Source organism: Talpa occidentalis, unplaced genomic scaffold, assembly GCF_014898055.3.
Source record: "Talpa occidentalis isolate TD23 unplaced genomic scaffold, MPIMG_talOcc4v2.1 talOcc4.10, whole genome shotgun sequence".
NCBI lineage: Eukaryota > Metazoa > Chordata > Mammalia > Eulipotyphla > Talpidae > Talpa > Talpa occidentalis.
Window position 1 is genome coordinate 89504809 of NW_023600993.1, and position 69540 is coordinate 89574348.

A 69540-nucleotide genomic window follows, 5' to 3' on the forward strand; every position below is an offset into this window, starting at 1 on the left:
GAAAACATACCAATAGTACTACTCAGTATGTTGTGTGCTCTTGGTGAGCATAAGATCGATGCTCTGAACACAATCCCATACCATAGTCAAGAGTCATTGAAAACAGTGATAATACACTTTTATATCCACAGATTGGGAATTGTTAAAGAAAGCTCTAACTAGGGACTCATAAAATCATCATGGGAAAACTCTAAAATTATGAATTGAAAGTCATTAAACAAAACTAAAATAGATGTATGTCATGAATGGGAAAAGTCAATACATGGAAGATTTCAGTCGACGAAAATAATATGTAAATTCAATGCGATCAAATAATAATTCTAAATGAGCTTCCATGAAACTTGAGAATGATTCTAAGATCACTTGGACCCGAAGAATCATGACAATTTTAGACAAGAAAAGTGGGAAACTTGGCTAAAGTGGTCTCAAAATTTTTTACAAGGCCATTCTCCTTGTCCACGTAGCTTTGACTATTAGATAATTAGCTCAATGACACAAAGTCCTCATAAAAAGAACCACAGGTGTCTACAGAAACTTGATGTAAAGTGAAGGGGCAGTGAAGATCAGTGAGTGCTGGGTAACTTAACCTTGTGGGAGAAAATTATAACACGACTACCCCTTACACACACACACACACACAGCAGATCAGTGTAGCTAGATCAAAAGCATGAATCAAAGAAGCAACATTTGATCAGAAAGTGAAAACTCTTCTGCACAACAAGGCCCCCAATTGAAACAACATGCAGCTCTGCAGGCCACGCTAGGAGGGTGAGGGGTGCTGTCCCGGATGGAGGGAGGACACCAATATAAGAGTCTTATTGGGAAGTTTTGCTTCAAAGCACCAGGTAAAGCTTCAATATCCAGTATGAGAAGAAATATAAATTGTGGCATAGTCTTCAATAGGAGACTACAGAGCAGTGTAAAAAGCAGTCATATAATATCCTTCAAGGGCTACGCGGGATGAGATGAAGGCATGCTTGTTGTAGAGTCAAAGCGGGTTTTAATGTGGTTTTCTCATTAGAGCAAGTTGCACGACCTGCCCTAGTTTCCGTTTTCTTCCCTGGCTTGTAGCCGACGATGGTGGAACCAGCTCTGATGCAGTGACTGGCGTCGTGCCTCTCTGGGTCTCACTCCCAGCAGCCCCTTGTGCCCATCCGACTGCACTTTGGCCATGTGATGAGAACTGAAAGCTGCTGACTGGGAATTCTGCGGGTGTGCATTCCTGAGAGGCCCCTGGATGGAGCCAGCTCTGGGGTCAGCCTGTGAGAAGGGACAGAGGGGTGGGGGCAGAAGGTCTCTGGGGGAGGAGCCTGGGGAGCAGAGTCTGTGGTTGCTCTTGTCCCTCCTCCACTAGGCCAGTCCTTCAGGAGGGAGGAGGCTACAGAGCTGGAGGTGCAGGCAGCAGGGAGGAGGGAAGAAGCTGCAGGAGACATGTCACATTTAATGACCTGCCTGTGCTCAGGACGCACTCCCTGTGTGTCTCTCATGGCTCTGGTGCTGCTCTCTTGGGCAGTCTCCTAGACAGGCCTCTGCACCTCAGCCTTTGCTCTCGCCCTTGTGCTGACGCCTCTGACCCTTCCGCTCCAGAGCCCCAGAAGCACCTCAGAGCAGCAAACCTGGGACTGCTCAACACTCCCCTCATTGTGGATTCCTTTTCACCCACAGAGTCCCCATGTTCAAAATATCTAGACATGGTCTCCAAGGGAGCCCCTCACTGAAGCCCTCTATTTAGGACCCTGCCTGTTTCTTCCACAACACACCAAGGCTCCCCAGTCACTCTGGAACACCCTCTGCAGTTCCCCAAACACTTTCTGGATGCTGGGATGTTTAGAGGGACCTAAGCCTCCTGAGGGTGTTGAGGGAGGTGTGTCAGCTTCTCTTATTTCCTGGGGGCCCTGACCACGTGTGACCGGGGGGCTGCCCTCCACCTGACCTTGCCCTCCCAGGACAGACCTTGGCCTGCCCTCCCTCCCCAGGACTTACAGTCAGGGCCTCTGCTTCCTGTGCATGTAGGAGGCAGAGACACCCACCAGCACCAGCACCTTAGAGCCCAGGAGGAGAGCGATGAGGAGTGGCATGGACTGCTCTTTGCCTGGAAGACAAGGGACAGGAGGCGCTATTAGGGGCCACACTGGAGCCCTTCCCTGGGCCTCCACTACCCGCTGGGCTCCCTTTGTCCGTCAACCCTCTAAAGCTTGAACCTGCGTCCTTCTCTAGATTAAGGCAGAAATCAGGGTAAAGAGCTTCCCGAGGTGATGGAGGGTGAGGACTGTGCTCTACTGATTATGAATGTGAGGTTCAGGGAGTTGAGGGGGCCCTGCAAGAGCAGTGTGACCAAAATAAGGAAAATCCACCACTGTCTGGTAGGATGATGCCAGATTTGCTCTTTGCACAAGAAGACTCAAACCTCAGGGTCTCGTGAGTGACCTACCACATGTGCAAGGAGAGTGTGGGAGGCTCTTGGGGGAGGGAGTCCAGGCCGCCCGCTCCCCAGGAATGGTCTCCATGGTTGGGGGGCCCTGCAGTGTCTGACCTGTGAGAACAGATGGCTGGGAGCACCTGGTGAGTGAGGAAAGGGGCTGATGTGTGGGCAGGGCTACAATTGGGCCCTGGTGGGACCTGAGATGTGGGGTGTGCCCCTTGGGCCAAATCACTGGGGGCCCTTCTGTCCACTGGGGCGGCCAAGGACAGTGCAGAGAGCAGCTGCTTCTCTCCAGAAATGGTCTCTGCAGCCAACAGCTACTCAAAGGGGGAAAATTAATCCCCACCGGCCACCTTGTTGCTCCTTGACTCCTTTCTCTATAACCTAAAACCGCAGGGTATTGACATGGACATGAAGTCACAGGGGACTGAATCTTGCAGGTTGTATATTCTAGTGAGTCCTTGTGATTTGCTGGCCCATGTCAGCTCCAGACTTACACCCCACGCCCAGGGAGACCAGCAACTACTTCACAGACAGAGGACCAGCATCAGCCGGTGACGCTGATCATAGGAGTGTAGAGACCAGCACAGACTAGAGATTCAGTAGATTGTGGGGAACCAGGAGGGGTGGCTGACCTGGCTGTTGCAGCCACTATGGGGGGCAGATGGTAAGAGCAGGACTGAGAGTGGGAGCTTCACCTCCAACCCCCACTTTCTCTTTCATGCTTATGTCCATGACCTGCAATGCTTGGTTCTGAACACTTGACCTGTGGGCACTCAGGGTGTGAAAATTGGGATGAGGCGGCTCCTTTATATTCTGCTCATAGCTGTACATTCTAGATTATCAATAACACATGAATTGTTACTAGTGGCACTAAAAAAATAAGATAAAATATAAAAGGTTGGGTCAGTTGGAGCTGAGGCCTGACCTGAAGTTACATCTGTGTCCTGCTTGTCCTTGTGAGCTGAGGCCACCAGGGTGAGGGCTTTGGAGACCGCCGGCTGCCTGTCATGCTCCACCTGGCAGGTGAGCACCACATTCCCCCTGTTGGCAGAAGCGTTCACCAGGAGCCAGCTCGTGCAGGTGAAGGTCCCATCCTTGTTCTCCAGGAGAGTCAAGGGCTTTTCTGTTCGGGACACGTTTCCGTTCTCCAACCAGGTCAGCTGTAGGTTCCGGGGGTAGAACTCCTTCACCTGGCAGGTGACAATCACCTGGTTCCCTGCCGCGGGATACTGGGAAACCTCCAAGGTAGGCGGGACTGTAACAGCACAGGGGAGAAGCTCTGACCTTATGGCACAGATCCCAGGGGAGGGGCCCCATTGCTTGCCCCCCACCACAGCAGGTGGGTCACCCGGGACATGCTGGGAAGGCAGCCGGCCTCCAACACTGAGGTTCTCTCTGCATGTGTGTGCGACCACTAAGCAGAGTGCCCAGCCCATAGTAGATGCTCAAGGACTGGAGTGTAATAGGAGGGAAATCAACAGGCCCCGCCACTGCAGGCAACGGTGGGATCACAATCACTGTGGCAAATAAATGCCATCCCCAAGCACCTTGGGCAGGGCTATAGAGGGTGCCCAGTGATTTGGTGGCTATGGGTTAAGTTCAGGAAGCTGCCCACTCACTGCCGGGCACGTGGGAGGTGCTGCCCTGGCAGCTGCCGGGGAGACAGGGGGAGTGACCCGCACATATAGGGCTAGTGATGGCCAAGGATGGTGGGACTGGACTCTGGGACATCACCGCCTGGAGCGAGTGGGGAGGAGCAGGCTGTGTCTCAGGCAGGGTTGGGCTGGGGGGTTCACACCTCGGATGGTCTCAGACAAGTTGGCTGTCCCACGAAGACCGCCGCCCTGCAGGGTGACGTGGGACACTTCGCAGATGACCTGGGAGCGGACGTCCCCCGACGCCAGTGGCACCGTGGCTGTGCTGGAGACGTTGTAGGAAACGGCCAATCCTGGGGGGTCCACGTTGGGCCGGGGGGCTGGCAGCTCATTCCCATTTTTGAACCACTTCAGGCTGATGTCTCTGGGGGAGAAGCCGTGGGACTGGCACGTGAAGGTCACCATCTGCCCAGGGGTGGCCCTCTCTGTGGGCCCCGATACCACAGGGCGAGAGGGTTTGGCTACGGAGGAACATTTGTAACAATAAGCGTGACTGACTCCCCAAGGATAAGTGGGTGACACTGTTTATAACTTCACCTGATGATTAAATGAGAGTGTCATCACCCTCATTTAGGGACACCCAGGTTCCCATAGGTGAACCAGGACCAGGGAATGTTGACAGGGTTGCAGGCCTGGGTTCAGAGTCCCCCTCTCTAGCTCTGGGGGATTTCCCATCAGTCTGGGCTCAGGAACAACATGACCTTGGTCTCTATAGCTGTTCCTGACCTGCCAGCCTGGGAGCATTTCCAAGGTCAGAGAAGCAACACAGGAGGACGCAGCAGGGCAGGGGACCTGTGGAGGCTGGAACCAGGCTGCCAGTCTAGGAGAGGGGGCCGGGCACCTCCCTCACGCATCTGTGAAACTGGACGCATGCTCTTGCTCCTGGGATGCATGAGGGAAGCAGGCCGCGGAGACAAGTTTCATCAGATAAACGCAGATCAGTGATGAGCCCAGGCCTGGTCTCCCATCTCTCCCCGTGGGCGGGGAGGGATTTAATTCAAACTTTTCATTCTTTAAACAATTTCCGAGTAGGTCTCATCTCTGCCCAGCTCTGATTAAAAGGGAGGGTACAGATGATGGTGAATAGGGGTTCTCCTTGGCCTCAGGGTCAGGTTTGGCTGGAAAGAAGGATCCCTGAGCCTGAGGAAGCCAAGGCAGGCGTCTCTCAGTGTCATTAAATAAGAGACAGACACAGGCCTGGAAAGTGTCAGAAGTGACTCTCTCATCCTGGGGAGGGGCAGAGCCCAGGGGACCGCAGGCAGCACCGGCATGTGAGTGACCACTTTGGTCTCTGTTCTGCATCCTTGAGCCTCCATGTGTGTTTCTGTGCAAAGTGATCAAAGCCCCACCGGGCAGAGGAGTGAGGATGTGTCCACTCAGGCAGGTTCACAGCAGGTGCTGACATCCAGCTCCTGTGGCTGCTGTCCAGTCCTGGTCACCACCCACCTGACACTGTCTGGGGTGGGGGGAAGCGTGTAGGGGACACACCCAGGAATGTAGCAAGTCCTCAGCTGCTGTGAAGAACCCCATTGAGGAAAGCAGCAGACACCACTGATGGTGGTTCTCTGTCTCGTGTTACAGGCCCGCTAGGAAGCCATTTGGGGGAACGACACCAACACATAAATGAGATCCGAGGTGTTTTCATGAAGTTTTTTCTTTATGAAAAGCTGCGGCACTTTGAAAGGAAGGAGAACAGACTTTCTCAGAGACATCTTGAGGTTCAGGCAGAAGCCTGTGAGGATCTCAGCCCCTATTCGCAGCCGCCTCAGCTCCCATTTAAATATTTAGAGGTGGGAGTTTTTCCCAGCAATGAAGCTGGGTCCTAAACTGGGTGTCTCATGTCTTCCTGAGGCCCAGAGGGTGGGAATACAACCCCAGTGAGGTGAGCTCTGTGGGGCGACCAGGGCCTCCATGAGCCCATGCTGTTCAGAAGCAGCACACCCCAAAACGTTGCTCACATGGACAGAGGAGCACAAGGAAACACTTTTGTTAGGGGAAAAAAAATGCAACTTTTCTTCAGACACCTGAACTGTGCAGCTAGGTAATCTGGGGTTCCAGACCACATTCCCATTTCCCAGCCACATGACCTTGAACAACAGGCATGACTTGTGCAGCCTCGACTTCTGCGGTCTGTAGAAGGGGTGAATCAAGCCATGTAGACCAGCACCCACATCCACGCCTGACTCTTAGCTGTTGCTCACAGAAAGGAGGGCGTGACAGTGACCTGCTGCCACACGCGGGCCCCACGGTACTCACCACTCACGGTGATCTGCGTGCCTGGTCCCGACTTCAGTTCTGTGTCAGGGCTCCCTCTCTGGAACTTCACACAATAGTAGGCCCCAGTGTCTGCTGGGGTGATGTTACTGATGCGGATGGAAAAGTCCTTGTTGTCTCTGATTGTGGCATCTGAGACACTGGTTACTCGGGGGAAGGGGCCTTCTCCTCCTCTGAAACTGTAGACTAACTGTTGGTCTGGACTCGACCCCCTGAACCACTTAATATACCCCACAGGGAGCAGGGAGGTCAGGGAGCAGCGCAGAGTGGCCGTCTCTCCGGCTGCCACCGACACGGACTTGTCAGGCTGGATCACCTGCAGCTCCTCCTGGCTGGCCGCTCCTGCAGGGAAGCACAGTGGTTACTCGTTTATCCTGCGTGACCCTGCGGGCTTTCTCAGAGTTATCACCAGAACCTGCTGACAAGTGCTCACCTCGGGGGTTCCTGGTCTCAGCACATTGGGGTGTCAACACATGGAACCCCCACAACGAACCTGTAATGTGAGGCTGTTCCTAATGAGGACACTGAGGCACAGGGAGGGTGAGGTGGATGGATTAGAGCCTGAGCCATCTCTGGAAGGGTCATGCTACACCAAATACTGGCTGGACACTTTGTGGTCTCAGGAGATGTTGCATTTCAGTCCTTTACATTCATGGACACTAGAGTCTTGAGACCATTGGTTGGTGGCGGAAGTGATGGGTGTGTTTGTAGGATGGATTGAACAGCAAGAACCTCTGTGTGTCCAGCAACCTCTTCCATAGATCATGTGCTCATGACAGGAGTGTTTCCAGGGTGCGTGCATGAGCATGAGGTGTTGAGCTCCCTAAAAACAGTGAACGAGATATTTAATAAAAGGAAACATGGTCTCAAGTATCGGCTTTTTTCCAATTTCATGATCATGGTATATTTGTGTCTATTACCACTATAAATGTTTTTGTAAGAGTCAATGGATTATTGGGCCTCCCAGTGGCGCAGCGGTTGAGCGCTGGGTTGCGAAGCTGCCTGTGGCCTCTGAAGCACCGGTTCCATCCAAGGCTGCTCCCCTGCCACCGGAGGAGGGTCCCACATGGCACACAGACCTCTCTTGCCGCCCGCTGCTCCCCTCAGCAGTGTGCTTCGGTCCTTCTGCCTGCTCTGCTCCCCGCTCTGGCTCTGGTGAATTCTCTCACCCTCCCGCGCTTCTGACTGTACCCAGTGCATGTATAAACAAACAAACAAACAAATAAATAAATAAATAAATAACATGCCTCTATAAAAAAAAAGAGTCAATGGATTAAAATAATGAATTTCCATTAACAGATGAAGGTATAAACAGAATGTGCCATAAATAATGGAATATTACTCAGCCCTAAAGAGGGAATGAGATCATTTATGTCCTTTTACATAGATAAAAGTTGACAACATTTTCCTAAATAAAATGAACCAGAAAAAAAGGATTGATATACAGTTCTAATTACATGAAGTAGTTAGAATTAGCAAATTCATAGAGACAAGTAATAGCATAAGGGTAACCTTGGGCTGCTGGGGAAGATTAATAGGGAATTTATTGTTAGTGGGTACAGAGACTTCTCCCAGGATATTGAAAAGATTCTGACATGCATCCTGGTGACAGTTTGAAATAATGTGAACGTACTTGATGCCGCTGAATTACATCCTAAAAAAGGTTCAATGGTGAGTTTTATGTGATGTGTGTTTTGCCACAATGTAAAATATGTGGTCAGGCACGGTGACTACCCTGATTCATGCCTTTGAGCTGGGCTAAGTGGTTCAAGGCTGGGGGACTTGAGAACCCTGCTCTAGAAGGTGGAGATGGAACCAGTGGGCCAGACAGCAAGGAGGGAGCGACCTCAGCCTATGTATGAAAAGAACTGTCGGGGTGCCCGTGTTGGGACCCTGGGTCATGAGCTTAAGAGACAGGAATGGCCCGTGGTCATATACCTGCAGGTGCAGGGCTTTGCTGTTCACTTTCATTGCAGCTGCACTACCTGGTTTCTGGAGACACCAGAGAAATGCCAGAACATTCCTTCTTGTTCAAAGTGTCCTAAAACAGGCATGGGTTCAGGTGGCAGGGCTATAAATCAGAGGAGCAGATTGTTGGAGGACTCAAACAAATCCTCTGACTTTTTTTATTTCTTAGGACACAATTTGCGGTTCACCTTGGCAGAGTGTGAGCTGGGAAGACCCACCCACCTCCCACCCTTTGTCACAAACATGCCCTAAGGAGGCACAGCCTGTAGAGGGCGGGGCCTTTGGTGTGTCTCGATCACAGAGGGGGTGGTTAATTTCAAGGAGGATTTTGGGTTGTGGGGTAGACAATAATGGCAAGAAATATGACTCTGGAGGGAGAAATGGATGAGGGAAAGAAGGTCAGACAGTCAGCGGTAGCCACGTCATGGGGAAGTGTCATCCATGTCTCTGTGGCTCCCGCGTTTACATCTCTGCCAGACCTTCTCCCTGAAAGCCGGACTTGTACGGCCAAAGCCCCCTGGACATGGTGCTTGGATGGAAAAGCACAGCTCACAGTGGACAGGTCTCTCTATATCTCCAGAGGCCCCTTATTCTTCCAGAGGCTCAGACCCAAATATTTGCCTCTTTCTCTCCCATCCAAATCCTGCAGGTCAGAGAATCTGTTGCTGCTTCATCACATGTCTGAGGTCTGACCTCGCCCGTCTCTACAGCAGCCGTCCTCGTGCACAGTGTTCCTTGTTTCTCCAAGGAATCTCCTCTTATATGTTTTTTCTACTTGCCTCTCTGTCCAAGTGCTAGCATGATTAAGGCTAATGTCAGATCATCACGTCTCTCTCTGACTTTGCAGTGGCACCACTCACGGGAGCCCACGTCCTTGAACAGAACAGAAAAGCCTCCACGCAGGGCCTCTGCCCATGCTGCTCCCTGTCAGGAGGGCTCTAACCTAGAATCTACCTATCTCATCCCACATTTCCTTTTAACCTTTGCTCAAGTTTCTCTCTCAGAGATGCCACCCACACTGTCCTTTAAAAAAATCCATCCTGCTCCAGATACTGGCAGTTCTCCTACCTGGGATACTTTCATTCTTTGCCCTTCACACGGGTCAGACCTTAACACACCGTGTCTTGGACTTACCTAGCGTGTCTATTGTCTGCTGTCATTTCTCCCACTGAGACATAACCCCAAGAGGGCAGCGACCTTGTCTCTTTCCTTTAGCAACTCACCACTCCTGCCTGTAACAGCGCCTGACACAGAGGAGACTTTTGCACCTCCCGGAGACCCCAGTGTCTATTTTGAGCGGAAATCCCGAGAGTTTCCCCTGGAGATGACTTGGTCTAATATGCAAACAGCTTCCAGGAAGAGGAAGAACCCAGAGAAGAAAGTCACAAACCCTCTTTCCCTCACTCTCCCTTCCCCCACCCGCAAACAGAAGCTGCAGAAAGCTCCTGGGGAGGAGACGGGTCACACAGAACCGAGAAGGGTGGTGGTTAACCCGGGAACTCTAGTCAGACCGTGTGAGTTCAGATCGCAGCTCTACCAGTGAGGGTGAGTGACCTTGAACCTCTCTGTGCTTCCATTATTCCACCTGTAAGGAGGGGGATAAGTTAGCTCCCTCAGAGATAATGGTCACAGGAGATGACACCTCCAGGCTTTTCCCGCGTGTCTGGTACACGGTGAGGGTTCAAGAAATTGAAATGATTTTACTCATCAGATTTCCTGAGGCTGAGAGGCTTCTGGGGACATAGATGGCAGAGATAGGAGTGCAGCTAGAATCACACACGGGGATCATTGCTCTGTATCCTTCAGGAACCTGCACCTCCCCCTTCTTGTCTCCTCAGCCCATCCAGCCTGGAGGAGGCCTCCAAGGAGGAATGCACAGAATTCCACTCCCAGATTTCCTGAGGCCTGAACGGACGCTGGATGACAGCGCATGGGGAGAGGTGCAAACCCAGATGTGGGCGCAAGGACAGATGGAGACGGTCTAGGTGAGGCTCTGTGTTTCCATCCCCTTCTTTCCTCCTCACCTCCTTGTAGCACGAGAGCAGGACTCCAAGAAAATCATGCACACACTTTACTCTCTTACCAAGGGAGAAGAATTTTTTGTCTAATACTTTCGAGAAGGACAAGGGGAATTTTGGAGAAGTAGAAGGGGAAGGAAGAGAGGAGAGAGACTCTGAGAACTAAACTTTTGTCAATGTGCACTTCATGCAGACTGAGAAATGATTGGAGAGAACAATGATAAAAAACCTTTTCAAAAATCCCACAAGTGTGTGTGTCTGCACACTTCTCTCACCTGTACATACATGCACATATACCACACATGCATTTGCCAATACATGTGAAGTGCTGTCCTGGCTTGCCAGTATACAAGGAGTATGTTTGGAGGATTGTGTATGTTAAATGCTCATTAAAAATATTGGTACATAGTAACACATCATTAACAAAAGTTTGGGAGCACACACAGCAGAATTTCAACCCTGTCCTACCTCCCCTCCTGTTTCTGTGTTCTAGATGTCTGTCCTATCTCTATTCTGCTAGTTCCTCCATATGTCTAACTTTTCTGCAAGAGCCTCCACTGAGTAGCCAACAGCATAACTTGGTAAAAAGAATGAATCCTGGATTTCTTGGCCCCTGACATGAATTCTGGTTTCTCCACAGACTTGGGTAGATGGAATTGGGCAAATTATGCTCTCTGCCTCGGTTTCCCCTTCTGCAAAGCAGGGACAATAATCATTGTTATAAACAGTTATGTTGTGAGGATCAACCAAGTTAACACACTCGTCAAACCATCATCTGTTTTGATGTCCCTGATAACAGTTGCAGGTGACAGAGCTACAGAAAAGTTGCTCTGACCCCCTGTTCCGTGCTCTCAAATAATGTGGAGTTCTTGACTCTCTGTGGTAGCCCGGGGGATAGCAGCAGGGGTGCATATCCTTGTTTACCTGAATGCCCTACAACTCCTTGGCTAAAGAGACATCCAGGGCAGGGAGGGGGGATCTTCCCAAGGCCATGCTCACCTGTGAGTCCCAGCAGTAAAGCCAGCAGCAGACAAGGAGACTGGTGGGTCCAGGAGGCAGGGGCAGGCATCCTGGAACTGGAGGAGCCTGCTCTATCCAGGTGTGTGCTGGGAGCCCAGATTCTGCTCTGTGGAGAGGAGGCCCTTGTGTGATAAAAGAGGAAGCTCATACCAGTGGTGAAATGACGAGGTGTTGACACACTTCCACTGTGAAGCTAGGATGGAGGGATGCTTAAGATCAGGAGCTTCTCATATGTTTTCAGAGACTTGTGCAGCCTCGTAGAAATAGTGCTTATTCCGTTGGGGTGGCCTGAGCTCTCTCCACTTGCTTGCTACTCCCTCTTAGAGTCACAGGATTCTCCATTCAGTAGCCCCAGGAAAAGAGAATCCCATAGGGATACAAAATGTGTCTCACAGGCCCATTCCCAAGGCACTAGGGTGACTGGCTGGTGGCCATTCTTGCCCCTCCACCAAAGTAACAGTCCAAGCACAGCCCAAGAGACTGCTGAGGATTACTATGGTGAGAACTAGGAAAGGTGTTTAAGAAGACATTGCCTGCAGTGGTCTGTAACTGAGCATCAGAACACGAGATGTCATCACTACAGGTGACCAGCACGAGCTGTCCTGGGAGATACTGGACTGGCCAAGGCAGACCAGCTTAAGTACATGAGTTTCAAGAGCTTATGTCTCACTGAAGCTTAGGTGAGGATTTCCTTGCAGGAGTAGAATTACCCTTCAGTCTCTTTGTTACTCGGCCAGGAGTGGGGACCCCAGAGCCCCCAATCCTGCCTGCTCCAAATAGGATCTGCCACCCGCCATAGCAACACAAAACATGTAAGACTTTAATGGGAAGGAACTTTAATGCAATTAGTAAACTATACAGGAAATGCAAAGAATATAGTTTCTAAATCAAGCACCCAAAATTACTCATCCCCTCATGGGTAAAAGTCCACCCAAATGGGATTGGCCCAAAAACGCCCAAAAGCCTGCCACAAGTCCAAAGCACCTTCTAGTGGGGACCCACAGTAAAGGATCAGAAACAACCAGACAAGCCTGGGAGGAAAAGAGCAAAATCAACACCAGTATAAAATTTGCCATTGTTATCCTCCCTGGGTCTCTCCCCCACATCTATTTCAACCAACCCTTGATGTTGGTAAAAATTGATTTTTGATCATTAGGTTAATGTTACAAAGTTACCCCCAAAGAAAACATACTAACAGTACTAGCAGGTGTCCTGTGCTATTGCTGAATATAAGATCGATGCTCTGAACACAAATAAAATCCTATACCATAGTCAAGAGTCATTGTAAACAGTAATAATACTTTTCTTGTCCACAGACTGGAAATTGTTAAAGACAGCTCTAACTAGAGACTCATCAAACCATTATGAAAAAACTCTAAAATTATGACTAGAAAGTCATAAAAGCAAAACTAAAACAGATGCATACCATGAATGGGAAAATAGAACACATGATTCTAAGATCACTTGGACCTAAACAGTCATGACGTTTTATCTATCTATCTATCTATCTATCTATCTATCTATCTATCTATCTATCTATCTATCTATCTATCTATCTATCTATACAAGCACTGGGTACAGTCAGAAGCTCGGGAGGGCAAGAGAATTCACCAGAGCCAGAGCGAGGAGCAGAACAGGCAGAATGATGAAGTAAATTGGTGAGGGGAGCAGCAGGTGTGGCAGGAGAGGTCTGCGTGCCAGCGCTCAACCGCTGCACCACCAGGGAGGCTCCATAATGTATAAATAAGAAAAAGTGGGAAACTTTGCTCAAAATGGTGTCAAAACTTATTACATAGACTTATTCTTGTCCATGTAGCTTTGACTAAGAGATGAGAAGCTCAATGGAAAAAGATCTCATAAAAAGAACCACACAAGTATATGGAAACTTGATATAAAGTGAAGAGGGCTGTGAAGTTCAGTGAGTGCTTTGTAATAAATTATAACATGACTATTACTTATACATACACATGCACACAGCAGATCAGTGTAGCTATCAAAAGCATGAATTAAAACAGCAACCTTTGATCACAAAGTGAAAACTCTTCTGCACAACAAGGCCCCCAAATGACACAACATGCAGCTCTGCAGGCCACACTAGAGGGGCGAGGGGTGCTGTCCCGCATGGGGAGAGGTCACCAAGATAAGAGTCTTAGTGGGAAGTTGTACTTCAAAGCACCAGGTAAAGTTTCAATATCCAGAATGAGAAGAATTAATAAAGCGTGGCATAGTCTTCTATTGAAGACTACAGAATAGTGGAAAAATCAATCACTGGAGCTACATGGATCAAGTTGAATAAATCCCACAAGCTGTGTTAAGCAATAAACTATAGGAGAACGTCCCGAGTGCTGTAAACTGGATAATTGCATTTATAAAACATTTAGAATATGCAAAGTAATATTAAATATTGCTTAAGTATGTGTATCTATGTTATAAAAGCACAGTCATATCTGAGGATACGAAACACCAAATTCAGGGTAGTGTTTCTTCAAAGGATCAAAAGAACACAATATTGGGAAGACTGGTTCATGGCACAAGGGGTTAAGCACAGCACTATGAAGAAATCCGCAGCCTCTGCAGCACAAGTTCGATCCCCAGCAGGCCAGGAAGCAGCCCACATGGTGCAGCAGACCTCTCCTGCCTCACTTACTGCCCCTTCAGCAGTGTGTTTCAGCCTGTTCTGTTCCCCATTCTGTCTCCGGTGGATCCTCTCAACCTCCTGGCATCTCTGGCCTGTACCCAGCTCTTGTATGCATAAATCAATACATCTTAAAAAAAAAAAAGAACATGATATTAGTATTTTGCAAAGATAGACCAGAAACTCCATGAATAATTATAGAGAAATCCTTACATGTTTCAGAATAGAATAATGTGTATTCAACCTGTGATCTCAGTACATATCTATGAAAACTTCTTGAGAGTTCAGTGAAGATAGGCTGTGTGCTTGCAGGAATATATCTCTTTCATCTTGGTTGTCCAATCTGTGTTATGTGAAGCTGGTATGTGTAGGCACAGTCTCCATGTGCCTCTGTGTTTCTGTGGTTCCTGTTGTAATTTCTCCTCTTCCATTTATATTGTAATTACTTGAGTCCTTCTCCTATTTCTTGTTGAGTCTAGTTAAAGGTTTTCATTAATTATTATTTTTATCTTTTAAAGAACAGACTTGTCACAGATTTTGAAAATGTCTCTAGAATCCCCATTTCAGTATTTCTGCTTGATGCCTGTCAGCCCCTCCCTCTGCTAGCGTGGGGCTCACTTCGTGTGAGAGTCCGCTGTCGTGTGAGTGAGGATGTTACATGGAGTCTTTCTTTTCTCTGAATGTTCACCTTTATCCAGATGGCTTCTTTTTACGAATGCATTGGATGCGTCCTCAGTCACGGGTGGATCAGCCACACAGAGGGCCCCTGTTGAACCTGCTCCTAGTTGAAATGTCACTTCAGGAATTCTCAACTTACTTAAATTATCACACCTCAGTTATATAATGTCCTTAAAGGGCTACATGGGATGAGATAAAGACATGCTTGCTATTGAGTCAAAGCCAATTGTACCGTGGTTTTCTCATCAGAGCAAATTGTACCACCTGCCCTAGTTTCCGTTTTCTTCCCTGGCTTGTGGCAGATGATAGTGGAACCAGCTCTGATGCAGTGACTAGCATAGTCCCTTTCTGGGTCTCACTCCCAGCAGCCCCTTGTTCCCATCCGACTGCATTTTGGTCATGTGATGAGAACCGAAGCTGCTGACTGGGAATTCTGCGGGTGTGCTTTCCTGAGAGGCCCCTGGATGAAGCCAGCTCTGGGGTCAGCCTGTGAGAAGAAACAGTGGGGGTGGGGGCAGCAGGTCTCTGGGGGAGAGGCCTGGGGAGCAGATTCTGTGGAGGCTCTTGTTCCTCCTCCTCTAGGGGGGTCCTTCAGGAAGGGAGGAGGCTGCAGAGCTGGAGGTGCAGGCAGCAGGGAGGAGGGAAGAAGCTGAGGGAGACATGTCCACATTTAATGATCTGCCCGTGCTCAGGACGCACTCCCTGTGTGTATCTTATGGCTCTGATGCTTCTCTCTTGGGCAGTCCCCGAGATAGGCCTCTGTACCTCAGCCTTCGCTATGGCTGACACCTCAGCCCTTCTGTGCCTCACACAGAGCCTCAGAAACACCTCAGAGCAGCAAACCTGGGACTCCTCAAGACTCCTTTCACTGTGGATTCCTTTCCACCCATGGAGTCCCCATGTTCAAATGATCTAGAGATGGTCTCCAAGGGAGCCCCAACTCAGGCCCTCCATTCAGGCCCTTGCCTGATTCTTCCACACCACCCAGGCCTCCCCAGTCACTCTTGAACACTCTTTGCAGTTCCCCAAACACTTTCTGGATGCTGGGAATGTTTAGAGCAACCTAAGCCTTCTGAGGGTGTTGAGGGAGGTGTGTCAGCTTCTCTTATTTTCCGGGGGCCCTGACCACATGTGACCTGCTGAACTAGCCCCTCCCAGGACAGAACTTGACCTGGCCTCTCTGCCCAGTACTTACAGTTAGGCCTCTGCTTCCTGTGCATGTAGGAGGCAGAGACACCCACCAGTAGCAACACCTTGGAGCCCAGGAGGAGAGTGATGAGGAGAGGCATCCACTGCTCTTTGCCTGGAAGTCAAGGGATAGGATGCGCCATTAGGGGCCACACTGGAATCCTTCCCTGGGCCTCCACTACCCACTGGGCTTCCCTGGTCCATCAAGCATCTGAAGCTTTAAGCCTGCATCCTTCCTGGGATTAAGGCAGATGGTAAGAGCAGGACCAGAATGGGAGCATCAACTCCCACCCCAACTTTCTTTCTTTAATGCTTATGTCCATGACCTGCAATGCTTCATTCTAAACACTTGACCTCTGGACACTCAGGGTGAGGAAATGTGATGAGGCAGCTCCTTTAAATTCTGTCCATAGCTATACATTCTAGATTATCAATAAAACATGAATTGTTACCTGCAACATTAAAAAAATAAGATAAAATATAAAAGGTTGGGTCATTGGAGCTGAGGCCTTACCTGAAGATACCTCTGTGTCCTGCTTGTCCTGGTGAGCAGAGGCTGCCAGGGTGTGGGGTTTGGAGACCGCGGGCTGCCCGTCATGTTCCACCTGGCAGGTGAGCACTACATTCCCCCTGTGGGCAGAAGCGTTCACCAGGAGCCAACTCCTGTAGGTGAAGGTCCCATCCTTGTTCTCCAGGAGAGTCGAGGGCTTTTCTGTTCGGGATTTGTTTCCGTTCTCCAACCAGGTCAGCTGTAGGTTCCGGGGGTAGAACTCCTTCACCTGGCAGGTGACAATCACCTGGTTCCCTGCCGCGGGATGCTGGGAAACCTCCAAGGTGGGCGGAACTGTAACAGCACAGGGCAGAAGCTCTGACCTTATGGCACAGATCCCAGGGGAGGGCCCCTTCACTTGCCCCCACCTTAGCAGGGGCGACACCCAGGACATGCTGGGCAGGCAGCCGGCCTCCAACACTGAGGTTCTCTCTGCATGTGTGTATGATCACTAAGCACAGTGCCAGCACACAGTAGGTGCTCAAGGACTGGAGGGCAATAGGAGGGAAATCAACAGCCTCCCCCCTCCACTTGCAGGCAGCAGTGGGGTCACAAACACTGTGGCAAATCAATACCAACCCCAAACACCTCAGGCAGGGCTATAGGGGGCGCCCGGTGTTGGGGTGGCTGTGGGTAAAGTTTGGGAAACTGCCTCCTCACTGCGGGGCATGTGGGAGGTGCTGCCCTAGCAGTTGAAGAGACTGGGGGAGTGACCCACACACGCAGGGCTGGTGATGGCCAAGGACAGTGGAACTGGATGCAGTACAACTGGGCCTGGAGCGAGTGGGTTGGAGCAGGCTGAGTATCGGGCAGGGCTGGGCTGGGGGGTTCACACCTCGGATGGTCTCAGACAAGTTGGCTGTCCCGCGAAGACGGCCGCCCTGCAGGGTGACGTGGGACACCTGGCAGATGACCTGGGAGGGGACGTCCCCTGGCGCCAGCTGTAACTTGGCTGTGCTGGAGACGTTGTAGGAACCGGCCTCTCCTGGGGGGTCCACGTTGGGCCGGGAGGCTGGCAGCTCTTTCCTATTTTTGAACCACTTCAGGCTGATGTCTCTGGGGGAGAAGCCATGGGACTGGCAGGTGAAGGTCACCATCTGCCCAGGGGTGGCCCTCTCTGTGGGTCCCGATACCACAGGGCGAGAAGGTTTGGCTGCGAAGGAGCATTTGTAACAATAAGCGTGACTGTGACTCCCACCAAGGATAAGCGGGTGACACTGTTTATAACTTCACCTGATTATTGTTTCGTCTCTAGTAGTGCTGGGGTGTCATCACCCTCATTTAGGGACACTCAGGCTCCCAGAGGTGAACCAGGATCGGGGCAGGGTGACAGGGTTGCAGGCCGGGTTCAGAGTTCCCCTTCTTTCTCTCCAGGGGATTTCCAGAGTCTGGGCTCAGGAACAACATGACCTCAGTGTCTATTGCTGTTCCGGGCCCGTCACCCCGGAAGCCCTTCCAAGGTCAGAGAAGCTTCACAGAAGGAATGCAGGACATGGGGGCACCATGGAGGCTGGCACCTACCTGCCAGCCCTGGAGAGGGTCCAGGCACCTCCCTTCCTCATCTGTGAAATGGGGGGCAGGCTCTCTCTCTGGGGTGCATGAGGAAAGCAGGCCGCTGAGGCAAGTTTCAGAAGATAAACTCGGATAAGTATTAAGCACTAGTCTGGTCTCCCAGCTCTCCCCATGGGTGGGGGGATTTACTCCAAACTTTCCATTCTTTAAACCATTTCTCCAGTAGGTCTCATCTGTGCCCAGCTCTGATTTTGAAGGGAGGGGTCAGAGGGCTGTGAATTGAGGTTCTCCTTCTACTCGGGGTCAGTTTTGGGTTGGAAACAAGGATCATGAGCCTGAGGGAGCCAAGGTGGGCGTCTCTCCATGGTCAGGGCTAGAAAGAGGCAGAAGCGCCTCCCTCATACTGGGGAGGTGCAGAGCCCAAGTCTCCCCACCCAGGACGGACCTCATGAGTGACCCCTTGTGTCTCTGTTCTGCATCCTTGAGCCTCCGTGTGTGTTTCTGTGCAAAGTGGTCAAAGCCCCACTGGGCAGAGAAGTGAGGATGTGCCCAGCATGGGCAGGTTCACAGCAGGTGCTGACAACCAGCTCCTGTGGCTGCTGTCCCAGTCCTGGTCACCACCCATCTTGGGGTGGGGGGGTAGCAGCAGGGCAAACACCCAGGAAAGTGGCAAGTCCTGCCGCTGCTCTGAAGACCTGATTAAGAAAAGCAACAGAGGGCCTCCCCGGTGGCGCAGCGGTTGGGCGCTGGGTTGCGAAGCTGCCCGCAGCCTCTGCAGCACCGGTTCGAACCCCGGCTGCTCCCCGGCCACCGGAGGAGGGTCCCACATGGCGCGCAGACCTCTCCTGCCGCCCGCTGCTCCCCTCAGCAGTGTCCTTCGGTCCTTCTGCCTGCTCTGCTCCCCGCTCTGGCTCTGGTGAATCCTCTCACCCTCCCGCGCTTCTGACTGTACCCAGTGCTTGTATAAATAAATAAATAAATCTTTAAAAAAAAAAAAAGAAAAAAAAAAAAAAAAGAAAAGCAACAGAAATGCCTGCTGGTGATTCTCTGCTTCTTCTTGTCACAGGCCCGCTAGAGAGCTGTTTGGGGGAATGACACCAACACACAAATGAGATCCAAGGTATTGTCATGAAGATTTCTCTTTCCGGAAAGCTGCAGCACTTTAAAAGGAAGGACAGATTTTCTTAGGGATAACTTTGGGGTCAGAGAGCAGGGATCTGGGGATGCCAGCCCCTATTGGCAGCCAACTCAGCTCCAGTTTAAATGCCATTCAGAAACAGCACACCCCGGAAAGTTTTTCACATGGATACTGCAGCCCAGGAGATACTTGAAAGGGGGGGAAAATGCAAATTTCTTCATTCACCTGACAGTGGAACCAGAAAGTCAGGTTCCAGACCTCACCCCATTTCTGAGCCATGTGACCTTGAGCCTCAACTTTCCTGGTCTGTAGAAGGGGGTGAATCAAGCCATGTAGATCAGCACCCACATCCACACCTGACTCTTAGCTGTTGCTCACAGAAAGGAGGGCGTGACAGTGACCTGCTGCCACACGCGGGCCCCACGGTACTCACCACTCACGGTGACCTGCGTGCCTGGTCCCGACTTCAGTTCTGTGTCAGGGCTCCCTCTCTGGAACTTCACACAGTAGTAGGCCCCAGTGTCTGCTGTGGTCATGCTACTGATGCGGATGGAAAAGTCCTTGTTGTCTCTGATTGTGGCATCTGAGACAATGATTACTCGGGGGAAGGGGCCTTCGTCTTTTGCTCCTTTGAAACTATACACTAACTGCCGGCCTGGACCCGACCCCCTGAACCACTTAACATGCCCCACAGGGAGCAGGGAGGTCAGGGAGCAGCGCAGAGTGGCCGTCTCTCCGGCTGCCACCGACACGGACTTGTCAGGCTGGATCACCTGCAGCTCCTCCTCGCCGGCTGCTCCTGCTGGAAAGCAAAGCAGTTCCTTGTTCATCCTGCGTGACTCTGAAGGCTTTCTCAGCACTATTACAAGGACCCGCTGACAGTGCTCACCTCAGGGGCCCCCTGTGTTCAGCACGTGGTGGTATCATCACCTGGAACCCCCACAATGAGTCTGTAATGTGAGGCTGTTCCAAATGAAGTGGCAGATTTAGTGCCTGAGGCCTCTCTGGAAGGGTCATGATTCACCAAACACTTGCTGGACACTTTGTGGTGTCAGGACATATTGCATTTTCAGTTCTTTAACGTGATGGACCAGGCGAGTCTTGAGACCATTGGTTTGTGAGTGGCAGTGATGGGTGTGTTGGGAGGATGTCCTTGAACGGCAAGAAATTCTGTGCGTGAAGCAACCTCTTCCCGAGATCACATGCTCATGGAAGGGGCTGTTCCCTGGCCTGGGTGCTTGAATGACCAGGAGGTACTGAGCTCCCTACACACAATGAACGAGGTATTTAAAAAGAAGGAAAACATAGTCTTAAGCCTGGAATTTTTTTTTCCAATGCCATGATCATGTGTATTAGTGTCTATTACTTCTATCATTTTTCCCCAAAACTCAATGGCTTAAAATAATGAATTTCCATTAAGAGATGAGGCATAAACAGAGTAATGTCCTTTTATATAGATAAACCTTGACAATATTTTGCTAAAAAAAATAAGTCAGGAAGAAAAAGACTGATATATATTTCTAATTATAGGAAAGTTAGAATAGGTGATTTCGTACAGAGAAGTAGTAGGATGGAGGCTATCTGGGGTTCTGGGATAGAATGATAGGTAATTTATTGTTGGATGTGTACAGTTTTCTCCTAGGATGTTGAAAAGATTGTGAACTGCATTTTGTTAACAGATTCAAAAATTGTGAATGTACTTGATGCTGCTGAATTATAAATTAAAAAGTGGTTCAATGGTATGTTTTATGTGTGTTTTGCCACAATAAAAACTATGTGGTCAAGCAAAATGACTACCCTGATTCATGCCTTTGAGCTGGGCTAAGTGGCTCAAGGCTGGGGACTTGAGAACCCTGTTCTAGAAGGTGGAGATGGAACAAGCAGGCAAGACAGCAAGGAGGGAGCCAACTTCAGGCTGTGTTTGAAAAGAACCCTTGGGAGGGGGGTGTTCATGTGGTGACCCTGGGTCGTGAGCTGCAGGGACAGGAATGGCCCGTTGTCATCGACCTGCAGGTGCAGGACTTTGCAGTTCACTTCACTGCAGCTGCACTGGCCAGTTTCTGGAGACACCAGAGACATGAGAGAAGATTCCTTTGTGTTGAAACTGTCCTAAAACAGGCCTGGGCTCAAGTGACAGGGCCAGGACTATAAATCTGAGGAGCAGATTGTTCTTGGACTCATACAATCCTCTGACTTTTTTTTATTTAAGTGAAAATTTCAGTTCGCTTTTGCAGAGTGTGAGCTGGGAAGGCCCACCCACCTTGTACCCTTTGTCACAAACATGCCACCTAAGGAGGGACATACTCTTGGGGGGGGTCCTTTGGTGTGTCTGGAAAATGGAGGGGGAGGTTAATTTTAAGGAGGATTTTGGGGCTGTGGGGTAGACAAAAATGAGAAGTAATAGGAATGAATCTGGAGGGAAAAATGGAGAAATAGAAGTGGAGGAAAAGAAGGTCAGACAGTAGCCGGAGCCACAGGCGGGGAAATGTCATTAGAGTCTCTGTGGCTCCTGTGTTTACATCTCTGCCCACACCTTTCCCCTGAAATTGGACTTGTATGGCCAAAGCCCCTTGGACATGATGCTTGGATGGAAAAGCACAGCTCACAGTTGACAGGTCTCTCTATGTCTCCTGAGGCCCCTTATTCTTCCAGAGGCTCAGGTCCACACCTTTGGCTCTTTCTCTCCCATGCAAAGGCTGCGGGTCAGAGAATCTGTTGCTGCTTCATCATGTGTCTAAGGTCTGACCTCGCCCATCTCTACAGCAGCTGTCCTTGTGCACTGGTGTTCCTCGTTTCTCCATGAAATGACCCCTTAAATGTTCTAGTTGCTTCTCTGTCCAAGTGCTAGCATGATTAAAGTAATGTCAGATCATCACTTCTTTCTTTGTCTTTGCAGTGGCACCACTCACGGGAGCCCACGTCCTTGAACAGAACAGAAAAGTCTCCTCGCAGGGCCTCTGCCCGTGCTGCTCCCTGTCAGGAAGGCAATTCCCCCCAAACTCCACCGGCTCATCCCACAGCTCCTTTTAACCTTTGCTCAAGTTTCTCTCTCAGAGATGCCCACCCACACTGCCTTGTTTAAAATATAGCCTGCTGCAGGTATTTGCAGTTCTCTTATCTAGGAATACTTTCATTTGTTGCCCATAACCCTGATCCTCCCCTAATACACTGTATTTTGTACTTATTTAGTGTGTCTATTGTCTGCTGTCATTTCTCCCACTGAGACATAACTCCAAGAGGGCAACTACTTTGTCTCTTCAGCAACACTCCTCTCATTCTTGTAACAGCTTCTGACACATAGTAGGTGTTCAATAAATGGTTGATCATGTGACTGTCCAGTGCTACACCTTCCTGAGACCCGAGGTCTATTTTGAGCAGTAATACCCAGAGTTTCCCATGGAGATATTTGGCCAAAGATAAAAACAAATTCCAGGAAGAGGAAGAACCCAGGAGAGAAAGTCACAAACCCTCTTTCCCTCACTCTCCCTTCCCCTTCCCGTGCACAGAAGCTGCAGAAAGCTCCTGAGGTCGAGATGCGTCACCCGCATCCAAGAAGGGTGGTGGTTAACCCAGCAACTCTACAGTCAGACTGTGTGAGTTCTGATCGCAGCTCTACCAGTTAGGGTGAGTGACCTTGAACCTCTCTGTGCTTCTGTTATTCCACCTGTAAGGAGGGGGATAAGTTAGCCCCTCAGAGATAATGGTCACAGGAGATGACACCTCCAGGCCTTTCCCACTGTGTCTGGTACATGGTGAGGGTCAAGAAATTGAAATGATTTTACTCATCGGATTTCCTGAGGCTGAGAGGCTTCTGGGGACATAGATGACAGAGATAGGAGTGCAGCTAGAATCACACACGGGGATCATTGCTCTGTATCCTTCAGGAACCTGCACCTCCCCCTTCTTGTCTCCTCAGCCCATCCAGCCTGGAGGAGGCCTCCAAGGAGGAACGCACAGAATTCCACTCCCAGATTTCCTGAGGCCTGAACGGACGCTGGATGACAGCGCATGGGGAGAGGTGCAAACCCAGATGTGGGCGCAAGGACAGATGGAGACGGTCTAGGTGAGGCTCTGTGTTTCCATCCCCTTCTTTCCTCCTCACCCCCTTGCAGCACGAGGGCAGGACTCCAAGAAAATCATGCACACACTTTACTCTCTTACCAAGGGAGAAGAATTTTTTGTCCAATAGTTTAAGAAAGGGAAGGGGAAATTTTAGAGAAGTAGAACAGGAAGGAAGAGAGTGGAGAGACTCTGAAAACTAAACATTCGTCAATGTGCACTTCATGCACTGTGAATTGATTGGAGAGAACATGGAAGAAACCTTTTCAAAATTCCACTAGTGTGGGTGTCTGCACACTTCTCACACCTGTACATACATGCACATCCACCACAATATGCATTTGCAAAAACATGTGAAGTGCTGTCCTGGCTTGCTAGTATACAAGGAGTATGTTTTGAGGATTGTGTATGTTAAATGCTCATTAAAAATATTGGTACATGGGCCTCCCTTAGTGGCGCAGGCTGTTGAGTGCCGCGCTGTGAAGCTGTCCGCAGCCTCTGCAGTGCCGGTACGTTCCCGGCCAGCTGGCGAGGGTCCCACATGGTGTGGCAGACCTCTCCTGTCTTCCCGCTGCTCCCCTCAGCAGTGTATTTCATCATTCTGCCTGCTCTGCTCCCCGCTCTGTCTCTGGTGAATCCTCTCACCCTCCCGTGCCTCTGACCTGTACCCTGGTTCTTGTATAAAATAAATAAATAAATCTTTTTTAAAAAATGATCTAACACATCATTAACAAAAGTTTGGGAGCACACACAGCAGAATTTCAAACATGTCCTACCTCCTGTTTGTCTGTCCTAGGTCTCTGTCCTATCTCTAGCATCTTTTTGTTTCTCCATATGTCTAACTTTTCTCCAAGAGCCTCCACTGAGTAGCCAACAGCATAACGTGGTAGAAAGAATGAATGCTGGAGTTCTTGGCCCTAGGCTTCAATTCTGGCTTCTCCACAGACTTGGGTAGATGGCACTGGGCAAGTTATAGTCTCTGCCTCGGTTTCCCCTTCTGCAAAGCAGGGGCAACAATCGTCATTATAAACAGTCATGTTGTGAAGATCAGCCAAGTTAATTCACTCATCAAACTATCATCTGCTTTGATGTCCCTGATAACAGTTGCAGGTGACAGATTACAGAAAATTTGCTCAGTTCCCTGATTCTGTGCTCTCAAGTAATGTCTAGTCCTTGGCTCTCTGTGGTAGCCCCAGTGGGCTTACATTTGTTTACCTGAATGCCCTACAACTCCTTGGCTAAAGAGGCATCGGGGCAGGGAGAGGGGATCTTCCCATGGCCATGCTTACCTGTGAGTCCCAGCAGTAAAGCCAGCAGCAGACAAGGAGACTGGTGGGTCCAGGAGGCAGGGGCAGGCATCCTGGAACTGGAGGCGCCTGCTCTGTCCGGGTGTGTGCTGGGTGCCCAGACTCTGCTCTGTGGAGAGGAGACCTGCCTGCGATGCAAGAGGAAGCTCACATCAGTGGGGAAATGACGAGGTGTTGACACACTTCCACTGTCATGTTGAGATAAGAGGGCAGTTTCAAGGTCAGGAGTTCCTCATATGTTTTCATAGAAATAGTGCCTCACTGCCGGCCCTGTTCTCTCTCCACTTCCTTGCTACCCCCTCTTGGGGTCACGGTGATTCTCCATTCAGTAGACCTAGGCAAAAAGAATCCCATAGGGGTAAAGGGTGTGTCCCACATGCCCATGTCCAGGCCTCTAGGGTGACTGGCTGGTAGCCAGTCTCTGTCGCCTTCACCAAGAGCTACTCTCAGTCCAAGGGGCCCGCTGAGGACTACAATAGTGAGAAACTAGGAAAGGTGTTTAAGAAGACATTTGCCTGCAGTGGCCTGAAACTGAGCATCCAGAACATGGAGATGTCATCACTACGAGTGACCAGCGCGAGCTCTCCTGGGAGAGACTGGACTGGTCAAGGCTGACCAGCTAAGGTTCATGGGTTCCGAGTGCCTGTGGCTCACTGAAGCTCAGGTGAGGATTTCCTTGCAGTGAGTAGCATTTCCCTTCATCCCTTTGTTACCCAGCAGGGAGAGGGACACCGCAGAGCCTCTAATCCTGCCTACTCTAAATAGGTTCTGCCATCCGCCATATCAACACAAAACATGGAAGACTTTAATGGGAAAGAACTTTAAGACAATTAGTAAACAATACAGGAAAAGCAAAGAATATGGTTTCTAAATCATGCACCCAAAGTTACTCATCCTCTCATGGGTAAAAGTCCACCCAAATGGGATTGGCCCAAAGCAAGGTCCAAAGCCTGCCACAAGCTAAACCATCTTCCAGTGGGAACCCACAGAAAAGGATCAGAAACAACCAGACAAGTCTGGGAGGAAAAGAGCAAAATCAAAACCAATATAAAAGTTGCCATTGTTATCTTCCACGGGTCTCTCACCTACCTCTGTTTCAACCAGTCCACGACCAAAAGGCAAGCGCAGTTTTTCCCGTGTCTCTCTCTCCATGTGCCTCGTCCAGGTCTCCTGTCTCTCCATCCTGCTTCCTTCCTTCTTCCATCCCTTCTCCAGCTTCTTCTTCTTCTCTTTTGTCCCACCCTCTTTTGGGTGGGGCAGGAAACCTGGAACCTCCCCCTTTCGTGGGGACCACCCTGTTACACCTTGACACAAGTTCAAAAACCTCACACTGTGTATAATGTAATCATGTAGGGGGGGTCTATCTTTAACTAGGTCTAGTGTGACTCCTTCAGGCAATATTCTGAAAAGGGTCATAGAAAATACAACAGGGTGATATCAGGGTGATGAGGATAGAAAATACAACAGGGTGATATCAGGGTGATGAGGATATCAGGGTGATGAGGATAGAAAATAAACAGAGTGATATCAGGGTGAAGGTATGAGGTTGGGGTAACTGAACAGTGTATATCCATCAGCCCTAGTGGGGAGACAATAAATAATTTCTAAGAGAGAGAAATCAAAACATAGCAATATAAGTATATCCTCTCTGAGATACGTCAGTAAAATCTAAAACACTGAGTTAAAGCATTGAAAAGAGTTACTTCTTTTTTTTTTTAAATAATAAATTTTATTTTTATATTCCCCATACAATTGCAGCCCCCCCCCATTCTGACCCCAATCCCTCCCCTCCCGCCCCCGCCCCCCTAAAAATGTCTCTGGTTCATAGTTTTTTGTTGATTTTGATTGAAAAGAGTTACTTCTGGGAGGAGGAAATGGTGTGAGGTTAGGTGACCCCAGCTTTCCTATTAGAACTTGTGGAACTACTTGACTTTCAAGCCATGTGCATATGTACCTCTGATGTAGGTAAATATTGATTTTCGATCATTAGGTTAATGTTATAATGGTTACCCCCAAAGAAAACATACTAACAGTACTAGTAGGTGTCCTGTGTTCTTGCTGGATATAAGATCAACACTCGAACACAATTATAATCCTATACCACCGTCAAGAATCATTGAAAACAGTAATAATACTTTTTTATGTCCACAGGCTGGAAATAACTTGTTAAAGTTAGCTCTAACCAGAGACTCATCAAACCATCATGGGACATCTCTAAATTTATGAATTAAAAGTCATCAAAGCAAAACCAAAATAGATGAATGTCATGAATGGGAAAACTCAATCCTGGAAAGATGTCAGTTGACTAAAATAATATGTAAATTCAATGTGCTCAAATAATAATTCTAAAAGGGTTTTTCAAGAAACTTGACAACATGATCCTAAGATCACTTGGACCCAAAGAGTCATGATAGTTTTAAATAAGAAAAGGTGGGAAACTTTGCTCAAAATGGTTTCAAAACTTATTACATGGACTTATTCTTGTCCATGTAGCTTTGACTTAGAGATGAGAAGCTCAGTGGAAAAAGATCTCATAGGAAGAACCACACAAGTATATGGAAACTTGATATAAAGTGAAGGTGGCTGTGACAATCAGTGAGTCTTGGTAATAAATTATAACATGACTACCACTTGCACACACACACACACACACAAACACACAATATCAGTGTAGCTAGATCAAAACCATGAATTAAAAAAGCAACACTTGATCAGAAAATGAAAACTGTTTTGCACAACCAGGCCCCCAAATGACACAACATGCAGCTTTGCAGGCCACGTTAGAAGGGCGAGGGTTGCTGTCCCGGATGGGGGGAGGTCACCAAGATAAGAGTCTTAGTGGGAAGTTGTACTTCAAAGCACCAGGTAAAGTTTCAATATCCAGAATGAGAAGAATTAATAAAGCGTGGCATAGTCTTCTATTGAAGACTACAGAATAGTGGAAAAATCAATCACTGGAGTTACATGGATCAAGATGAATAAATCCCACAAGCTGTGTTAAGGAATAAACTATAGGAGAACGTCCTGAGTGCTGTAAACTGGATAATTGCATTTATAAAACATTTAGAATATGCAAAGTAATATTAAATATTGCTTAAGTATGTGTATCTATGTTATAAAAGCACAGTCATATCTGAGGATATGAAACACCAAATTCAGGGTAGTGTTTCTACAAAGGATCAAAAGAACACGATATTGGGAAGACTGGCTCATGGCGCAAGGGGTTAAGCACAGCACTATGAAGAAATCCGCAGCCTCTGCAGCACAAGTTCGATCCCCAGCAGGCCAGGAAGCAGCCCACATGGTGCAGCAGACCTCTCCTGCCTCACTTGCTGCCCCCTCAGCAGTGTGTTTCAGCCTGTTCTGTTCCCCACTCTGTCTCTGGTGGATCCTCTCAACCTCCCGGCATCTCTGGCCTGTACCCAGCTCTTATATGCATAAATCAATACATCTTAAAAAAAAAAGAACATGATATTAGTATTTTGCAAAGATAGACCAGAACATGAATAATTATAGAGAAATCCTTCCATATTTCAGAATAGAATAATGTGTATTCAACCTGTGATCTCAGTACATATGTATGAAAACTTCTTGAGAGTTCAGTCAAGATAGGCTGTGTGCTTGCAGGAATATATCTCTTTCATCTTGGTTGTCCAATCTGTGTTATGTGAAGCTGGTATGTGTAGGCACAGTCTCCATGTGCCTCTGTGTTTCTGTGGTTCCTCTTGTAATTTCTCCTCTTCCATTTATATTGTAATTACTTGAGTCCTTCTCCTATTTCTTGTTGAGTCTAGTTAAAGGTTTTCATTAATTATTATTTTTATCTTTTAAAGAACAGACTTGTCACAGAATTTGAAAATGTCTCTAGAATCCCCATTTCAGTATTTCTGCTTGATGCCTGTCATCCCCTCCCTCTGCTCACGTGGGGCTCACTTCGTGTGAGAGTCCACTGTCGTGTGAGTGAGGATGTTACATGGAGTCTTTCTTTTCTCTGAATGTTCACCTTTATCCAGATGGCTTCTTTTTACGAATGCATTGGATGCGTCCTCAGTCACGGGTGGATCAGCCACACAGAGGGCCCCTCTTGAACCCGCTCCTAGTTGAAATGTCACCTCAGGAATTCTCAACTTACTTGAAATTATCACACCTCAGTTATATAATGTCCTTAAAGGGCTACACGGGATGAGATAAAGGCATGCTTGTTATTGAGTCAAAGCATATATATTTTTAAAGATGTATTTATTTATTTATTTATACAAGCACTGGGTACAGTCAGAAGGGCGGGAGGGTGAGAGAATTCACCAGAGCCAGAGCGGGGAGCAGAACAGGCAGAAGTACCGAAGCACACGTGTAGGGGACACACCCAGGAAAGTGACAGAAGTGACACGTCCTGCAGCTGCTCTGAAGAATCCCAGTGAGAAAAGCAGTGAAGCCACTGATGGTGATTCTCTGATTTGTTGTTATAGGCCCGCTAGGAAGCTGTTTGGGAACGACATTAACACATAATTGAGATCCGAGTGTTTTCATGAAGATTTCTCTTTCCAGAAAGCTTTAGCACTTTGAACGGAGGGAAGACAGACTTTCAGGGATATCTTGGGAGTCAGGCAGATGGGAGTCAGCCCCTGTTGGCAGCCACCTCAGCTCCTGTTTAAATGTTTAGAGGTGGGAGGTTTTCCCAGAAATGAAGCTGGGACATAAACGGGGTGTCTGGGCATCTTCCTTGGGGCTAGAGGGTAGGAATCCAACCCCAGTGAGGTAAGCTCTGTGGGGCAATAGGGCCTCCATGAGCACATGTTGCTCAGAAGCAGCACACCCCAAAAACTTGTTCACATGGACAGAGGAGCACAAGGAAGCACTTTTGTCAGGGGGAGAAAAATGCAACTTTTCTTCTGACACCTGAAATGTGGAGCCAGGTAGTGTGGGTTCCAGAGCTCACCCCCTATTTCCCAGCCACATGACCTTGAGCAACTGGCCTGTGCTGCCTCGACATCCCTGGTCTGTAGAAGGGGTGAATCAAGCCATGTAGACCAGCACCCACCACCACACCTGACTCTTAGCTGTTGCTCACAGAAAGGAGGGCGTGACAGTGACCTGCTGCCACACGCGGGCGGGGGGCCCCCACAGTACTCACCACTCACGGTGATCTGCGTGCCTGGTCCCGACTTCACTTCTGTGTCAGGGCTCCCTTTCTGGAACTTCACACAGTAGTAGGCCCCAGTGTCTGCTGGGGTGATGTTACTGATGCGGATGGAAAAGTCCTTGTTTTCTCTGATTGTGACATCTGACACATGGGTTACCCGGGGGAAGGGGCCTTCTTCTGCTCCTCCTCTGAAACTGTAGACTAACTGCCGGCCTGGACCCGACCCCCTGAACCACTTAACAGGCCCCACAGGGAGCAGGGAGGTGAGGGTGCAGCGCAGAGTGGCCGTCTCTCCGGCTGCCACCGACACGGACTTGTCAGGCTGCATCACCTGCAGCTCCTCCTCGCTGGCAGCTCCTACAGGAAAGCAAAGTAGTTCTTTGTTCATCCTGAGTGACCCTGCAGGCTTTCTCAAGCACTATCACAAGGACCCGCTGACAAGTTCTCACCTTGGGGGTCCCTGGGCTCAGCACATGGGGGTGTCAACACATGGAACCCCCACAACGAACCTGTAATGTGAGGTTATTCCTAATGAGGACACTGAGGCACAGGGAGGGTGAGGCGGCAGGTTTGGTACCTGAGCCATCTCTGGAAGGGTCATGCTACACCAAATACTGGCTGGACACTTTGTGGTCTCAGGAGATGTTGCATTTCAGTCCTTTACATTCATGGACACGAGAGTCTTGAGACCATTGGTTGGTGACGGAAGTGGTGGTTGTGTTGTAGGATGGATTGAACAGCGAGAACCTCTGTGGGTCCAGCAACCTCTTCCATAGATCATGTGCTCATGACAGGGGTGATCCCTGTGTGCTTGCATGAGCATGAGGTGCTGAGCTCCCTATAAGCAGTGAACGAGGTATTTAATAAAAGGAAAACATAGTCTCAAGCCTGGACTTTTTTCCAATTCCACGATCATGGTATATTTGTGTCTATTATACTATAAATGTTTTCTAAGAGTCAATGGCTTATAATAATGAATTTCCATTAACAGATGAAGGCATAAACAGAATGTGCCATAAATAATGGAATATTACTCAGCCCTAAAGAGGGATGATATCATTTATGTCCTTTTACATAGATAAACCTTGACAATATGTTGCCAAATGAAGGAGCCAGAAAGAAAAGGACAGATACACAGTTCTAATTATAGGAAGTAAGTAGAATAGGCAAATTCATAGAGACAAGTAGTTATCAGGGTTTACCTTGGGTTGCTAGGGAAGATAATAGGGAATTTATTGTTTAATGCATACAGAGTTTTCTCCCAGAATGTTGCAAAGATTCTGACATGCATCCTGGTGACAGTTTGAAATGTTTGAATGTACTTGATGCCGCTGAATTATAACCTAAAAAATGGTTCAATGGTGCATTTTATGTGATGTGTGTTTTGCCACAATAAAAAAATGGTGGTCAGACAAGGTGACAACCTGGTTCATGCCTTTGAACTGGACTAAGGGCCTCAAGACTGGGGACTTGCTCTACAAGGTGGAAATGGAACTTACGGGCAAGACAGCAAGGAGGGAACCGACTTCAGCCTGTTTGGAATTGTATGGCAAAAGCACCGGACATGGTGCTTGGATGGAAAAGCACAGCTCACATTGTGTCTCTGTCTATGTCTCTGCGTCTCCTAAGGCCCCTAATTCTTCCAGAGGCTCGGTCCGCAACTTGGCTCTTTCTCTCCCTTCCAAATACTGGGGGTCAGAGAATCTGTTGCTGCTCCATCATGTGTGTAAGGTCTGACATCGCTGGTCTCTACAGCAGCAGCTTTGTGCTCCGGTGTTATTTTTTTCTCCATGTAGTAACCTCTTAAATGTTCTAGTTGATTTTCTGTCCAGTGCTAGAATGACTAAAGCTAATGTCAGATCATCACGTCTCTCTCTGACTTTGCAGTGGCACCACTCACGGGAGCCCACATCCTTGAACAGAACAGAAAAGCCTCCACGCAGGGCCTCTGCCCGTGCTGCTCCCTGTCAGGAGGGCTCTTCCCCCAAAATCCACAGGCTCATCCCACACCTCCTTTTAACCTTTGCTCAAGTTTCTCTCTCAGAGATGCCACCCACACTGTCCTTTAAAAAAATCCATCCTGCTCCAGATACTGGCAGTTCTCCTACCTGGGATACTTTCATTCTGTGCCCTTCACACAGGTCAGACCCTAACACACCGTGTCTTGGACTTACCTAGCGTGTCTATTGTCTGCTGTCATTTCTCCCACTGAGACATAACCCCAAGAGGGCAGCGACCTTGTCTCTTTCCTTTTGCAACTCACCTCTCCTGCCCGTAACAGCGCCTGACACAGAGGAGACTTTTGCACCTCCCGGAGACCCCAGTGTCTATTTTGAGGAGTAATCCCGGGAGTTTCCCCTGGAGATGACTTGGTCTAATACGCAAACAGCTTCCAGGAAGAGGAAGAACCCAGAGAAGAAAGTCACAAACCCTCTTTCCCTCACTCTCCCTTCCCCCACCTGCGCACAGAGGCTGCAGAAAGCTCCTGGGAGGAGACGGGTCACACAGAACCGAGAAGGGTGGTGGTTAACCCGGGAACTCTAGTCAGACTGTGTGAGAACAAATCGCAGCTCTACTAGTTAGGGTAAGTGATCTGACCCATTCTGTGCTTCTGTTATTCCATCTGTAAGGAGAGGGATAAGTTCGCTGCCTCAGAGATAATGGTCACAGGAGATGACACCTCCAGGCCTTTCCCGCTGTGTCTGGTACATGGTGAGGGTTCAAGAAATTGAAATGATTTTACTCATCGGATTTCCTGAGGCTGAGAGGCTTCTGGGGACATAGATGACAGAGATAGGAGTGCAGCTAGAATCACACACGGGGATCATTGCTCTGTATCCTTCAGGAACCTGCACCTCCCCCTTCTTGTCTCCTCAGCCCATCCAGCCTGGAGGAGGCCTCCAAGGAGGAACGCACAGAATTCCACTCCCAGATTTCCTGAGGCCTGAACGGACGCTGGATGACAGCGCATGGGGAGAGGTGCAAACCCAGATGTGGGCGCAAGGACAGATGGAGACGGTCTAGGTGAGGCTCTGTGTTTCCATCCCCTTCTTTCCTCCTCACCCCCTTGCAGCACGAGGGCAGGACTCCAAGAAAATCATGCACACACTTTACTCTCTTACCAAGGGAGAAGAATTTTTGCCTAACAGTTTAGGGAAGGGAAGGGGAAATTTTAGAGAAGAAGAGGAAGGAAGAGAGTGGACAGACTCTGAACACTAAACTTTGGTGAATGTGCACTTCATGCAGACTGAGAAATGTTTGGAGAAAACAATGGGAAAAAAAACTTTTCAAATATCCATTAATTGTGTGTGTCTGCACACTTCTCACACCTGTACATACATGCACATACGCCACAGCATGCATTTCCAAATACATGTGAAGTGATGGTCATGATGATCATGGGGGTGTAGAGACCGGGAGGGACGAGAGATTTAGTGGAGATTGGGAAAGCAGCAGGGGTGGCTGACATGGCTGCTGGACAGGTCATGTGAGTGACCACTTGGTCTCTGCTCTGCATCCTTGAGCCTCTGTGTGTGTTTCTGTGCAAAGTGATCAAAGCCCCACCCGGGCAGAGGAGTGAGGATGTGCCCAGCATGGGCGGGTTCACAGCAGGTGCTGACAACCAGCTCCTGTGGCTGCTGTCCCAGTCCTGGTCACCACCCACCTGAGACTGTCTGGGGTTGGGGTGGAGGAAGAGTGTAGGGGACACACAAAAGATAGTGGCAAGTCCTGCAGCTGCTCTGAAGAATCTCAGTGAGGAACCAAAATCAACACATAAATGAGATTCGAGGTGTTTTCAGGAGGGTTTCTCTCTCTGAAAGCTGCAGCACTTTGAAGGAAGGAGGACAGATTTTCTCAGCGACATTTTGGGGTCAGGGGGAAGGTCCCTGGGGATGTCAACCCCTATTGACACCCACCCCAGCTCCCGTTTAATGTAGAGGTGGGAGGTTTTCCCAGCAATGAAGCTGGTGCTTGAACAGGGTGTCTGGGTGTCTTCCTCAGGACCAGAGGGAGGTCAGTTCTGTGGGGCAACAGGGCCTCCATGAGCACATGTTGTTCAGAAGCAGCACACCCCAAAAAAGTTGTTCACATGGACAGAGGAGCACAAGGAAGCACTTTTGTCAGGTGTACTTCAGACACCTGAAATGTGCAGCCATGGAGTCTGGGGTTCCAACCTCACCCCATATGACCCAGCCACATGATCTTAAACAACTGGCATGATCCATGCAGCCTCAACCTCCCTGATCTGTAGAAGGGGGTGAATCAAGCCATGTAGACCAGCACCCACATCCACACCTGACTCTTAGCTGTTGCTCACAGAAAGGAGGGTGAGACAGTGACCTGCTGCCACATGCGGGCGGGGGGCCCCCACGGTACTCACCACTCACGGTGACCTGCGTGCCTGGTCCCGACTTAAGCTCTGTGTCAGGGCTCCCTTTCTGGAACTTCACACAGTAGTAGGCCCCAGTGTCTGCTGGGGTGATGTTACTGATGCGAATGGAAAAGTCCTTGTTGTCTCTGATTGTGACATCTGAGACACTGGTTACTCGGGGGAAGGGGCCTTCGTCTTTTGCTCCTCCTCTGAAACTGTAGACTAACTGCCGGCCTGGTCCCGACCCCCTGAACCACCTGACTGTCCCCACAGGGAGCAGGGAGGTCAGGGAGCAGCGCAGAGTGACCGTCTCTCCGGCTGCCACCAACACGGACTTGTCAGGCTGGATCACCTGCAGCTCCTCCTCGCCGGCTGCTCCTGCTGGAAAGCAAAGCAGTTCCTTGTTCATTCTGTGTGACCCTGTGGGCTTTGTCAAGGTTTATAACCAGGACCCGTGGACAAGTGCTCACCTCGGGGCCCCTGGGCTCAGCACATGGAGGTGTCAACACATGGAACCCCCACAATGAACCTGTAATGTGAGGCTGTTCCTAATGAGGACACTGAGGCACAGGGAGGGTGAGGCGGCAGGGTTAGTGCCTGAGCCATCTCGGGAAGGGTCATGCTACACCAAATACTGGCTGGACACTTTGTGGTCTCAGGAGATGTTGCATTTCAGTCCTTTACATTCATGGACACGAGAGTCTTGAGACCATTGGTTGGGGGCGGAAGTGGTGGGTGTGTTGTAGGATGGATTGAACAGCGGAACCTCTGTGGGTCCAGCAACCTCTTCCATAGATCATGTGCTCATGACACGGGTGATCCCTGTGTGCGTGCATGACCATGAGGTGCTGAGCTCCCTATAAGCAGTGAACGAGGTATTTAATAAAAGGAAAACATAGTCTCAAGCCTGGACTTTTTTCCAATTCCACGATCATGGTATATTTGTGTCTATTATACTATAAATGTTTTCTAAGAGTCAATGGCTTATAATAATGAATTTCCATTAACAGATGAAGGCATAAACAGAATGTGCCATAAATAATGGAATATTACTCAGCCCTAAAGAGGGATGATATCATTTATGTCCTTTTACATAGATAAACCTTGACAATATGTTGCCAAATGAAGGAGCCAGAAAGAAAAGGACAGATACACAGTTCTAATTATAGGAAGTAAGTAGAATAGGCAAACTCATAGAGACAAGTAGTTATCAGGGTTTACCTTGGGTTGCTAGGGAAGATAATAGGGAATTTATTGTTTAATGCATACAGAGTTTTCTCCCAGAATGTTGCAAAGATTCTGACATGCATCCTGGTGACAGTTTGAAATGTTTGAATGTACTTGATGCCGCTGAATTATAACCTAAAAAATGGTTCAATGGTGCATTTTATGTGATGTGTGTTTTGCCACAAAAAAAATGGTGGTCAGACAGGGTGACAACGTGGTTCATGCCTTTAAACTGGACTAAGGGGCTCACGTCTGGGGACTTGCTCTAGAAGGTGGAGATGGAACCAGTGGGCAAGACAGCAAGGAGGGAGCCGACTTCAGCCTGTGTTTGGACTTGTACGGCCAAAGCACCCTGGACATGGTGCTTGGATGGAAAAGCACAGCTCACAGTTAACAAAAGAAAAGAACTGTGGTGGGTAGCCGTGTGGTGACCCTGGGTCGTGAGCTGCAGGGTCAGGAGTGGCTCATGGTCATCTACCTGCAGGTGCAGGACTTGCAGTTCACTTTCACTGCAGCTGCACCAGCTGGTTTCTGGAGACACCAGAGAAATGCCAGAACATTCCTTCTTTTTCAGGGTATCCTAAACAGGCAGAGGCTAAGGTGGCAGAGCTATCAATCAGAGGAGCAGACGGTTGAAGGATTTTGCGGATGTGGGTTAGACAAAAATGGTAGAAATGAGAACCTGGAGGGAGACATGGGGGAGGGAAAGGAAGTCAGACAGTCAGCGGGAGACACGTGATGGGGAAGTGACTTCCCTGTCTCTGTTTCCTGCATTTACATCACTGCCCACACCTTTTCCCTGAAAGCTGGACTTGTGTGGCCAAAGCCCCCTGGACATGGTGCTTGGATGGAAAAGCACAGCTCACATTGTGTCTCTGTCTATGTCTCTACATCTCCTGAGGCCCCTAATTCTTCCAGAGGCTCAGGTACACACCCTTGGCTCTTTTCCTCACTCTCCCTTCCCCCACCTGCGCACAGAGGCTGCAGAAATCTCCTGGGGTGGAGACAGGTCACAAAGAACCTAGAAGGGTGGTGGTTAAACCGCGAACTCTACAGTCAGACCGTGTGAGTTCAGATCGCAGCTCTACCAGTTAGGGTGAGTGACCTTGAAACTCTCTGTGCTTCTGTTATTCCATCTGTAAGGAGGGGGGATATTTAGCCCCTCAGAGATAAGAGTCACAGGATTGACACCTCCAGGCCTTTCCTGCTGTGTCTGGTACATGGTGAAGGTTCAAGAAATCGAACACAAATTGGATTTCCTGAGGCTGAGAGGCTTCTGGGGACATAGATGACAGAGATAGGAGTGCAGCTAGAATCACACACGGGGATCATTGCTCTGTATCCTTCAGGAACCTGCACCTCCCCCTTCTTGTCTCCTCAGCCCATCCAGCCTGGGGGAGGCCTCCAAGGAGGAATGCACAGAATTCCACTCCCAGATTTCCTGAGGCCTGAACGGACGCTGGATGACAGCGCATGGGGAGAGGTGCAAACCCAGATGTGGGCGCAAGGACAGATGGAGACTCAGAGAAATGCCAGAACATTCCTTCTTTTTCAGGGTATCCTGAACAGGCAGAGGCTAAGGTGGCAGAGCTATCAATGAGAGGAGCAGCCTCACCTCTGTATTTTCATCCCCTTCTTTCCTCCTCACCCCCTTGCAGCACGAGAGCGGGACTGCAAGAAAATTGTGCACACACTTTACTCTCTTACCAAGGGAGAAGAATTTTTTGTCCAATAGTTTAAGAAAGGGAAGGGGAAATTTTAGAGAAGCAGAAGAGGAAGGAAGAGAGTGGAGACCACTAACTTCTGAACACTAAACTTTGGTGAATGTGCACTTCATGCAGACTGAGAAATAATTGGAGAGAATAATGGAAAAAAATGTTTTCACTATCCCACGATTGTGTGTGTGTTTGCACACTTCTCACACGTGTATATACATGCACCTACACCATAGCATGCATTTGCAAATGTATGTGAGGTGATGATCATGACGATCATGATATGTGAAGTGATGATCCTGAGGATCATGGGGGTATAGAGGCCAGGAGGGACGAGAGATTTAGCGGAGATTGGGAAACCAGCAGGGGTGGCTGACATGGCTGGTGGACCGATGATGTGAGTGGCCACTTCGAGTCTCTGTTCTGCATCCTTGAGCCTCTTGTGCGTTTCTGTGCAAAGTGATCAAAGCCCCACCCGGGCAGAGGAGTAAGGGTGTGTGCCCAGCACAGGCGTGTTCACAGCAGGTGCTGACAACCCGCTCCTGTGGCTGCTGTCCCCGTCCTGGTCACCACCCATATTGGGGGCGGGGTGGAGGGAAGTGTGTAGGGGAAACACCCAGGAAAGCAGCAAGTCCTGCAGCTGCTCTGAAGAACCCAATTCAGAAAAGCAGCTGAAATCACTGATGGGGATTCTCTGCCTCTTGGCACAGGCCTGCTAGGAAGCTGTTTGGGGGAGAGACACCAACATGTAAATGAGATCTGAGGTGTTTTCATAAAGGTTTCTCTTTCTGAAAGGGGCAGCACTTGAAGGAAGGAGGACAGATTTTCTCAGCGACACATTGGGGTCAGGCAGAAGGTCCCTGGGAATGCCAGCCCCCATTGGCAGCCACCTCAGCCCCCGTTTAAATGTAGAGGTGGGAGGTTTTTCCCAGCAATGAAGCTGGGGCCTAAACTGGGTGTCTGGGTGTCTTCTTCAGGCCCAGAGGGTGGTGAGCTCTGTGGGGCGACCAGGGCCTCCAGGAGCACATGTTGTTCAGAAGCTGCACACCCCAAAAACCTGTTCACATGGACAGAGGAGCACAGGAAGCACTTTTGCAAGGGGAAAAAAAATGCAACTTTTCTTCAGACACCTGAAATATGGAGACGGGTCGTCTAGGGGTCCAGATCTCACCCCCTATTTCCCAGCCACATGACATTGAGCAACTGGCATGACCCATGCAGCCTCGACCTCCCAGTCTGTAGAAGGGGGTGAATCAGGCCATGTAGATCAGCACCCACCACCACTCCTGACTCTTAGCTGTTGCTCACAGAAAGGAGGGCGTGACAGTGACCTGCTGCCACACGCAGGCGGGGGCTCCCACGGTACTCACCACTCACGGTGACCTGCGTGCCTGGTCCCGACTTCACTTCTGTGTCAGGGCTCCCTTTCTGGAACTTCACACAGTAGTAGGCCCCAGTGTCTGCTGGGGTGATGTTACTGATGCGGATGGAAAAGTCCTTGTTGTCTCTGATTGTGACATCTGAGACACTGGTTACTCGGGGGAAGGGGCCTTCTCTTCCTTGCAGACTGTAGACTAACTGCCTGCCTGGCCCTGACCCCCTGAACCACTTAACAGGCCCCACAGGGAGCAGGGAGGTCAGGGTGCAGCGCAGAGTGGCCGTCTCTCCGGCTTCCACTGACATGGACTTGTCAGGCTGGATCACCTGCAGCTCCTCCTCGCCGGCTGCTCCTGCTGGAAAGCAAAGCAGTTCCTTGTTCATCCTGTGTGACCCTGCGGGCTTTCTCAAGCACTATCACAAGGACCTGCTGATCAAGTGCTTACCTTGGGGGCTCCTGGGCTCAGCACATGGGAGTGTCAACACCTGGAACCCCCCCCCAACGAACCTGCAATGTAAGGCTGTTCCAAATGAGGAAACTGAGGCACAGGGAGGGTGAGGTGGCAGGGTTAGTGCCTGAGCCATCTCTGGAAGGGTCATGCTACACCAAATACTGGCTGGACACTTTGTGGTCTCAGGAGATGTTGCATTTCAGTCCTTTACATTCATGGACTCGAGAGTCTTGAGTCCATTGGTTGGTGGTGAAGTGATGGGTGTGTGTGTCTCACATGAGAGTTAGACTCCAAGAAAATAATGCACACAATCTACTCATCTTAACCAGGGAGAAGAATTTTTTGTCTAATAGTTTTGGGAAGGATAAGGTGGAATTTTAGCGAAGTAAAGAGGAAGTAAGAGAGTAGAGAGACTCTGAACACTAAACTTTTGTCAATGCGCACTTCATGCAGACTGAGAAATGACTGGAAGAAAACAATGGAAAAAACCTTTTCAAAAATCCCAGGAGTGTTTGTGTGTCTGCACACAACTCACAGCCTTTCATACATATACACACCACAAAATACATACATTTGCAAATACATGTGAAGAGCTGTCCTGGCTTGCTAGTATACAAGGAGTAGGTTTTGAGGCTTGTGTATGTTAAATGCTCATTAAAAATATTGGTACATAGTAACCATCGAACTCATCATTAACAAAAGTTTGCCAGGACACACAGCAGAATTTCAACCCTGTCTTACCTCCTGTTTGTCTGTCCTAGATGTCTGTCCAATCTCTAACTTATGTTTTTTACTCCGTATGTCTAACTTTTCTCCAAGAGCCTCCACTGAGTAGCCAACAGCATAACGTGGTAAAAAGAATGAATGCTGGAGTTCTTGGCCCTAGGCTTCAATTCTGGCTTCTCCACAGACTTGGGTAGATGGCACTGGGCAAGTTATGCTCTCTGCCTCAGTTTCCCCTTCTGCAACGCAGGGGCAACAATCATCATTATAAACAGTTGAGAGGATCAGCCAAGTCAATATACTCGTCAAACCATCAGCCTTTTTTTGATGTCTCTGAAAACAGTTACAGGTGACAGATGAAGAAAAAAGTTGTTCAGATCCCTGATTCTGTTCTCTCAAGTAATATCTACTCCTTGGCTCTCAGTGGTAGCCCGTTGGGCGGTGGGGGGGGGAGGGCTACTTTTGTTTACCTGAAGGCCCTAAAACTCCACTGCTAAACGGGCATCCAGGGCAGGGAGAGGGGTTCTTCCCACGGCCATGCTCACCTGTGAGTCCCAGCAGTAAAGCCAGCAGCAGGCAAGGAGACTGGTGGGTCCATGAGGCAGGGGCAGGCATCCTGGAACTGGAGGAGCCTGCTCTGTCCGAGTGTGTGCTGGGAGCCCAGACTCTGCTCTGTGGAGAGGAGCCCCACGTGTGATACAAGAGGAAGCTCACATCAGTGGCGAAATGATGAGGTGTTGCCACACTTCCACTGTGAAGCTGGGTCGGGGGGAAGCTTCAAGGTCAAGGGTTTCTCACATGTTTTCATAGACTTGTGCAGCCTCATAGAAATAGTGCCTCTTGCCTCAGGGCCTATGCACTCTCCACATGCTTGTTACCCCCTCTTGGGGTCTCTATGATTCTCCATCAGGAGTCCCAGGCAAAAGGAAACCCACAGGGATACAAGCTGTGTCCCACAAGTTCGTGCCCAGGCCCTAGCCCTCTTATCTCAACATGACAGTGGAAGTGTGGCAACACCTCAGCATTTCCCCAGTGATGCGAGCTTCCTCTTGCATCGCAGGCCGGGTTCCTCTCCACAGAGCAGTCTGGGCTCCCAGCACACACCTGGACAGAGCAGGCTCCTCCAGTTCCAGGATGCCTGCCCCTGCCTCTTGGACCCACCAGTCCCCCTGACTGCTGCTGGCTTTACTGCTGGGACTCACAGCAGTAAAAGGCCTGAGCCTGGGCTGGTAGCCAGTCTGTGTCCCTCCACCAAGAGCTGCTCGCAGTCCAAGGGCCTGCTGAGGACTGCAATAGTGAGGAACAGGGAAAGGCGTTTAAGAAGACATTTGCCTGCAGTGGTCTGTAACTGAGCATCCAGAACACGGAGATGTCATCACTACAGATGACCAGCACGAGCTGTCTGGGAAGAGACTGGACTGGCCAAGGCTGACTGGCTAAGGTTCATGGGTTTCAAGTACTTGTGGCTCCCTGAAGCTTAGGTGAGGATTTCCTGGCAGTGAACAGAATTTCCCATCAGTCTCTTCATACAAGTTTTAAAACCTCACAAAGAGTACAATGTAATCATTTGGGGGAGTCTGCTCTTAACTGGGTCTAGTGTAATGCCTTCAGGCAATATACTGAAAAGGGCCATAGAAAACATAAAGGGTGGGGCTGCGTCGGGCTGCCGGAGAAGATGGCGGTCTCCACAGGAGTTAAAGTTCCTCGTAATTTTCGCTTGTAGGAAGAACTTGAAGAAGGACAAAAAGGACTGGGGCCTTGAAGATGATGAAGATATGACACTTACAAGGTGGACAGGCATGATTATTGGGCCACCAAGGACAAATTATGAAAACAGAATATATAGCCTGAAAGTAGAATGTGGACCTAAATACCCAGAAGCTCCTCCATCAGTTAGATTTGTAACCAAAATTAATATGAATGGAATAAATAATTCCAGTGGAATGGTGGATGCACGGAGCATACCAGTCTTAGCAAAATGGCAAAATTCATATAGCATTAAAGTTGTACTTCAAGAGCTAAGACGTCTAATGATGTCCAAAGAAAATATGAAGCTTCCACAGCCACCAGAAGGACAAACATACAATAATTAATTTTAGTGGATCTTAAACTTGTCTTAAATCAACAACCTTCTACTCATGTTAATGTCTTGATTAAATATCACAATACAAAATACCCACACATTAAGTAAAAGAATCCCAGCTGATAAACATGACCTGGACATTTTAAAGAATATAATTAATATATGTACACCCATTTTGTTTTCAGGTAACAAGAGGAAAAATGCAGCACAATTTTTTTTCTCTTGTTAAGGCTTTGTCATTGAAGCATAAACCTAGAGTGCTCAAAATTGAATTCAGGTTTATAAGATGAAAGCATGACTAGAAGTATTGGATGGCTTTGGAAGCATGTGTATTTCTGAAAAGTGAAAATCTCAAGAAGGAAAAGCTAAATAGCATGCTTTGTCCATCTTGCTTAGAAAAAGAGATACAGTTTAAATTGTCTAAAGTAGCAGATATAATGAATATTGTCACAAATTGTATTAATTTTTGAAGCGATGTGGGTGCTGACTACTAGTAGTATCAAAAATATGTTCAGGATTGTTTTGATACTTGTATTTATAATAAAAAAAAATGTCGTGGGGGAGAGGTCGATCAATTTCTGTTAAAAGCAGTTCCTGTGTGTTACATGTAACAGACATGGTAAATATTTGTTTACAGTCTTTGTTTGACAAACCATGCATTTAAGTTTAAGTGAAATCAACAAAAAGGAAATAGGTATATGGATATGTGATTTTGAGATTTTAAAGTTAGTCTTAAAATGTAAATAAAATGTGAAATGTGTCCTCAAAAAAAAAAAAAGAAAGAAAGAAAGAAAGAAAATATAAAGGGTAACACCAAGGTGGTGAGGACAGAAAGTGTGCACGTGAGAGGTATGAGGTTGGGGTAACTGAACAGTGTATCTCCATCACCTCTAGTGGGGAGACAATAATTCCTAAGAGAGAGAAATCAAAACATGGCAATGCAAGTGTATTCTCTCTGAGATACGGCAGTAAAATCTAAAACACTCAGTTGAAAGCATTGAAAAGAGTTGCTTCTGGGGGGTGGAAATTGTGGGAGGTTAGGTGAGTCCAGTTTTCCTGTTAGAACTTGAGGAACTACTTGACTTTCAAACCATGTGCATATGTGCCTTTGATGTAGGTAAAAACATATTTTTGATCATTAGGTTAATGTTACAAGAGTTACCCCCAAAGAAAACATACCAATAGTACTAGTCGGTGTCCTGTGCTCTTGCTGAATATAAGGTCGATGCTCTGAACAGTTACAATCCTATACCATAGCCAAGAGTCATTGAAAACAATGACAATACTTTTTTATATCCACAGACTTGAAATTGTTAAAGAAAGCTCTAACTAGAGACTCATAAAACCATCATGGGAAAACTCTAAAATTATGAATTGAAAGTCATAAAAGCAAAACTAAAATAGATGTATGTCATGAATGTGCAAATTCAGTACTGGAAAGATGTCAGTTGACTAAATTAATATGTAAATTCAATGCAATCAAATAATAATTCTAAAAGGTTTTTCATGAAACTTTACAACATGATTCTAAGATCCCCTAGACCTGAAGAGTCACAAGAATTTCAAATAAGAAAATGTGGGAAACTTTGTTCAAAGTGGCCTCAAAACTTAATACAGGGACATTCTTCTTGTCTATGTAGCTTTGACTATGAGACAAATAGTTCAATGGAGCAAAGCCCTCATAAAAAGAACCATACCTGTTTATGGAAACTTGATATAAAGTGAAGGGGCAGTAAAGATCAGTGAGTGCTGGGTAACTTACCCTTGTGGGAGAAAAAAATATAGCATGACTACCATTTACATACACACACACACACACAGTGGAGCAGTATAGCTAGATCAAAAGCATAAATTAAAAAAGCAACACTTGATCAGAAAGTGAAAACTTTTTTGTGCAACAAGGCCCCCCAAATGACACAACATGCAGCTTTGCAGGCCATGCTAGAAGGGCGAGGGATGCTGTCCCAGATGGGGGCAAAGACACTAAGAAAAGAATCTTATTGGGAAGCTGTACTTCAAAGCACCAGGTGAAGTTTCACTATCCAGTATGAGAGGAAATAATAATGAGTGGCATATTCTTCAATAGAAGACTATGGAGCAGTGGAAAAATTAATAAATGGAGCTACATATATCAACATGAATATCCCGCAAGCTGCATTAAGCTAAATTGTAAGGTGAAGTTCCAGAGTACTGTAAACAGGTTAACTTCATTTATAAAAAAAAAAAATAGAATATGCAAAGTAATATTAAATATTGCTTAAGTATGTGTTCATATGTTGTAAAAGCACAGAATCATATTTGAGGATGCTACACACCAAATTCAGGCAGTGTTTCTTCAATGGATCAAAAGAACACAATGTCAGTATTTTGCAAAGACAGACCAGTAACTCTAGGAATAATTTTAGCGAAATCCTTACATATTTCAGAATAGACAAATGCTTATTCAACTTGTGAACTCAGGACATATGTATTAAAATGATAGCGTACTTGTAATAGCTCTGGATCAATGGAAACTACGCTCTGAAAATGGTGGTTGTTCATGAGCAGGGGAAGGGTGGAAACCTGTTTTTTGATTTGCCTGATTGTCTTGGGTGGAGGCCGATCCCAGCGCCTCGGGATCCAGACGGTCTGAGTCCATGATCAAAGTTCATCTTTGACTCAGCTCTAAATACTAGAGTAGGGACAGCATCGCAGGTGTGAGGAAGGGCGCGTGTCTGTGGTCCGGTGGGGACAGCAGAGTGAAGGGCGGGGGTCTCGGGTAATCTCAGGTCCTTGCAGCTTCTCTTCCCATTCGGAGTCCTTTGGGGCACACACGAGGCAATACATCACAGGGTGTGCAGGAGCTGTGGGAAGCAGATTTTTTTTTCCTTCCCTTCTTCCTCATATTAATTCCAGAGATATTTATTGAGCACCTACTATGTGGCTGACACTCTGCTTAGCCTGGTTTCATGGTGCAGATAAGAAATGAAGGCCCTACCCACTACACCCCAACACCTCATTCTGGGTTCTGAACACTGCTATATACCCACATTCCTCTTTGACGCCAGGCAGTGACTCTGATCTCTCAGACAGACTCTATTAGTGGATTTTAGCAATGCTTTCCTTATTTACTTCAAAGGTATATCATGAAAACTGAAAGATGTAACTGTTTTCTGGGGGGTGTTCTTTGGAGTTTGGGTCTCAAAGTTTTGATTCATCCTACCTCTACACCTGGAGACACCCGGAGGCACCCTTGCCTCCAGGGTCCCAAGGAACTTAACTTAAATTCTTCAAATTTCAGGTCATTATACAATGTGTGAGAGTTGGTAACATCTGAGGAAATGTTCTAGAACCTTCTCTTGAGGTTGTATTGCCTTTGTGGGCACCATGCTATCTTACGGGCTTATCCTCACCTTGATGGGGATCCTGACCTCCCTCCCTAAGGACTAAGACCTGCCCCCAACTTACCTGTTATAGGCCCCACCGTCTGTGGATGTAAGTGACTGTGAAACTCATCACCATCAGCACCTTGAAGCCCAGGAGCAATGTCACAAAGATAAGGGCAGGCATCTCTGGACCTTAATATCAATGTGCAGAAGAGCCATCAGCTAGGGCTCTCCGAGTTTAGAAACCTTCTCTGAGGTCAGTAAGTTGCATCAATTCTACCCTATTCCAAATTCATATTTTGTTTTGTTTTATTCTTTACACTTAGTTCTCTCTTGGAAATAAGAGATGACCTTGACCTAGAGCCTCACCTGGAATTTGACTTTACAAATATTGAGTTGAACATCTCCCATACAGCAACAGCCAATGTGCCTGGCTTGAGGGGTACAGCCTGGACAACCAGCCCCTGTCCCCAAGGACACTGATCACATTCACCTTTAAAGCAATCTTAGGTCCAAGACCACAGCACTTGAACCTGCCCGATCTCATCTAAAGCAATCTTAGGAGACTGGCATTATGCGCACCATTTTCTCGAAGAACAAACTGAGGTTCTGAGAGAATAATCGACATGATTGCTGAAATTACACAGATACAATTGCTGTAAACTTAAAGTTATTTTATCTGAACTCAGTAATAACTATAGTTGACATTTATCGGAGACCAAATGTAGCATTGACATATATTTATTCTCTTGATCCTCACAAGGACTCTGTGAGTTAGGAGCCTTTATTAGACCCGCCCACACTACAGTAGGCTCATCTACAGATGTGCAAACGGAAGTGCAGAGAGGGGAGGCACCAGTGCGGGAGTCAGGGAAGAGCCTGCTCTTCCATTGGAGCAGATGTCAGGGGGCCCTGGGGAAAGGTCGTTGAAGTAAGTTTTACAGACTCAATTTTGTTTTTCTATATGGCAGTGGACAATCTCTCCATGTAACCCAGCAGACTATTTGAACAAGAGAGCATTGCTGATAACCATCTTTGAAACACCAACAATGAGCTTCCTGAGCTGAACTCTTTCTTGGGAAGGAGGTTGATCTCTTTCTAGGAGGTTGATCTGGGAGACTGCCCTTTCCTCAGCATTCATAGATCCTTTCAGGATGGCCATCATTAGATGTGGCCATCTAATGGAAGCCACTGGCCAGAAACCTTTCCAGTTACTCAAAGAATCACAGACTCTTCCTTTGGGCAAGACTTCAAGGATCACCAAGCCTCCTCCTCCCAATGCCTCTGGAACCCCCTCACCCAACTGCTTACAAGGGTCAGGTGAGCTTACCTGGGCTCTCGCTGGGCTCGTTGTCTGCGTTGACTGCTGGGACCAGTATGAGGTTAGCAGCGACAGGGGGCTGGGCCTCATGCTCTACCTTACAGGTGACCACCAGCTCAGACCCCCACCCCGAGACATTCACTAGCCGCGAGCTCTCCAGGGTGTAGGTGCCGTCAGTATTCTGCGCGGGCTTGGGTAGCTTAGCATCCTTGAACACATGGCAGTTCTCCAGCCAGGTGAGCTGCACGCTCTCAGGGTAGAAGTTCCTCACATGACAGGCAACAATCACCAAGTCCAAGGAAGGTGAAGACCGGGACACTGTCACTGCAGGGGGCACTGACACAGCCCAGAAAAAGCAGACGGTTACTGCAGGAAGTGCATGGGGAGACCTGGAAGTGCTACAGGGTGGGGTCATGCACCAAGGACTGCTGCAGAGGATTAAAATATTGGGTAAATGCAAAGGACACAGAAACATCAATTCGAAAGAGCACCTGCACCCCTATGTTTATAGCAGCACAATTTACAATAAGCTTTGTAAACAGCCCAGATGCCCAAAAATAGATGACTGGATCAAGAAGATGTGGTACATATACACCATGGAATATTGCTCAGCAATCAAAAAAGATAAACACATGCAATTTGCAGCAACATGGATGGTGCTGGAAGGGATCATGCTCAGGGAAATAAGCCAGAAAGAAAAAGAAAAATACCGGATGGTCTCACTCATAGCAGGAATCTAGAAAACTTAAATAAGGGACCAGGAAAATGAATAACTATAAGAAAGTGAAAATCAAAATCAACAAACAACTATGAACCAGAGACACTCTATGGGGGATGGGGCGTGGGAAAGGAGGGGTTGGGGTCAAAATAAGGGGGTTGCAATTGTATGGGGAATATAAAAATAAAATTAAAATTAAAAAAATAAAATAAAATATTGGGTAAATGCATCACTAACAGAACTGTGAAAGCTCGGTGGGCAGATGGATGCAGAAATGGAAATGAATGGGATTTTCAATGGGACAAAAGCCATCCTCATTGTTCCTTTCCACTTTGGCCATTAAACATGAAAAGATGAAGCTTAAATTCCATTTAATTTCTAATTTAGTTGACTCACTGTTTCTATAAATCATTTAATGACGCCAAGGCAAGGCATTGTCCCCCAGAAGGTAACTATCTATATACCCAGCTTTCTCCTAGACAGGCAGGGATGCTTACCAAGAAAAGAGCGGGACCCCGAGCAGGGAGGGCCCAGGATAGTGAAGTCCTGGTGGTAGCTATGGAGAACAGGGTAGGGCAAGGTACCACCAAGAGTTGTGGGGTGTCGAGAGTGACAAGGACCAATAAAAAGATGGAGTGCTCGGATGACCCATTCCAGCTCCTGGCCAGGTCTCCTGGCTATCCAATGTCCAGGGCAGTGTCCAGGGGACCGAGGCCCAAGGGGAGCTGGTGGCACCTGCTTCCATGCACAGAATGAAGGGTTTGAGGCCGCTCACGTGTGTGTGTGTGTGTTATCCCATTTAATGCTCACATAAGCAAATGAGGTCAACACTGAAAGCTACTTAGAATCAGAAAACAATCAAAAAAGCCACTTAGAAGGCACCCGTACAAAATCAGATCCCAATTTCATAGAAATTGTCAGAAAGGAATTGCTTGAAACTTCATCCTGAGAAACATTTCAAGTATAAAAATGATCTTATCTAACTTATATTTTGCATTAAATATAGCATATCATTGCAATGACACACCAACTTTTAGAAGGAACAAGTGTTTGAGTGCGTAAGGAAGTTGGCATAATTTCTCCCCAAGAATGTGTACTCCAGTACCAACAAAACCTTGGTGTTAAATTTCACATTCACAGCACAATCATTAACATTGTTTTGAGTGTTATATCAATTTTCATAGGCACCTCTTTCAATCAAAATGCTCTCTTCTGAAATGCCCACACTATCATTAGCATCAGATCTTTTCCTTCAGCTTCCATCCTTAACCACTCAGAGCCTCTGCTGGCAAGACTAGCGGCTCCCCCAACATCATTTGCATCCACGTCTTGAAACACAGCTTTTGCAAGATTTCTGAATTCACTTTGTAATGGATGCAGATTATTTTGCACTGTGAGGTCTGGTATAGATGGTCACATTTCAATCAAGGTGAGAGGTACCTCCTGAAACAGAGGACGGGTAGCCAGAAAAGGCAGTTTTCTTCCCACCCCTGACCCAACCCTCCTGCCGCAGGCTGATCCCAGGCAGATCCCTGGGGCCATATCCACATCCCATTCCCAGAACTCCATCCGATTCCCTGCTTTGGGATTTCTCCATAACCGTGAATGCCACCCTGTCCCCTCATGCACACCCCAGGCTCTTTCCTCCTTTGTGGGGCAATCCTGAGGGACAATCTACACAGTTCTTCAGGGGGTCCTGTTCTGCCACCATCCCAGGCCGGGTAGGTTCATCATTCGTTCAAGCAGATTAAAAGAGAAACTTGGAGCCCTTGATGTCATCCCCACAGGTCAAGGGAAACAAGCCAGCAGGGAGACAGCAACATGGCCCTCCACGAACCCTTTGACATGACTTCCTCTCAAAGCCGTCTCTATTGCACAGTCCCCCGCCATCCCGTCCTCTGTGATGCTGCCCTTATAAGCTCAGCCTCCAGGCTCAGGTGTGCCTACTTACGCATGCCCACACCATACTCCAGGTGCCCACCATCAGGCATGCGTACCCCAAGTCCATGCTCCCAAGTGCCTCCTGTGCTCAAGGCCGCAGGTGATGGCCACAGAGCCCAATGGCGCAAAAGCCCTGAGTATTTTCATTTACCCTACAGGTCCCCAGTGGGGGTGGGGAGGAGCCTCCGTCATCAGTTCACCGTTTCTTGGGTGATCCACGTTCCCAGGCTCACGCTTCCTGTCCCTTAACCCAGCCTCACTGGGTCGTCTCCCAACCACCTGCACCCAAGTCCTGGCTTCAGTCTCTGATTTCAGGAGAACCCAAGTAAAGTCACCCACTAAGGCATTCCATGATGGAAGACCTGAGTATTTTTTTCCATGATTTTTTTGCTTCTGTGCACAATGGCCCTAACTCCAAGGGGATTATATAGTAACTATTGCGAAAAGGAGAGAGGCCCCCTCAATTACCATTTTCCTACTTCACCATCAAAGATACTGAATCTGAGTGAACTTAAGTAACTAGCAGGAGAACCTACAGCTGGGAGATGGTAAATCAGGGCCTGAATTCACCTCAAAGGCTCTCGACCACTCACTTGACATCCCCCCTCCACACCTCCACCCCTAGCACCCCACCCCCAGCAGTCTTCATGTCTTTGAATCAAGTTTCCTTCTAGACATGAACAGGACACGCAGTGTGGAACACTGGACATGTTAATAGTCAACCCCTCAGACGGGCTTTGCTCACTGTGTGCTGTGCTCACTCGAGTCATTAACTTGAATATTTTTATTCATGTAAAATGATGTCTTTACTTCTGTGGATAGGACGGAAAAAAAAAAAAACTAAGGAAAATATTTTGTAAACTTTAAAACCCATTTAAGGAACTAAGTTTAGGGCTGTGCGTTCTTGGGCCACTTCCTTGCCCTCCTGGGCTCTAGAATTGCTATAAAAATGGGATGATCACTCAGATTCTTTCTAGAGTCCATATGTTGGCACTTCCCTGAACTCACTGACCTTGAAGTGAGGGTCCACGTAGAAAATGATGAAAAATTAGGGCTTTGGGCCTCCCTGGTGGTGCAAAGAGTTAAGATGCAACCTGTGATGCTGCCCACAGTCACTGTAGCACAAGTTCGATCCGCCAGCTGGCCAGGGAGCAACCCACATGGCACAGCAGACCTCTCCTGCCTCACCGGCTGCTCCCCTCAGCAGTGTATTTCAGTTGATCTGCCTGTTGTGCTCCCCACTCTGTCCCTGGTGAATCCTTTCACCTTCCCCACCTCTGACCTGCACCCCAGCTCTTGTAGCCATAAATAAATAAATCTTTAAAAAAAAAAAAAAAGAAAGAAAGAAAAATTAGGGCTTTCCCCAGGGCTGAGTAATGCTCAAAAAACAAGTCCTTAACACAAAAGTTCCCGAGATTTAGAGATGCACACGGACCTTCCTTCCTCCTCATATATATTTACAATAATAATAAAATTAAAGGGCCTCCCAGGTGGCGCAGCGGGTTGAGCGCAGCACTGTGAAGTTGTCCATAGTCTCTGCAGTGTGGGTTCGATTCCCAGCCAGCCAGGGAGATACCCACAAGGTGCAGCAGACCTCTCCTGTCCCGCCCGCTGCTCCCCTCAGCAGTGTGTTTCAGTCATTCTGCCTGTTCTGCTCCCTGTTCTGTCTCTGGTGAATCCTCTCACCCTCCCGCGCCTCTGGCCTATACCCCAGTGCTTGTATAAATAAATAAATCTTTAAAGAAAATAATAATAATAAAATTAAATTCCCAGAAGATATTTTGTTTCCATTTTACAGATGAGGACACCGAACCTGAGCGGTGATGTGCAGAGTGAGGCTGTGTCTAACCACAACCACCGCTGCCCTGCGCAGACTGAGGCCCTTCCCGGGCATCCACCCAGTGGGAAACCCAGCTTCAGAGATACCCAGACCCAGCCCCGTGCAGCAGAAAGCCCTTACCGCGGAGGTAGTACTTCAGCTCGATGCTTTTGCGGAAAATTGTTGTAGAATTGTGCTTGACACGGCAGAGGACCAGCGAGGACAGGTCGTCGGCCCGCAGCGGGACGAGCACGGAGCTGGTCACATTGTAGGTGTGTCCACTCTGGCGGCTGCTGGTCTGGGAGCTCGGGAGGCTGTAGTTGTTTTTAAGCCAGGTCACAGTGACGTGACTCGAGGAGAAGCCAGAGGCTGTCATGGTCAGTTGGATGCTCGTGCCAGGTTCAGAGCGCTGCAGGGGGCCTTGCACGGAGAAAGAGTGGCTTTGTGTGGCTGCAAGGAGAAACCCCTCTCGTGAAAAGGCCCAGAGGCGCCCAAATCCCAGAATGGGACTACTGCACTTTGCAAGTAGGCAGACACCCCTCCACACCTCCTGCAGACACCCAAATCATGGAGCTCGCATTGGGGCTCTGCTCATGCACAGGGGTCTCACCAACCCCATTTCATGGATGACAAAACCAAGGCACAGAGTGGCTAGGTAATTTGTCTAAGGCTCACAACTAGTTGGCAGAGTCAGGGCTTTGGTCTGGCACTGGGGCCTGTGCCTGTGCCCTCTGCTCAGCTCTGCCCTCAGTCCCTGGAGGGGGAAGGGAGTCTCACTGCCCACAGGGCAGGCCATAAAAGCAGGTGGATACAGAAGAGCTGAGGAGCACAGGCTTTCAGGCCACACTCACTCTAACCTTGCGCTCCCAGTTCCTCCAACCAGGTGGGCCTGGGTAACTCGACTATGTATGCCTTTGCCTCCTCGGCTGCAAAAAGGCAGGGACGCTTAATTCCTAGTAACTCTGTAAAGTAGCAGGTATAGAATACGAGGCATATATTACTCACTCTATGAATGGCCCTTCATCATGGCCTCACATTAACCATCTGAACAGTCATTACCCGCATTTCTAATGTGAACATAGAAAAGGCTCAGAAAGGATTGGTGACTCATTCAAGAGTCTCACCACAGACAGAACCCACATTCCAAGCCAGGTGCGCTGACGCCAAGTCCAGTTCGCTTTCTCACAGGTGCCTCTATCTCCCCTGATGCTATACTTTAATGTTATTGTATTAATATTAACATTATCTTTATCCTGAAACTGAGGTTAAATGGTTAAGCTGCTTTCAGACTCTGGAGCACACAAATAAAAAGTTATCTTTCCCTTTGAGGTTTAGTTGCAGATGATAGTTTATTCAAAGATGACCCAGTCTCAAGGAGTAGAAGCACTTAACCTCGAACTGAGCTCTGAGGCTGGCCAAGGCCAAGAAATTACAAACTCAGAGGATGGGGGATTCCCAGAGGGGCCCACCAATAGAAATTTGAGACTCCAGTTATCCGAAGAAGAGTCTCATACGTCTTCCTGCCCTGTAACTAGCCAAGGAACTTCCACCAAGTCTGTTTTCTCTGCCCTTAGCCCACTCCCTAGCCAATAAAATTAAACTCCTTATTTTTCACCCCCCTCCCCAAACCTATATAACCTCATTCCTTTTCTTAATAAGGGAGACAGATTTGAGTCTAATCTTTGGTCTCCTTGTCAATCGATGTGCAATAAAGCCACTTTCTTTTTCAAACCCGGGTGTCGGAGTATCAGCTCCTATGCACATAAGGTGGTGAGCCTGTTGCTTGGTAACAATATCATTTTATCATATAAAGTGAACTTTAATATTTTCCTACTTTCAGCCAAGTTCAGGTTTGGGTACCATGGAGATAGCAAACAGTCAGCACAGAGCACACACTATGCACCCCATTGTCAAGATGCCAGTACACAGATGGGGAAACTGAGTCCTGGATGGGCAGTGCTTTGCCTGAGGTCACAGATGGCCAGCGGCAGCTCTGTGGTGTGACATTGTCTGCTAGAGTCCAAAGTTGGTCACCACCGAACATAAGAGCCAGAGCTGCTTCAAGGACAAGAGGGTCTGTCTCATCATGAAGGAGAGATGTAGACGGATGAGATGCCTGGGTGGGGGCTTGCAACCTTCATTCTTAACTGAATTCTTAAATTCAGTGATAACTGAATGGTGTGGGCAGATAGGACCATTCAGGAGGAAACAGATATGAGAAATAGAATTGAGATTTAGGGCAGAGACTTGAGAACACCAAGGTTTGTAGTTTCAGACAGGATGGAAGGGAAAATACAGAAAACAAATTGAACTGGTGAACACACAGCCCTGCCTTCTGATCCCAGCCCTGCTATTTGAGCCTCTAAGCCTCTGAGGCCCCAGTCTCTCTGCTGCCTTTCCTGGCTGTCAGTGTTGGATCAGTGTAAAGGCAGGACATGGGCACAGGTGCAGGTTTTCTGATCCCATGCAGATCGGGTAAAGGAGGAGTCAGAGTCCTCAGTAGTTTTGCAGGTTTTTTATTTGGGGTTCACCAGGCATATGGCAGGCAGGGGTGCTGGCTGGGGGGCTGGGAGGCTGGCAGGCCTCCCAGCCCCCAGCAAGTCCTCACTCTATCTGGGCTCTCTAGCGTTCGTTCTGCTGCTTCTCGGCTTCTCTTTTGGTTCTGCTGCTGCTGGCTGGGGCTGCTAGCGTCCCCCCCGTGACGCCGCCCTTAAAAGCACAGTCTTAGCTCAGCTGAATCCCATCTACCTATGCCCACACCCTACTCCAGGTGCCCGCCATCAGGCATGCATTCAGGACAAGGATCCATCATCTATCCTGATGGCGGAAGGGCAGAAAAGCCTGATATTTTCTTTACCCTACAGTCCACCCCCTCAGGGTTTTCTGCCATACAGTCTATACATATATACACAATTTTCTAAGCAAACAAACAATGCAGCCATGGCCCACAAAAGCAAATACATCAAATAACAAAATACAACATAACAAAATACAACAGAACACAAATAAGTCCAGGCAGGGCACCAACCAAGTGCAAAAGACAATTATTGGTACCAGCAGATGAGCCACCAAATCTGCTGCCGAAGGCACTGCTCATACGAGGGAGGGGAAATCACACACGGCATCTGCTATAACACACCAGGAGCCGTCAGGCTTCCTGGCCTTCTCTGGCTGTAGTCTCGGCTACAAGGCACACACAGCATCCACCCCCAGGATGCACTAGCTCTGGGATTGGCAATTTTATTCTGTTGGGGGTAATCGCCAACCCTCAGGGTTTCTGTCTGCAGTCGCTCCAACACTCGGCCTTCATGGCCACCCATGCGACTCACAGACCCCTGCTCTCAAGCCAACCCACTGCACAAGCACATGGGTTGGGGATCCAAACTTTGCATTTGGCTTGGGCTCCACCCCAAGCCACATTCCCCACCCGTCCCCCAAGGACGGGCTTCTCAGCTCCTCACCCTCACTCAAGAATGAGCAGGGCATCACCCATAGGTGATTTTACGAGACTCACAGGGCTTCAGCATACCCAGGCTGCTTAACAGCCGCTTTAGGGCTTCTCAACTTAGCATCAGTACCAGCTTTTGCCACCTTAGTTGGCTTTTCTCCTCCACCTGGCCACTGGGCATACACAGGCTGCTTTTGGCCATCTAGGCCCACTGGCCACCCCCAGATTCTCAAAAAATAAACATAACCTGCTAAGGTCCTCCGCCTTCTGGCGGGATTGTCAGTCCAAAATCATCAGTTCATCAGTCCATCAGTCCATTGGCCTCTCCCTGCTTCAGCAATGGCCTGCTGCCTCAGGGGTCATTGGCTGGTCCTTTCCGGTGTCGTTGGCTGGTCCTATCCGGTGTCGTTGGCTGGTCCTATCCGGTGTCGTTGGCTGGTCCTTTCGGGCGTCTCCTTCACGCCAGGTCTCATCCTGTAGCTCGTGGACGTATCCATCTTCTATACCGCCATGGTGCCTCCAGCGTCGTCACAGGCAAAGTCTGTTCTCCTTAGTCCCTCCAGGTCTTCGGAGGGCTCCAATACCCGTCTGCATGGATCTTGCCGACATACGCCAATTGTAGGGGCAGGACAGGGCACAAGGCAGGTTTTCTGATCCCATGCAGACCGGGTAAAGGAGGAGTCAGAGTCCTCAGTAGTTTTGCAGGTTTTTTATTTGGGGTTCACCAGGCATATGGCAGGCAGGGGTGCTGGCTGGGGGGCTGGGAGGCTGGCAGGCCTCCCAGCCCCCAGCAAGTCCTCACTCTATCTGGGCTCTCTAGCGTTCGTTCTGCTGCTTCTCGGCTTCTCTTTTGGTTCTGCTGCTGCTGGCTGGGGCTGCTAGCGTCCCCCCCGTGACGCCGCCCTTAAAAGCACAGTCTTAGCTCAGCTGAATCCCATCTACCTATGCCCACACCCTACTCCAGGTGCCCGCCATCAGGCATGCATTCAGGACAAGGATCCATCATCTATCCTGATGGCGGAAGGGCAGAAAAGCCTGATATTTTCTTTACCCTACAATCAGGTATGTCACTGGCTCAAACATGACAGAGGCATGGGGGCGAGAGTGCATAGGGGTAGCCTGCTGAAGATTTTTACGCACCAGATTGGCGAGGCGTTGCTGCAAAGGGGGTCAAGTGCTGGAGAAGGAAGGGCTGAGTGTGCTTCCTTCTGCAGACCACAGAGTGCTGGGAACAAGCTGCACTGGGAGGGGTAGAATTAGAGCTAATTCTCTTGCAGCTGTGGGCCAGAGAGATCTTCTGCAGGTAACAAGACAGTAAGAGAGCAAGGGAAAACTCTGAGTGAATGAATAAAGAAATAATGTAACTTGCTTCTGACCAGAAGGACCAGTTTGCAATTTTCCACCCAGATCTGCATATCCTGCAGGGTGAACATTTCTCCTATTTCTACTGGACAGCAACAAAAAAGGGCACAACCTGTTAGGAGTTGGTGCCTCAACTCCGTCCAGGGTTCCCAAAGACTACATGGAGCCAGAGATGCAAAAGCAAAAAGGCTTTATTGCTAGCGTAAGCTAGGGCCCAACTCTGCCTGGAGTACTGACACAGCAGTCTCAGGTTGAGAGAGGGACCCTCTCCCAGAGCAACCAACTGTTTTTGTACTTTGCTGACAGGATGCGGGGACTTTTCACACCAGGGACCAAGTTCGGCCTAATTGGGTATCTCTCCTTGGCACTAGTTAAGTTTCGTTTACCCTTGTCTTATGGTTTTTACCCCAGCCTGGTGGTTTTTGCCTTGAAATGAAACGAGGGCATAGCTGTGCCCTTTAAAATGTCTGTTTTTCTTAAAATGGCTGCTGTCTTGCTATGCCTAATTTTTTAATATCTTACAAACCAAAAACTGAAATGTAAATAGGCTGTTTCCTCCTTAGAATACTTACAGCAGGAAGGTAAAGGCGGGTTCTATCAGGGAGAGAGTGAATGCAGGTTTGAGGTCCCGGCAGCCAGCACCCTCTGCAGGCAGCGAGGGCACGGCCACACAGGCTGTGCTCACACTTGCTGTAGGAGCTGTAAGCCCATACTGTGCCTTGCCTCGGCCTGGCCCATCCATCCTGCCCACAAGACCTGCCTCTCTGCGGTCATTCATCTGATGGTTCAGCTGATGGAGCTGAACCTAGAAAAGCAGGGGCGCCTCTGGGTCTGAACTGTGAGCCGGCAGCTCCCCCTAGTGGAAAAAGCCATCAGTGGCCACCAAGAGGGACTTGGAGGAGGAGACAGGATTAAGACGAGACAGAGGCATGGAGGAGAGGGAAAGAGCAGAGAAGGAGGCAGTGAAAAGGGAAGGAGGGGGGCGGGGGAGAAAGAGAGAAAGGAATTACCTGAGTCAGAGAGACTGAGACGTTTACTTGTCCCTACCCTTTTCTAGCGAAAGGAGTCAAGGACTTTAGTATCTCTTTAAAATTGACTTCCAGAAACTTCCAGCGCAGCCAGTCTTAATTATCTTCCCCAGGAAGGTCTTTGGTGCCTGGTCTCCCTTGATCTTTGTAGTTTCCTGCCAACACTCTCCCATGGCCCAACTTCCCACCAGGGTTAAGGCCGCCAACTTCCCACCAGGAGAGCCCACGGCCTCAGGAAGGGAAGACCCAGCCCTTGGTGAGGGTGTGGGGAGGGGCGGAAGGAGGAATGTGGTTTTGGGGTGAATGCGTGTTTCGGGCACCAGCCCAGAGCATCCTGCCTACCTTCACCTTCACCTAGTGCTGCGTGAGCCCCAACCTCCCACTCTCTGCACCCCAGGCCCCGGGCCAATGCCTCACACCTGGCCCTCTGTAGGGTCAATGGTTTTCAGGCTTTGTTGCCCTCCCACCATTAGGATTGCTCTGCCTGATGGGGCACCTGCAGTTGCTACATTGTTGTAAACGGTCTTGTTTACTTCCTTGGGCCATGGGAGAGTATTGGGAGAGTCACCCAGAGAAGCAGAAGCAGAGGCAGGAGAAATGAAGCCAGAGAAGCCCAGAGTGAAGACTTGCCCAGGGCTTTGAGGTCTCCTGGCCTCCTGGCCCCCTGACACCAGTGCCTGCGGTATACCTGGTTGCTGCTCTATATGTAACAGCTCAATAAAAGCCTGAGAAAGCCACGGAGGGCTCCAAGACTGTCCTTTACCCCATCTGCCGGATCAGAAAACCTGCTCAGTGGCCTTCCTGGCACGACACCCCTTCCAGTCCTGCGGCCCAGAGGGGTGCAGGAGAGGCAGCACCCACCTTTTCTCCCCAAGTGATGAAGCTGTAGGGTGATGTTGGCCTGGATAGGGGGCTGCTCATCCTGCACGGCCCAGCAGGCAAACTCGCTTCCTTCCCGCAGGGCCTTGGTCTGCAAGGTGTGCTCCAGCGAGTAGGTCCCATCCGGGTTTCTCGTGGCCTGGGGGGACTCCACGGTCTGGACCTTGTGCCTGTTCTCCATCCAGATGAGTTGCAGGCGGGAGGGGTAGAAGCGGCACACGTGGCATGTGAGGGCTACTCTCTGAAGCCTGTCAGTGCGGGTGGTGATCTGGAGGGTGGGGGCAACTAGGTGGGAACAGAGAGCAGAACTGAGATGACCCTGCCTGCCCCCACCCGGAACTCCTTCCCGGTGGGAACCCGCCAGGAGACCCCTCAAGCTCTCATCAATGACCTTTTTGTCAAAGAAATAATATTATTTTTATGTTTGATGCAAGGCAAATAGAGGCAAGGCAAAACGTTGATATTCACTAAATATGCATGCTTCTGCAATTTGCAGCAACATGGATGGCGCTGGAAGGGATCCTGCTCAGCGAAATAAGCCAGAAAGAAAAAGAAAAATACCGGATGGTCTCACTCATAGCAGGAATCTAGAAAACTTAAATAAGGGACCAGGAAAAAGAATAACTATAAGAAAGTGAAAATCAAAATCAACAAAAAACTATGAACCAGAGACACTCTATGGGGGGTGGGGGGCGGGGAGGGGAGGGATTGGAGTCAAAATAAGGGGGTTGCAATTGTATGGGGAATATAAAAATAAAATTTATTTAAAAAAATAAAACCTGGTGATGTCTAAATAAATAAATAAATAAATAAATATTCGACAACAAAAATAAATAAATAAATAGATATGCATGCTTCTTGGCTATACTATTCTCCGTGGTTGAAATACTAATTTCGTGAAATATAATTTTAAGAATTCCTAAAGTGTGATGCCCATGAGGACAGGCTTAATTTTATCTATTAAGCTGTACCCTCCCCCCCACCCCATGCCCAAAACAGTGCCTGGCAATCAGTAGATAGTCATTGTTTATTGAATGAATTATAAAAACGTAAAATGAAGAGATAAAAACAAGGATAGCATCAGGCGCAGATGTTTTGAATGGAAAGTTGGATCAGTAACAAGAAGGCCAGACAGGGATAAACACCCTGCTGTGCCAGGCCCTTTCTAGGGAGTAACATTTAACCCTCTTGTGAAACCTGTGCCTGTGCGGTGAGTCTTAATTTTATTCTCATTCTAAGGGAAAACAGAGACACAAAGAGGTGAAGGGATCAGCGAGGCAATGAGGGATTCTGCTGTCCCATTTGTGAATGGGACTTTGGAGAGAGACTCCTCCAGCCAGTGCTGCTGGGGAAAGTGGTCCTCCCTCCCCCTCCCTCTTCCACTCCCCCCTCCCCCACCTCCCCCCAGCTCCCCATTCACCTCGGAGCACCTGGGAGAGGTTGAGGGTCTTTCGCAGGGGCTCTGCCAGGACCCTGTGGCTGACTTCGCAGGTGATCTCCGATAACACATCCTGCCGGGCCAGCGTCACCCACACCTTACTGGTGACGGAGTGCCCGCCTTTGTCGTCAGTCACCACGTGCTGAGCTGAGGCTGGGTGCTCGTCTCTGTCCTTCATCCAGGTGACGTTGAAGTCCCCAGAGCTGAAGGGGCCAGCGGTGCAGTTGAAACACACCAGATCTCCAGGGGTTCTCCTCTGAGCTGGGCCGGTCACAGAGATGGAGGGCTGCCCCGCTGCAGGAGAGAGGCTGTGACCCAGGGCAGAGCCGCCTGACCCGCAGCACCACTGTAGGCAGGTGTCCAGCCCCAGCCTTAGGAGCGGATAAACCGGGGGCAGCAAGTAATCCAGCAAAGGTTTAATTACAGCTGGAGTCCCTTGACTTCAGGGACTCCCAGCGCATGCTGGCAGAAAATGCCAAGGGAAGTTGTTCTAGAGGGAGGTGGGGGATTCCTGGAAGAGGTGACATTGTAGACTTGAATCTGGGGCGGGGATAGGAGTACCTGCCATGGAAAGGCCAGGAGAAGAATATTCTAGAAAGTGGGAGCAGCAGGTGAGAAGCAGCTCAGATGGGAAGAACTTGTAGAAGATACCGAGAGGACCTTAGGACTTCAGCATCGTGGGCAACGAGGTCCAGAGAGCAGCTTGTGGGAGGTGGGGGCCGTCTGGATTCTATCCTAAGTGGGATGTGGCGCCATCAGAGATTTAAACGGGGGCAAGGTGGCTCCACTGACACGTTTTTGCAGAGAACTGAGTTGCTATGTGGAGATTGGGAAGGAGGGGGCGGGTCGGGCTGCAGACCTCCGGTGTGAGACCTGGGCCCGGAGGAGCCAGATGCCCGGGAGATACGGCAACAGCACTTGGTGATGGGCTGGCTGGGGCGGGGCAGAAAGAACTGTGGATAAATGATTCTCAGGCTTCTCTCTTGAGCCTCTGGGTGGTTGGCGGTTCTAGTTTTTGAGATGGAAAAAACTGGAAAAGAACCAAGTTGAGACAGGAGAGGTGTGCGAGGGAGCCCGTGGGATGTAGGAGGCCCTGCGGGCAGAACTCTCGCTGGCCTCCCAGCCAGGCGCTTCCCGCCCCTTTGCTGGCAACTTGGGCATCCATGCCGGGCTTGCTCCCCTCCAGGGGTGGGAGTCTCCCCTGAGGCGGCCCTCTCCATCCCCACGATGGGACAGTGACAAAGTGCTTCTGCTCTGACTAGGATCCGTCTCCTAGAGTCATCCCCGGGCAACAGAGGACTAGATCCCCCCCTCCGCCCCGGGACAACAGGCAGGGATCTGAGAGCAGGGACACCCCCACTCTGAGTCTGTACCTGAGTGGGGAGCTGAGGCCCCCGACCTTGGGCAGCATCTGGTCACATGTGTGTATGGGGGGGGTGGACCAACCAACAAGGACAGCACAAGGTGAGAGGTGAGGGAGGCCTCGGGGCAGTGGCCAGTGGCGGCAGGTCCTCTGGCGCCTTCAGCATGGTGCCCTCCTCTGGGTAAACTCTAATGATAATCATGCCCCGCCGTGCACAGCGCCCCGTGTTTGGTGAAACGCTGCTAAGCGCGTGTGCTCATGTTCATCCGCATCACCCACTGTGGGAGCCGGTTCTGTCCCCACTTTTCAGAAGAAGGAACAGCCCCTGAGAGGTTCAGGGACTTGTTCAGGCTGCACAGTCTGACACGGCTGAGGCAGAGTGCCAAGTCGATTGCCTCTGAGTCCCACAGTGCCGGAGGCCCATCAGGAAGGAGGTTCCTCTCTCCCGCCGTCTTTCCCACCCTCACCCCCTCCTGGGCCTGGTAGCTGCCCAGACCAGGGCTGACACCAGGGAGTCTGGGTGGAGGGGGAGGTGGGTTCCTCTTTTGCCTCTGGCTTCCCCCCACCCCTTGCCCTCCTGTCACATCTCCCACCTCTCAACTCCAAGCCCCCAGCATTTCCCACAGGGTCCATGGTTAGGCAAAGACACTAACCAGCACCCTGCAGGCAGGCACACTGCTGCGCTGGGGCCCGGGTCCCCTGGCACCCTGCGACCTGAGGTGGCTGGATTTGGTGACCCCCGAGGCCTCCTGCCTGCCCTGGGGCCTCTGTGGGCTGCACTTCGGACTCACCTGTGAGTCCCAGCAGGAGGGTGGGCAGGAGGCAGCCCAGGGCCTGCGCAGGTGTGGCTGTCATGGTGAGTGTGCCTGGTCCATGCAGGTACCAACTCGAGATGAGCTCTAGATGCGCGCAGGAGCCACAGCCTGATCTCCCGACACCAGCGCGCATGCCCCTGGCCACCCACGCCCAGGCGCACAGTGGTTTGAGCCACACAAGAGAAGTGGTAACAGTGGCCCAGGCCTTCGTCCAAACCCCAGACCTCCAGGCCTGAGGTCTCCAGCCAGGGAGACATCTGCTTCCCTTGGCCGGAACGCTGACTGTCCCTAAGGCCCCGTGAGCCCGAGTGGGAAAGCACTGGGCTCCCCTTGGAGCCCCCTTTGATGTGGCAAGCTGCCTCCTCTCTGAGCAGCGTGGCCCAGAGTCTGCTCTGGCACAGGCCCAGGATGGTGTCTGGGACTGCAGGATAGATCGGATGTGGCCCCGGGAGGGTTGGCATGTTGGTGAAGTGAGACTGGACATGTAGGACCAAACCTGAGGAGGCCTACACGCCCCCCAAGAACCAAATAAAACCAAGAAAGGGGTTGACTTTGTTACCCAACCCCTCTCCATGCTCCACTCTGTAGTGTCAGCGGAGATTTCCCTGCTGCCCAGAATTGTCTGCCTGGTGCCATATTGGGGAACATGAATGTTAAAGTTTTGGGGTCCTGTATGTTCTCAGGACTGACAAAAAGCTGCAAAGTCTGTTTGTACCCTTGCCGTCCCATCTGCCCTGGGCTGTGTAGACCCAGCTAATGGGGGACAGTGGGAGAGTCGTCAGCTCAGGGGAGCCTGGTATGGATTCTCTCTCCTTGTACCCCAATGCTGCCTGAGCCAAATAGAGTACCCCAGGAACACAACTCCTAGAGATCAAGGTGCCTACAGGAAGGGGTCTGGCTTCTCCTCAGCCAGCTGAGGTAGGCAGTGCCTCTCTATGCCTCTTGACCAGGAGAACAAGGAACTGAAAACAGACGGCACGGTGGAGAAATGGGGTGGCAGGGGAGCAGCCTGAACTTCCTCTAAGGAGAGACTTAGAGCTCTTCCTCCTGGGAGAGCCTCCCCTGAGGATAGTGACCAAGCTTGGAGTGTCCTCTCAGCCACCCACTCAAGAGGGTTCCCAGAGCAAGAGGGTGCCACATGGACTCTGAGGTGGGCTTGCAGATGTGGGCCAGATCCTGCCCGAGAGAGCTGTGTGGCTGGGACCCAACAACACACACACGGTGCAGCCATGCACAAGCACACTCACGTACCCAGGAACCCAGGAACAGGTACCCAGGAACCTCCAAAAAGCATTCCAGCCAAAAATGCAGCTGCAGGCTAGGACCTGGGACTCAATCCAGGGAAGAGAGGAAGTAGATCGTACCCCATCTCCTAGTTCACCTCCACTGGTCCTGGATCCCTCAACAGGAACTGGGGTGGCAGTGCCGGGCAGTGGGGAAAGAGGATGCCATGCTGACATTTGGAACCAGCCACGTTTAAACCATGTGCGACACAGAATATTTCTTCATACAAGTTGGTTGCAACAGTTCATCTGTGCTCACCCATTCATTCTTGAGTACTTTTAGGCAGATGTCCAGAAATGGTGGGTCCTGTGTTAGAGACAGAGAAGAAGGCAGGGGAGTTTTGATGCCAAGGTCAGAGCAGCGTCAGAGACAAAGTCAGTCCAGGCTGGCGCCTGCAAGTCCAGGCTGTCCAGTGACACCATCGGGTCAGTCGCAGGGTGGGTCAGACCTGGGCCTCAGTGTCCTCACGTGCAGCTGGAGACCAGCGCTGCCTTGCCTGTTTGAGTCGTGGGGTGTAAGGTCTCAAGTCCTAAGCACAAGTAGGAGCTCAATTAATGAGAGTTCCACCGTTAACTTCTCCTCTGTGGCCCCTGCTCATTGCCCAGCTCCGTCCATAGAAATGCTGGCTGAGCTGCACAGGGAATTCTGGATTTTTTGGTTTCCATATTGAGCCAGTAAAATGAAATGGGTGCAGTTAATTTTAAAGAAAGGATTTTATTTATACCAACATCTGAAATCAACATGTAAATAACATAAAAGCTCAACACGCACACAATAAAAATTCTGTGACATTTTGCATTATTTTTTCCATTGGTCTTGCAAATTTCACAGTTAAAATGTAGTCATCCCAGAACAATAAAGTGCTTAACAAAATATGTAGGTATACATACGTATGCACATTTACACTGCTTCAGTTTTAAATTTAAATTTCAAATAACTAAAATGAAATAAAATTTTACATTCAGTTCTTCCATGCCCTATAGCCACATGGGGCTAGTGGCTGCCATATTGGGCAGAACAGTCTTGCTTAACATGTTCCTTCCTCAGGAAAGCCTTCCCCACTCAATGCCTTCCCACAGACACATCCCTTGTACCGCACTTTTCACAGCTGTAATTTGACTTTTAACTGGCAATTAGTTGCACAGAGACTCTTTTCCTTATAGGCTATAAGCTCTGCAAAGGTAGGGACCTTGTTCTTGTTCACAACTGTGAATAAGTCCAGGTGCATAGTAGATGCTCAATGAACGTTGGCTGGTTGGCTGGATGGATGTTTAGGTAAATAAAGAGAGGGTATGTGTTATGGGGGTAAGGAAAAGGAGGAAACACTGCCTGACAGAAAGTAGGCAAGGCTGCCTGGAGGAAGTGTGGGCCTCTAAAGGTCTCTGCATGTGTCCATGAACTTCAGTCACGCCATCTGCATGGAAGGAGGGGACTGAAGAGAGTGGGTGCCTTGTGAGCCTGGAAGACTCGTGGAGAAGTGGTGAGACTGGAATCCTTTGGGGTGTGGCTGGTGGTGTGCCAAGGCACCCACATGGCACACCCAGGCTGGGGTACGTGCCCACAGGGGCTCAGTTTTCTCTAAGTGGAGGAGCCAAGCTTTTCTTCCTGCTTCTAGCACCAACGGGAAGTGAATTTCAACCATAAGAAAACTCAACCTCTTGTGGGCCCAAGAGCCCTTATCACTAGTAGGGACCCAGCTCTGGCCTAATGGGCTGGGAGAGCAGAGAGGGGCAGAGAATCCCAACTCCTCAAGAAAAGGGACATGGACTGCCCCTAAGATCTAACACTGGTTGCAAGGACCCTAATCTTTCACCCTCACCCAATTGTCCTTGGCATCGACTCTGCTTAGACAAGCCACTTGTGCCACTCTGCTGTTCCCTCCAAGACAGCGCCCTGCCTCCCCACCGGGCAGGGCCCTTTCTGGTCATTTGCTCCACCTCTGAGTCCTCAGCGCCCAGCAGAGGCGCCTGGCACAGTGTGGCATCTGCATGAGCTGGCTGAGTGCTTGCATGTCATTTTCAGTTTACTCGTTCCCACAACTTTTTCTAGAGAGCTGCTTACGCTCTAGGCACCATCAAGGCACAAGCAATCGAGGAGAGAGCAAGACAGGTCTCTACCCTCCAGGAAGCTACACTCTAGAGGGAAGGCTGAGAGGAACCCGTGTGTGATAGAAGCCAGGTCAGACCCCCTGGCGCAGAGGGGAAGAAAGAAGGTTGTAGAGAGAGATCGGGTGTGTTTAGAACTCAGTGCTCAGGGCCACCTCTGGGTGGAGGGGGATGGGAGCTGAGCTCTGAATGAAGGGATGAGGGAGCCATGGGGAATCTGGGGAAAAGTGTTCCAGAGAAAGAATGCAGCCTGCGGGCCAGGCTTGCACTGAGCGCATCTGTGCAGCAGCCAGGTTGCTGTGGTGGGTGCCCAGGAGGCAGGTAGAACATCAGGGGAGAAGCCCCAGGGCCTGGTCGTGGAGCCTTGGTAAAGAGGGTGGATTGCAATCTCTGTGCAACGTATCAGCAGGATCCAATTTGCAAATTAAAATCTCACACTCAGGTGGCTGTGGGGGCTCTGGGTTGGAGGAAGTGAGGGGGTGGCAGAGGAGGGAAGGAGCTAGAGGCAGCTGGACACAGGAGTCTGGAGCCTGGGGGGGAGAAAGAGCTTTGCAGGTTATCGACATGTGAGGAGAGCTACTCCAGAAAGAATGGAGAGCACAGAGAGGGAGGGCAGGCCCATGGCCAGGATCTGTGATGTGGCTCAGTCACCAATTTACACATGACCTTGGACCATCTCTTTGGTCTGAGGAACACATATTCCTTTACAATCTGGCTTGCAAGGGTTTGGGCTGGGAGATCTCTAAGGACGCTCTCAAGTATTCACAGGTCTGGTTTCATTTCCTGCAATCAGATTCCCAGTCCAGGGCTGACTCACTTTTGGGGCAAGGTGCCAGGGTTGGCATCGCGGGCACCCAGCCCCACGGCTGCATGGGGCCCACCCTCGGAGGGGCTCATACCTGCTCTGCTGTCACGATCTTGAAACACTTAATTTTTGAATAAGGGGCCCTGAATTTTCAGTTCGCACCAGGCCTACTAATTATGTGGCCTCTATGGCCACTTGCCCTGGCCCTTCCACAGAAGGGGAGGCAAACGACTGCAGAGGTAGCGCCCAAGAGGCAGAGGGTAGGATGCCATTGCTGTGTGCTAAGACTGAGGACCCTTCACGGTATCTGGGTCCCTGACATAATTAGCTCTCCCACCACCCCACCCCAGCCCTCCACACACGTCACTGTCCCAGGAGCTGAAGACTTCAGCCGCTAAGGCTGGATTGGTTCAGTGGCCCCCAACCCCTGAAACCAACAGATACAACAGTGGGAGATGAGCGGTGAAGATCAAGGTCTTAACCCCAAAGAGTGGCTTTGACTGTGGACTTGGAGGCTCTGTGCACTTGGGCAGGCGCATGTGTGGGAGCAGCGGGGAGAGAGTGAAATCCAGTGAGATGAAGACTTGCTTGTAACATGCAGGCAGGAGCCCAGCAAGCCATATGGGACCCGTGGGGAAGTTACTGGGAGACGCGTTTCAGCTTGAGAGAAAGCAGGCCTTTCTAGCAATGATGCTGTCCAATAATGAAACCTTCTACCTTCCAGGGGGGAACTTCCCTTCGCTAGAGGTGAGCAAGTATAGAGCTATGTCAGGGATGCTGGAGAAATTCTGACCAAGCAGCAGGACTGCAGAAGTGTTTTTCAAACCATAAACCACAATGCAATCAATTTAGTGGATCTAAACCTATCTTTTAATAAGGAAAAAATAAAAAGGAAGAAAAGAGAAGAGCAGGGAAGGGAAGGGAGATGGATTTAGCCTTCACAGTAAGGGAAAGTGTCACTTCAGTGTGCGTGTGTGCGCGCGCGTGCATGTATGGGATGGTAGTAGAAAGTGTATGACTAATTGAGGGTCATAGTCAAGGACTGAAAGCCTCAGGAAGTTGGAGTTAAGATCCTTCCAAGGCAAGGCTCTTAGATTTTATGTATAAAATTATGAGACGGAGATTCTAAGATTCATTTTTTTTTTTTCATTCACTTACTTCACATTTACTTAATACTGAGTCTAAGCCATGCTGGGTGCTGGGGCAAAGAGAGATCAGTCAGTTCATACTCTCAAGTCAAGTGATGAGACAGACACTTAAACTGCTAAGTGCTGCAGCGTGCCAAGCTCTCAGCTCAGGTGGGTGTCTGCTTCAGTCAGCCCCACAAGGGAGGCACTCTCTTAGCATAATTTTGCAGATGAGGAAGAATCAAGAGTCATGATCACAAGAAGGATTCATCAAGGCAAACCAGCAGAATCACGACTTGAACCCAAGACCACCTGATGGCAGGGTGACAGTGGGCAGGCTCAAGGAGGGGCTGACTGCAGAGGCTGGCCTGGGTAAGGGAGAAGTCAGGGAAAGTGTCAGAGCAGAAGGGACCTTTGAGCTATGTCTTGAAGGGTTTGATAGCTTGACAAGGTGGCAAAGGCATTTTTTTCTGCATGAGACAGCCCAAAAGCTAAGCTGAGACCAGGATGGAGCATGGAGTTTACAGCTGGCACATCTGGCCTGGACTTTAGTTTCACCTCTCACTAGCTCTGTGACCCTGGGCAAGTTGCACGAGGTTAGAGGCCATGGGCATAATGCACCTTGACTAGCACAGTCCCAGGTAGAGTGGGAGCTTCTGCTGGTTACAACCCGTTGAGGTTTCCCTGAGTGTGAATCCCAGCCCTGACCCTCATCACCTAGGTAACTTGGGCAAGTTGCTAAAATCTCTTTGCCTCAATTTCCTCATTTCAAAATAGAAATAATAATAGCATCTACTGCATAATTATGAAAATAAAACAAATGAATACATGCAAAGTGCTTAGAAGAATATCAGACACAGGGCCTCCCTTGTGGTGCAGGGGTTAAAGACAGCACTATCAAGCTATAAGCAGCCACTACAGCACGAGTTCCATCCCAGCTGGCCAGGGAGATACCCACATGGTGCAGCAGACCTCTCCTGTCTTGCCTGCTGCTCCCCTCAGCAGTGTTTTCGGTCCGTCTGCCTGTTCTGCTCCCCACAGTCTCTGGTGAATCCTCTCACCCCCAGCACCTCTGGCCTGTACCCCAGCTCTTGTATGCATAAATAAATAAATCTTTTTTTAAAAAAAGAAGACTATCAGGCACAAATCAGGTACTTAAGATTGGCTGCTGTTAACATTTCTATAGCTACATGTTGTGCTAAGAACCTCATAATTGGGTCCATTCATTAGATTAGAAATGTTTTCTAATCTTGAGGGCTTGCCATGTTTTCGGCCATGATTGAGATGATCCAGGGGGCCTCAATTTAATTTAGTACATAACTGAAAGCTGGAGTGTGATCCTGCGCTGCTTTTCTAGGGGAGTGGGCGTGGGGACGGGCTTTGGGTGGGAGGTGAGAAAGGTGGTGAGAAATGAGGCTGGAGAGGGAAAACAGACTCTGGAATGAAGAGTGCCTTATGTCCCGCCATCTTGTCGTGAGGAGCCCATGGAGATTTTCAATCTGGGGAATTTTTATTATTAGAAGTTATGATTCGCCAGTTGCAAGACTCTGGTCTCTATGCTAATGTCTTTATGATTCTGGGATTCTAGTTCTATGATTTTTGTGACCCTCAATAATTCTTACTTGCTGTGGAAAATTGATGTAAAAAATGACCGCCATAAGGACTTCTGGTTTCAACTCTGACAGGCAAAGAGCTGGAAAGTCATTACTCCTGTCTTTATAATAAGCAAAAGGTGAACCAATTGAAAAGCAGTGACTTTTCTTGAGTCTCCTAGAGAACTGAGGTTGCAAGGCAAACGGCCACCCAAAATCTGGGGCATTGGTGCCTCTGCAGAGAAATGGTGCTCAAGACAGGTTGACCTGTAGCAATGTCCTAAGTTACTGGGGACAAACAGTACTTCTGATGAAGGGCTAAATGCTGAGGGGGAACAACAGAAGAGGAAGAAAATCCTAGGGACCCAGTCATGGAGAAAGCAGAGACCTTATGCTTTTGTGTATCTTTCCTCAGGAACCTCACAGCTTCCACTGGGGAGGATCTGAGAATCCCCCATGTGGCTCTGGCAGGGAGAGGCAAAGAGTAGCCATGGTAACGCTCTCCAGAACCTTCTCCCTCATGTCCCATGGAAAGGACTTTGTCAGAAGGCCATTCTGAGACTTTATCCCAGCTAAAACAAAAGGAACTCTGTACCCCTCTAGTCATCTTCAGACTTCCTGTTTCACTTCAGGAAAAAAAAAAAAGTATAAAAGCCATAGAGAGAGGAGGAAATAGGCCGGGATGTCATATGGAGGAAGGGACCAGAAGTGGGGGCAGGGGAAGACTCTACCCCTAGAAGAGGAACAGAAACACTTCCGAAGCCCACACCCTGAGACCAGAGGCGAGCTCATGGGGGGATGGAGACTTCATCAGAGGATCAGCAACTGCCCTCCATCCACCCACTCTGCCACACCCCCCACGCTCTGGCATCATAACAGCAGATGTAACAGAAAGAGCTGCAAGACTCTAAAGAACAGTACGGAGGAGGCGCCAGAGCCCAAAAGTGGGGACAAAACAAAGTCAGAACTAGGAGCCCTGGTGCGAGAGCCACAGCATGAAATGCATCCTGACGCCTACAAGATTAAAACCCATTCTCCACTGAAGATCTATTGACCTCAGCATTTACTGTCCTGTACCGCCTGCCCAGCTTTCAACAAAATTTTACAAGGCATGCTGTATTAGTTTTCTGAGACTGTAACAAATTTCCCATAAACTTCGTGGCTTAAAAAAACAAATGAATTCCCTTACTGTTCTGGAGGCTAGAAATCCAAAATCAGCATCACTGGCTGAAACCAGAGTGTGGCCCTCAGGAGCCCTCACTGGAGCTTCTAGGGAAGAGTCCCTTCCTCGGCTCTTCCAGCCTCTGTGAGCTGCTGGCATGTCTTGGCTTATGGTCGGATCTCTGTGGCCACAACTCCTCTGGGTCAAATGTTCCTTTCTCTCCTTCTAAAAGGTCAAGTGGTCGTCCTTAGAGCCCACATGGATCCAGGCTCGATTTCTTACTTCAAGATCCACTGTGGAGCTAGAAGGCGGGAGAAAATATAGACTGATGGACAAAACAATCAGAAGTTGGCTCTGACATGGCGCTGATGTTAGAATTGTCAGGCAGGAAATTTAAAATAATTATAACTAGTATGATAAAGATTCTAATGGGAAAACCTTCTCCAGGATAC

At 49.2% G+C, this 69540-nt stretch overlaps 4 protein-coding genes and 1 long non-coding RNA gene across 5 annotated transcripts; 2 read left to right on the forward strand and 3 right to left on the reverse strand.

Annotated features, from left to right (window-relative positions):
• Positions 1-1884: 1884 nt before the first annotated feature.
• On the reverse strand, positions 1885-11433 carry LOC129144637 (signal-regulatory protein beta-1-like). Its single transcript, XM_054697382.1, has 5 exons — positions 11340-11433; positions 6337-6696; positions 4224-4541; positions 3351-3680; positions 1885-2092 (listed from the first exon to the last, which is right to left on the reverse strand). Exons 1-5 carry the CDS (start codon positions 11407-11409, stop codon positions 1986-1988), a joined length of 1185 nt encoding a protein of 394 aa, XP_054553357.1. The 5' UTR covers positions 11410-11433; the 3' UTR covers positions 1885-1985.
• On the forward strand, positions 9835-19033 carry LOC119234841 (uncharacterized). Its single transcript, XR_005122684.2, has 3 exons — positions 9835-9867; positions 10161-10307; positions 18990-19033. It is a non-coding gene; the product is annotated as an uncharacterized LOC119234841 (long non-coding RNA).
• Positions 14217-40091, reverse strand: LOC119234755 (signal-regulatory protein beta-1-like). The gene is made up of 8 exons (XM_054697365.1): positions 39979-40091; positions 38252-38614; positions 33949-34320; positions 19495-19863; positions 17247-17564; positions 16376-16705; positions 15869-15976; positions 14217-15322 (listed from the first exon to the last, which is right to left on the reverse strand). Exons 1-8 carry the CDS (start codon positions 40046-40048, stop codon positions 15252-15254), a joined length of 2001 nt encoding a protein of 666 aa, XP_054553340.1. The 5' UTR covers positions 40049-40091; the 3' UTR covers positions 14217-15251.
• Positions 40092-41090: 999 nt separating this feature from the next.
• Positions 41091-42181, forward strand: LOC119234807 (ubiquitin-conjugating enzyme E2 variant 2-like). Its single transcript, XM_037497837.2, is given in 2 exon segments — positions 41091-41182; positions 41184-42181. Coding segments are annotated over 2 exon segments (417 nt in total). The 5' UTR covers positions 41091-41108; the 3' UTR covers positions 41527-42181.
• A 1810-nt stretch (positions 42182-43991) lies between these two features.
• LOC119237672 (signal-regulatory protein beta-1-like) lies at positions 43992-57605 on the reverse strand. The gene is made up of 5 exons (XM_037501622.2): positions 57380-57605; positions 50822-51130; positions 46212-46538; positions 44964-45073; positions 43992-44359 (listed from the first exon to the last, which is right to left on the reverse strand). Exons 1-4 carry the CDS (start codon positions 57576-57578, stop codon positions 44967-44969), a joined length of 942 nt encoding a protein of 313 aa, XP_037357519.2. The 5' UTR covers positions 57579-57605; the 3' UTR covers positions 43992-44359; positions 44964-44966.
• Positions 57606-69540: the final 11935 nt, after the last annotated feature.

What these genes read in the sequence shown, in the direction of transcription:
- LOC119237672 (XM_037501622.2), bottom strand. Translation starts at nt 57,578, where the DNA reads ATGGAGAACAGGCACAAGGTCCAGACCGTGGAGTCCCCCCAGGCCACG. An exon ending in TCATCACTTGGGGAGAAAAG is followed by an intron (nt 51,131 to 57,379) that starts GTGGGTGCTGCC and finishes TTCTCCTTGCAG; the next exon opens with CCACACAAAGCCACTCTTTC. An exon ending in CGAGCCCAGCGAGAGCCCAG is followed by an intron (nt 45,074 to 46,211) that starts GTAAGCTCACCT and finishes ATTGATATTAAG; the next exon opens with GTCCAGAGATGCCTGCCCTT.
- LOC129144637 (XM_054697382.1), bottom strand. Translation starts at nt 11,409, where the DNA reads ATGCCTGCCCCTGCCTCCTGGACCCACCAGTCTCCTTGTCTGCTGCTG. An exon ending in TTTACTGCTGGGACTCACAG is followed by an intron (nt 6,697 to 11,339) that starts GTGAGCATGGCC and finishes GCTTCCCTGCAG; the next exon opens with GAGCGGCCAGCCAGGAGGAG. An exon ending in CACGCAGATCACCGTGAGTG is followed by an intron (nt 4,542 to 6,336) that starts GTGAGTACCGTG and finishes GTTCCTCCGTAG; the next exon opens with CCAAACCCTCTCGCCCTGTG.
- LOC119234755 (XM_054697365.1), bottom strand. Translation starts at nt 40,048, where the DNA reads ATGCCTGCCCCTGCCTCATGGACCCACCAGTCTCCTTGCCTGCTGCTG. An exon ending in CACGCAGGTCACCGTGAGTG is followed by an intron (nt 19,864 to 33,948) that starts GTGAGTACCGTG and finishes TTTGCTTTCCAG; the next exon opens with CAGGAGCAGCCGGCGAGGAG. An exon ending in CACGCAGGTCACCGTGAGTG is followed by an intron (nt 17,565 to 19,494) that starts GTGAGTACCGTG and finishes GCTCCTTCGCAG; the next exon opens with CCAAACCTTCTCGCCCTGTG.